This window comes from Cannabis sativa, chromosome 8 (genome assembly GCF_029168945.1).
Source record: "Cannabis sativa cultivar Pink pepper isolate KNU-18-1 chromosome 8, ASM2916894v1, whole genome shotgun sequence".
Taxonomy (NCBI): Eukaryota; Viridiplantae; Streptophyta; class Magnoliopsida; order Rosales; family Cannabaceae; genus Cannabis; species Cannabis sativa.
In genome coordinates, this window is record NC_083608.1 from 44,493,818 (window position 1) to 44,563,794 (window position 69,977).

Consider the following 69,977-nt stretch of genomic DNA (forward strand, 5'->3'; position numbering starts at 1 on the left):
TGACAAGTCTGAAACAAAAATTGCTCAACTCTGTATAAGAACATTATTTAATCCTAGACACAAATAAAGAGTAACATGAATCTTTTAACACAACATCACAAGGTATGATCAGACAGAGATCCTAACTAATTATATTCCAAAAGCATAAACATGATTTGTCAAAAACAATGATAGAAGAATTAGAGCTAGAGAAGAATCACACAACACTATTGTACACGAATGATGAACAGATAAAATTAAACAATGCAAACTCCCAAAGACTTTCTGAGGGAGTCAAAGCGACTTGCATCTAGGGCCTTTGTGAAAATATCAGCTAATTGTTTTTCAGTATCAACATATTCTAATTGCAATGATTTATTTTCAACAAGTTCCCTAATAAAGTGGTGTCTTATATCAATGTGCTTTGTTCTAGAGTGTTGAACAGGATTTTTGGAAATATTTATGGCACTAGTATTGTCACAAAAAATAGTCAAAACACCCAAATCAAACCCATAATCAATCAACATTTGTTTCAACCACAATAGTTGAGTGCAACAACCGGCCAGCTATGTACTCAGCTTCGGCAGTGGATAAGGAGATGGAATTCTGTTTCTTGCTATGCCAAGATACTAGATTATTCCCAAGGAAGAAACACCCTCCACTTGTGCTCTTTCGATCGTCAGCATTTCCTGCCCAATCTGCATCACTAAAACAAGCAAGATTTGAATTGGTATCTTTCGAGTACCAAATTCCATAATCAGGAGTGCTATTAACATATCTAATAATCCTTTTCACAGCTGATACATGAGATTCCATAGGATTACTTTGATATCTAGCACACACTCCCACACTATAACATATATCAGGACGACTAGCAGTTAAATACAAAAGACTTCCAATCATGCTACGATAGAGTGTAGTGTCTACCTTTACTCCATTCTCATCTTTTGTTAATTTCAGTGTGGTGCTCATAGGAGTACTTACCTGCTTAGCCGATACAAGGCCAAATTTCTTGACAAGGTTCTTAGCATACTTGCTTTGAGATACAAATGTACCTCCTTCCATTTGTCTCACTTGAAGACCCAAGAAGAAATTAAGCTCACCAACCATGCTCATTTCAAATTCACTTTTCATTTGATCAACAAATACCTGCACTTCATGGTTAGATGTAGAACCAAAAACTATATCATCAACATAAATTTGAGCAATGATAAAATCAGATTTTATATGTTTGATGAAAAGAGTTTTATCCACACTACCTCTGTGATAGCCATGAGAAAGTAAAAATTGAGTCAACCTTTCATACCAAGCTCGAGGAGCTTGTTTCAGACCATACAAAGCTTTTTCAAGTTTGTATACATGGTCTGGAAATTGAGGATCTTCAAATCCTTTTGGTTGCTCAACATAAACTTCCTCATTCAAAATACCATTTAGGAAGGCAGATTTCACATCCATTTGAAACAATTTAATATTCGTAATACAAGCAATACACAAAAGTAAACGAATTGATTCTAATCTTGCAACAGGAGCAAAAGTTTCATCAAAATCAATACCTTCTACCTGTGTGTACCCTTGAGCCACCAAACGAGCCTTGTTTCTCACAATTGTACCGAACTCATCACTTTTATTTTTAAACAACCACTTTGTTCCAATAACATTTATACCTTTTGGTCTTCGGACCAAAATCCATACCTTGTTGCGAACAAATTGGTTGAGTTCCTCTTGCATTGCATTGAGCCATTCCTCAAAGGTCATGGCTTCCTTCACATTTTTCGGTTCATATTGAGAAACAAAGCAAAGAAAGCTGATTAAATTAATATACCTTCTGCGAGTTACCATGCTTTCTTCAGGATTTCCAAGGATGAGATCTTTTGGATGATTCAGTTTGACTGCGGTGCTTGGTTCTTTACGAATAGAGTCGGTGATGATGTTTGGATGAGTCAAGATAGACGGTTACGTTCTCCGGTTTCGGTTGCAGCAAGAGATTCGTCATTTGCGGCATCGGCAATGGGTTCCCGCCGCATCGGGATCCGCTCGTTACAACTTCCGGAGGAGTATCCATGAGACTATCTATCTTGGCTTCGTTGAAAACTACGAAAAATCTCTAAAATCATCAACAACCACATTAGCTGATTCCAAAACAGTTTGAGTTCTCATGTTATAGACACGATAAGCTCTACTGTTTAAGGAATATCCAATAAACACACCAACATCACTTTTAGCATCAAATTTACCAGTATGCTCACGATCTCTATAGACATAACACACACATCCAAAAACATGAAAATGACTTACATTGGGACGCTTACCTTTCCGCATTTCATAAGATGTTTTTGAGGTACACGGACGAATAAACACTCTGTTTATTATGTAGCAAGCGTGTTCATAGCTTCGGCCCATAAGCGCTTTGTCAATTTCTTGCTATTTAACATCACTCTTGCCATTTCTGCAAAGTTCGATTCTTCCTCTCAACAACTCCATTTTGTTGAGGAGTTTTGGGAGCCGAAAATTCATGAGTTATACCGTAGACTTGCAAAAATCATCATACACGAATTTTCAAACTCCTTACCATGATCACTTCGAATTCGAACAATTTTCCCAATATTACAACCTTTCTCAACTCTTAATCTCGGACAAAGAGTTTTAAAGGCATCAAAAGTGTCGATTTTTCTCTTAAGAAATCTACCCAAGTAAAACGAGAGAAATCATCAACACACACAAAGATATATCGTTTACCATTCAAACTTTCGACTTGGATTGGACCCATAAGATCCATGTGAAGCAATTCCAATACCTTTGAGGTATTGATATCGAACACTGAGCTTGTGAGTTGATTTTTAATTGCTTCCCAAGTTGACACGGTGCACACTTACCTTCACTTTCCTAACCAAGCTTGGGTAGACCTCGAACAATACCGCATTTGACAATTTTTTCAGGTTTTTAAAGTTAATATGCCCAAGCTTGGCATGCCACAGATCTGTGGTGTTGTTGATAGCTGAGTGACAAGTAAACACGGGGGTTAGAGTGTAACGATTATCATTGGATCGAAATCCTTGCAAGATACATTCATTGTCATCATTCATAACATAACAATGATCACTATCAAAAGAAACAAGAAACCCTTGATCACGCATTTGACCGATGCTAAGTAAATTAGCCCTCGATCCTTCAACTAACATCACATTTTTCGCCCAGGTAACCCTTCAAAATTTAGAGTTCCCATACCAACAACTTTTCCCGATAAGCCATTACCAAAAGTGACTTCTCCACATTGCATAGGCCGTATGTTAGTCAAGAAATCCTTGTCACCCGTCATATGTCTAGAGCAACCATCGTCAAAATACCACATTTGAGATGCGGCTTTATCGAAAAACCAAAGTGACACTTCTTTTTCACCCATATTTGTTTCAAACCTTTATGTTTCTTTTGAGATTTTTTCAAATTATCAAAATAATTTGTTTTAAACGAGTTGTTCAATGTGAAACATTTAGGTACGATATGTCCTTTTCTACCACAAAAATGACAAATGGGAACAAATCTTTTTACCTGAGATCTTACCCTTTTCGAAAATCCTGGAGATTTTGCAGCATCAGAAGCTGTTCTTGCTGCCACAGGCTGTGAAACTGTTACGGCAGAGTTTGTAGCCTCATGGTGATTCGTTGGAACACTAGATTTTACAAACTTCGTGACTCCAGAACTTTCCATTCCATTAGAACCAAGGCCTGCAAAACCTCTCTGACCTGCATTCTGAGCTTTTTCAAAAATAGAAGATCCAGGATTAAGCATTTGAACATTTTTCTTAAAGTTTTCAAGTTCCTTCTTCAATAGAGAGATTTTTTCATCTTTATCACAAACACTTGTCTCATATTCTTTTATTTTCAACTCACACATTTCAATCTGATGAGACAATTTTTTATTCAATTTATTCAACTCTCTATTTTCGAAGCAACTCGAATCCATTTTTCATACATGACTTTGTATGATTCAAGAAGAGATTCTTCACGGATTTCGGACTCATCTGAATCTGATTCCTCTTGTTTGGTGGTATTGTTCAGACATACCAATCTATCTTTCACCTGTGAATCACACAACACATTAGTCATAACAGAGGTTAGGGCAACATTTTTAGTAATATCTTCATCACTTTCGGTTTCATCATCACTCCAAGTGACATTGAAACTTTTCTTATTCTTTTTCAAAGTGTTTGCACACTCAGATTGAATATGCCCAAAACCTTCACATTCCCTGCACTGAATTCCCTTTTTGTTAGAGACAGATGGTTTAATGAAAGCATTACCTTTTGAACCTTTCGAAATATTCTTTTTATTTCCCATCTTTTTCATATATTTCTGAAAATTCTTAGTTAATAAAGCAATCTCATCATCACATTCACTATCAGAATTTTCATTATTAGCAACTTTCAAAGCAATACTTTTACCTTTATCAGCAATGGATTTGGGTTTGTCCTTTTGTTTAATCTGTTGATTTAATTCAAAAGTACGTAAGGAACCCATCAATTCTTCCACTTTCATAGTGCTAAAATCTTTAGCTTCCTCCATTGCCAAAAGTTTCGTATCAAACCTCTCTGGAAGAACTCTAACAATTTTTCTCACAAGAACAGAGTCATCAAGCTTTTCTCCAAGAGCAAAATATTCATTAGCAATGTCAGATAATTTTTCATAGAATTCAGTTAAAGTTTCATTATCAGACATTCTAAGCTCATCAAATTTAGTTTGAAGCATGATAAATCTAGATCTTTTCACATCGAAGTTCCTTCAAACCGAGTTTGAAGAATCTCCCAAGCTTCCTTAGCGAAACACAAGATGATATAAGTTTAATGTAACCCTCACCTACACCATTAAAGATAGCATGCAAGGCTTTGCTATTGTAGGCAGATAGTTTATCATCTTCAATAGACCATTCCAGTTCAGATTTTATAGTAGTATTACCTGAAGAATCTGACTCAACTGGAGGAGACCAACCTGATAGAACCATTCTCCACGCCTTCTCATCTTGAGATTTGATGAAGGCCCTCATTCTAACTTTCCAATAAGGATAGTTAGAGTCATTAAGCAACGGTGGTCTAGAAATAGAACTTCCTTCTGCAAAAAATGACATTCTAACAAAAACGTTATAGGACCACACTAAGAGTTTAGTGTCCCGCTCTGATACCAATTGAAAAACTGTGTTTTTGCAAATGTCAGTTGTATATACGAAAATATAAAAACTGTAAGCGTTTGCGGCGAAAAGTAATCGCTACAAAGAAACTAACAGTGCGTAATATAAAATATTTGCGTAAAAATAAATAACTTGACACAAGAGATTTATACGTGGTATCGGTTGTTCTCCCGAACACTCCTAGTCCACGGGGCCACGCCCGAGAGAATGAAATCAATTAATAAAGTATCAAAATTACAAAGACAATTGACTTAAACAAGTTTAGACTCCCTCTAAAGTATTGCCGCAATCCTTTGTAATCCACTTTATGAATCTGACTTCTTGAAACACCTTCAAGCCCGAACTCCCTTCGTCTTTGAAGTGTGAGTGCTTACTTCCTCCTGAAGTAAGGCTTCAACAAGTCTTCTCCCGAAGACCAAGTGCTTACTTCCTCCCGAAGTAAGGCTTCAACAAGTCTTCTCCCGAAGACCAAGTGCTTACTTCCTCCCGAAGTAAGGCTTTATCAAGTCTTCTCCCGAAGACCAATCTCTTGTTCAGTCAAGTAGTTCTTCACAACCTCTAGGATAGAGTAAGAACAGAAATAGAACAACTAGAACCTAGATGAACAACTAGGCTCTCACAAAACAAAGAAAGACTCTCTTCTCTCAAAAGATAAATGTAGAAAATGAATAATGGAAGAGGTAATTCGAATGGTTGCTCTCTAGGCTCTATTTATAGATCATAGAAACCAAAGAGGCAACCACAAGTTCGAATTAGCAGCTGTACAAAAACTTTCCAAAAGAAACACGATCTGCTACATCAGATTCGGATGCTGACGCAATGGATTCGCCGTAAACGGAAACTTACTAAAATCGGGTCCGATCTTCTTTTAATGTTTGATTCCTGCCAAAAACAGATTAGATATTCTGATTGTATCAAGATACAATCGAAATCAATAAGGAAAAGGCAATAAACAAAGTTTCCCTAAAAAAGACAACTTTCCAAAAGAGAATTCCTTCTCTTTTGAGAAGTTTTCAACAAAGGAAAGTTCAGCTGAAAGTGCAACTTTCCAAACAAGGAAAAGGGCAACTACAATCCGAATTTATAAGGTAAGAAATCGAATATGAATGCACACCAATCTTACCATAAATGGGAAAATTATTTTGTCAACTAACTTGCCAAAAAAAGACTTTACACTTATGATAATGTAGTTTACTTTGGTTCCATGTTCTACTACATACTATTTATCATTTATTTCAATGTATTATCTTTGGTTTTGACTTTAGAATTCTTTTAGTATTAACTTTGGATCTTTGCATCTAAATAATTTAATGAATCTACTATGTTATAAGAGGTTATATACTTATAATAATATGATACTTAGACTTATATTGTGGTGTAACTAGATGATGAAATGTCCTTACATTAATTTACGTCTATTTTGTTAATTTACATATTTTTTTTTCTTTTTTGCAGCTAATAAATTTTAATAAATCTAGTATACTGTAATACCCAGAATTAAGAAAAGGATTAGCAAAAACCCTAATTAGATAATTATGAGTTAATTGAGGAATTATATTATTATATAGTTCAATATATATGAAATTATATGAAATTTAACATGTTAAAGACCCCGTTGGTGAGCCAGGGGCATTTTTGGTAATTATGACCTGAGAAGGGTAAATTGTTGAGATTAATTTAATTACGTGCTTAATAGAACTATATTATATATATAGTATGCCTGTGTTGTCTTTTCAGGTGTGTTCTGACAGGTTGGCGCGGTATAGTCACACCCGGGAATTTCGGGCCGAACCGGGTTCGGGCCCGAAATGTAAATTGAGTTGATTAGTTGGCATTTTATTTGATATGTGATAATCTAAAATTTATTTGGCAATATTTGAGTGTGAAATGGCATTTATGCCCTTAAAAAGGAATATGTATGTTATATAAGCCCTAGGGGCAAAATGGTCATTTGACCATTATTGAGTAAATGGAATTTATTGGATTTTAGAGAAAATGAATTGTATTTTCTGATTTTCTCTCTCTCTCTCACCGAACCCTCTTTCTCTCTTTCACCCCTTTTCATTTTCAAGTTCAATTTGTGGAAAGAACTAGTTGATTTGAAGTTGGTTGTTTGAAAGAAAGGTGTTGGGAGGCTTGAGGCTTGGTTGTGCAAGTATTTGAGGTAGTTTTCTTGATTTTTAATTCATGTTTTTTGGCTGAATATTGTGATAGAAACATGTTTAAGTTTCTTAATTTTGGTTATGCATGGGTTAGGTTGTTCTTGCTTCATGATTGGGTAATTTGGAACTATCTTGGATTGGATTTGAGTTTGAAATTGTTGTATGCTTGTTAATGAGTTGGGTTGAGATTATTGGTAATTCTAGGTTGAAATTTCAGGTGTGAAATTAATGTCTAATTGCTGGTTTTGACTTGAAGAACTTGGTTTTGAAGTTCTTGAGTTTGAGCTTAGGTTTTGTTAATCTTAAGCATGATATTGGGTGTTTTTGAGCAATTTGAATTCTGGGATTTTAATGCATGTAATATGTTAAATTGAGTATCTATTATGTGTTAATAATCCTATAGGTTAATTTGTGATTTGGTTGTGAATTTGGAGTGAAAAGATTGGGTTTTGGGCTGAAAATTCGAAGGTTTCTTCCGGTTTTACGGGTTACGCACCCGCATGCCGCGGCATGCTCTGGAGCATGCCGCGGCCCGCTCCTTTGAGTGAACCTGGGAATTTTTCCCAGGTGCCGCGGCATAGTCTGGAGCATGCCACGGCCCGCCCTCGTGTTTTTGGGCAGTTTGTGTTGAATTTTCAAAAATGCGTAACTTTGTGATCCGAACTCCGATTCGGGAGTTCTTTATATCGTTGGAAAGCTTGTTCCGAGCTCTGTATGATTATCTGAGTTATAAATGCCATGTTTAAATTTTATGAGTTGAAAATCAGGAGTTAACCCTAAGTGTGAATTATCCCGGATTTGTGTGACTAGGATTACCGGCACCTGATCAGGAGCACCCGGGGATTCGGAATCTCCTTTTATAGCTGGACAACAGGTAAGACAGTAGTTTGCACGTAGAGTATGCGCAATGGCGCTTATGTGATTATGATATATGTGCGTTATTGTAACCGGGATTAGGGTTATTACCCTAATAGGAACGGTCTGTTAGCCTAGGGTTATTACTCTAGTGGAATATGTGTATAATGCCATGCCATGTTAAATGAAATGAAATTTAAGGATTGTGCGCTCAAGGCATAATCAGGTTGGACTCGGTATTCATAACCGAGATGAACCACTTCTAAGGCCTTAATGTAATTAGACGTGTGAGAGCAACACGTGGGTCTACGTCACGTAGATTTAATTAGATGTGTGAGCGCAACACATAGGTCTACGCCACGTAGACATAAATGGGCATGTTGATATAGTGATCAGGTCTGTGCTATACAGACATATATGTGAATAAGCGTAATATATGTGTTATGATTTATACTGTCTTGCTGGGCTTGGCTCACGGGTGCTCTACTGTGCAGGAAAGGGTAAGGCAATAGCTGATCAGCCATGAGTTTCTGGAGCAGACGAAGAATGTACATGTTCACGCCACTTCAGACCAAGCGGGTTATGGGTCTAGCAGTGTTGACTTTTGTATTCTGTTTTGCCGCTTAGGTCGGCTAGTAAGAAAAAGCTTGTAATAATTTTGTAAATATTTTTGGGATCCCAACTATGTTTGAAAAGTTTAAATATATTACAAGTTTTATTTTCAGTCTGTTTAATATAAAAGTTTAAATTCTGCGCTATTTTTAATTAGTAATCCCGGTTAGGGGATTAGGGTTTCATAATCAGTTTTTGGGTAGCGTGCCTAATTATTTAGGGCGTTACATATACACTCTCACCAAATACAGCCGATGATATGCAATCCTTATATACTGCAACTTTTCACATGCAAATCACTAAAGCTATTGATAATAAGTATTTAGAGTTACCAATGTTAAGCGGACAAAATAAACAAAGAAAATATATTTAATCATGTTAAATAGAAAGTTTGGTCTCAATTAAATTCCTCGAATAATAAACTTTTTCTCTTATGGGAGTAAAGAGATACTTCTAAAAGTTTTTATTCAATTCAATCTATCCCCACCAACGTGATCTGTCTTGTTTTTAGTTACCTTTTAAAACTTGTGAGGAGTTGGAAGGGTTAATAGAAAAATATTGGTGGACTTCTTTTGTGAATAAACAAAAAGTTTATTAGTTGGCTGTGTATAAATTATATTTTCCATAGCAAAGGTAGCTTAGGCTTTTGTTCATTTGTTTTGCACAATTAAGCCATGTTAGCAGCTTAAGCTTGGGAAATTCTTACTTGTCCAAATATTTTATCAGCTCAAGAAAGATAAATATTATCACCATACTACCTTCTCAGAAGATTCAGGTTTTGTGTTTTAATCTATAATACATAATTTTTGACATGAACTAAGTTTGAGGTGAATTTATTTACTCATATTATCCTATTTGGAATAGAATTACAGTTTTTTTTAACTAACCGAATTAGGAGTTTTTTGGATCATTTATTATTTCTGTATTTGGTTTTTAAGATTTTGTTATGTTCTTTTCATGTGTTATAAGATAGGTAACATCTATCACTAAAGTTTAATTATTATATTTTGGTTGCTATGTTATCCTTTTGTTTTTTTTTTTTTTTTTTTTTTTTAATTTAAGGTTTAACTTGTTTAACAAAGTGGTTGACTAGTACTATCATTATTGGTTAATTTTGCTATTATTGTCTAGTTTTATTTTGTTCTTTACTACTCCACTACTAAAAAAATATAGATTTCTTGACAGTTTAAAACAGTCACAAAATATTTTTCTATTAGGTTTTAAAATTATCGCCTATTCGAGTGTCGTAAATACTGAGTAGAATAGGAGATAGTTGAAAAATATTGACAAAATGAAATCCTGACAGTTTAAAACCATTGGCCATATTGTAGTCGACAATTTTAAATCATGGCCTATAGTATAACCGATAGTTTAAACCGTCGGATACACCAAAAAATAAAAATAAAATATCAAAATTTGAGATTATCTTAGATCTACAACAACTTAACAACAACAATAATCCATCTCCGCTGCTCTCTTTGTGTAGAAATTCTCTCTGAGAACTAGATTATCTCACCACATTTTGTTTCAATACAACAAATATATAGATATATATTCGTTACAAATACAAATATATATTTATATATATTATAAATACATAGAAAAAATAGAAAGATGATTGGAAATCCCGTGTGCGACTAAGAAAACAATCGGAGTGTTGGTTTTTATGGTTAATTATATCAGAGTTAGAAAAGTGAAAGTAGATTTGATGAAAAATAATTTTATCCAATATGAACCATAATCCAAGAATCTCAACATAATGTATATAGTTTAAATCTAGACTAATGAATAGAGAGAGAATACCTCTTGTAGCCTATCAGGGGATCCTCACTATCTTTCAGTATTGTAATCAAACATTCAATCCAAGAACTTTACTGACAAGTTCGCACCAAAATCTTCCAAGTCAGTCTCAACATCCAGGAATAGACTAGTGGGCTATTAGTAACTATATGATGAGTATAATGTGTGTCACAATATATTCTTAAATCATGAGATACTGTATGAGATAAAGTTGATCACAAAACTCACACCAATATTTTTCTATTAACCCTTCCAACTCCTCACAAGTTTTAAAAGGTAACTAAAAACAAGACAGATCACGTTAAGAAAGCTTGGATTGAATTATTGTATAACATGTTCCCAGCCACTTATGTTATTAAGCTCCTGAAACAGAAGTTGTACGAATTGTCTTCTCTGAGAAAATTTAACGAGTGAATCAAAGAACTCAATGACAATACTACAAAAATGGTATTTCCCGAATATATATATATGTAAAAAAATACATTCATTAAGTTACATTTTAGTGTAATATCGTATTGTTGTCGCAGTAACAGTGGAGAATTTTTTCTGCCGCTGAGGTGGAGTATTGCTCTTGCCGCTGCCGGAGGTGGAGAACAATTGAATAAAATTTGGACAAATGAGAAAAATTAGTTGATTCTTAAATTCATTATTGATTTTGTTTTTTTCTTTTTTTTTTTACAGTTTTACATGGCATTTTGTGTTTATTAATCCATACTTTTAGTTTACTTAGTTAAAAAATGTCACATTTAGTGGCCTTAACTTTTTATGTCATATGTATATCTATATGTTTATATACTTGTGACGTATGTTAATTTTATTTTAATTTTTAGTTTTTTTAATATCATAATTTTAAAATTAATAATATTCAATGTAGTGATAATTATTAAAATTTGAAAGCATAATAGTGATTTAAATAAAAATAAGAATTACTATTATACTTTGTAATAGTAATTAAAAAAAAAATTATTATTCATCAAATTTATCTTCGCAATCAATGAAAATGCTCATTTGGTTAAACTATCAAAACATTCAAATTTAATTTAAAATAATATTTAAAATTTAACTAATTCTAAATATCAAAATTTGAAAATAATTTTTAATAAAAAAATAAACAATATGAACAAATTTATTATTAATTGCAACACTTTAGGTGGATTAATTATATTTAGGTTTAACTAACTATATGGATGCTGACTCTTTACGTGGCAACATTTAATAATTTGTTATTTTTTTATTTAAAAAAGAAGTCACCCAATATATAATTTCTCATAACCAATAATTCTGTTATATAGCCACATTTTATATAGAATAAATATATATATATATCTAAATTCCAATTTATTTTCCATAATATTGTAAATATTCCAGAAGATTATCACAATTAAAAGAAACAATTTAGTTATTTTCTATGTATATTAAGGATAATTACATAATATACTATTTTTTTTATATATATTTTTACATTGAAAGATTTTTTTTTTTTTTTACATTTTTACGGTGTTCTATAAAAATAATACCAAAATAATAAGAAAACTACATAAAAATAATAGGAAAATAACATCAAACAACAACAAAAAATAACATACAAATAATGATAAATCGACGATATATTAACAAAAGTATAACATAAATATCAATGCCATCTTATTATTAAAAAAAAAAAAGGAAAAAAAAAGTTCATCATGTGGCGCCCCAAGTCTATCACTTCAAGCAAAAAAAAATATATATATATATATAATAAAAAAACAAACAATTAAAAAATATATTCTGAATATTTTGTTAAAAATAATTACACAGAGCATGCTATTAACAATAAATTTTATGCTCATATTAATGAAGATTAAATATTTAATTTTAGATTAAAACTTTACAATTAGTAAACATACCTCATTTAAATTTTGAGGTTGATTCTTCAAGATCTATGAACCATTGCTGATTTAATAAACCTTTTGATCTGTACACATGGAGGAGAGTGTAATGAGCACTGCTCTTGATACCACTCTCAACACCATAGCCACACCCACTTTAATCACAAAATAAACATCACAACTCTTTTTTAAGGAATGATAGGCCAAATTGGGCCTACATGCCCAATATCAGAGAGTTATTTTGGCCCAATAAGCTGACTAAAATATTGAAATTTACAAAAATACTGAATTTTAAGTAAATATTTACAATTTACTGCCACACGGCAAAAATTACTTTTATACTGTCTTAGACTTTTTTTTTTAAATATATATATATATATACACTGTAGACACCGAATATTAATAACAACGCCTCAATCTTCCACACCCATGTACAGAACCACCACAACAACATGAAAATACCTTGAAAATAACAATTAATTCCAGCGAGATTGAACAAAAATAGTAAAATTGACGTCAAATAAATAATCATGGCAAAATAACTCTAAAACAAAATTAAAACAAATCAAACAAAATAAAAAAAAAGTATTAAAAAAACTAACCATCTTCTGCACAACCTCAACACTAGATACAATAGCGGCTATATTTGCAAGCCTAGTATTGAAAAATCAGAATAAAAAAACTACTAAAATAACAAAAAAATAAATGTAAAATAAATGAAGCAGATATAACCACTTGGAAAAATATACACATCAAAATTTTTTTGCCAGTGAACTTGTTAAATGTATTTATAAGATAATTAAAATAAAAAAACCACAAAAACAACCATAAAGAAGGAAGAAGAAATGTAAAACAACACTAAAACAAATAAAAAAGAAAATAAAAGAAAAAAGGATTTAAAAAAAATTAACCATCTTCTGCCCAACTTTAACATCAGATGCAATGGATGCTATATTTGCAAGCCTAATTCTGAAAAATTAAAATAAAAAATTATACTCTGGCTGAATGGATGCAATGGATGCAATGGAAGTTTTCCCAGGAAGCGTGCGAGTGAGGACAAAGCATGCTGGAAACACTCGTGTTGGTTTGTAGGGTCAGTCATCAGTCCATGAAGCAGCCAGAGTGGCGTACTCGTGTATAAGAGCCATTCATTCCGTGGGTGTAAGGACCCAATGGAGGCTTGAAGCGGGGACGTTACAAGAATCGTGTCAAGTTGTGTCTCTATGTCCTGATCTTTAGACCTTACACATCTTTTTTATTTTTTTTCTTTATTTCTTTTTACTGTTTACATTCTTTGGTATTCTAACATTTTAATCTACCCCCACTTCAGCTACGATAGGTAAATATTAAATAAGCAGTACTTATAAAATCTCTAACAATAAATGAAGTTCATCACATTTTTTAGTTTTCAAAGTTGAACAACCACTTTATTATAAATATAAAGAAATTAAAATGAAACTCTTAATGGCCAATTTTATGTAATCCTAAAAAAGACTTAAAAGTCAGATAGTTTAATTATTCTTACAAATTGAGCAAAACTCTAATGAAAATCTAAAACTAATCTAAGGATACATCTCTTTGCTTCTATAGTACTTCACTCAAGACTTTTTTGGAATAGAAAAGCAAAACTTTCCATATCATGTTTCTTCAATACCAACCCAACTTCAATTCCATCTCCATTTCTAGTATCAGAAAGACTTATTGCTCCTGTTTTATCAATTGAAACCACATCCGATTTTTTGGGCCTTCCCCATCCGAAATCAGTGTTGTAAGGCTCAAACTTAGGTGAACCAGCTATGCTGTAGAATTCATCATGACTACCTTTACCTTCTACAAGCGACTTTAAAATCAAAGGAACCATATTTTCTAGTCCATACAAAATAGTCTCCTTCGCCGTCTCCAAACTTCTTATAGCATCACTAATGGCTTTTACAGCGAGGAAAAGACCATCTTCCCCAGCCAAATCTTTTGCATATGCATCTGTAAACTTTCCTACAACACAGTTTCCCAAGTATGTTTCGGGCAAAGGAGGCTCAAAGCGAGACCTAGCATCCACAGCAAAGCCAAAAATTATTTTTTGGCCATCTTTGTGTAATTCTTTTGCCTTAACCAAACATACTAATATATATGAATATGTGAGGCAAAATGTAGATAAGTGAAGAAGGCTATTATTATGAACATTCAACAATTGTCTCAATTTGTTTATTTTCTCTCGTGTCAATTGGAAACTGCCCCTAACTGCACCTGTTGGAACTTCTATCTTCCATGGTATTAAGCTTCTATTGTGAGGTCCTCCGTCTAATTCTTGAAGTTGTTCGGCTATGATTGCATCAATCCCTTTCGAGTCCACAATCACAGTTCTGTCGAAAAAAGGTTTCAACTCCAAAGGACTATAACTGTAGTTGTACTCTTGTTGTTGTTGTTGGGATTGGCAAATATGTGTCCATGTTTTCAGAAACATGTGTACTGATTTTCCATCTATTGCCGCATGGTGATTGACCATTCCAATGGAAAATCCAAAGTTGGGGAACAAAGTGACTTGGAATGCCAAGATTGCGGCTCGGTCGGGAGACACTGCCAAGTTGGGGATAAGAGGATGGTATTCTGTTGCTTCTAAGAATTCATTTGTCCCTGATAGATGGTGAAAATCAGCGTCTGTCTCAGCCACAGTAAAAGAAACGACGTCCTCATCGCCATCGTTGTAATGAATGAGAGGTTTATAGGAGGATTCGGGCCAAATGAGGTTACCGGAAAGAGGAAGGAAGTGTTTGAGGGTGAGAGATAAGGAGTGTTTGAGCCTTGGAAGAATGTCTGAATGGAAAAATAGAGTTGTATCTCTATTTGGATCCTCTAAGTTTGGAAGCTCGTAGAAAAAGATACGTTGAACTGGTGGCAACCTTAGCCAGATTAGGTCCAAACAAGTAAGATGGAGAGAGTTTGGAGAGGAGGAAGAGGTAGTTGCCATACTAGCAGGCGAGGGAGCTACCTTGCACACTTCTATAATTTTCAGCTTTGCCATCTTTTGTAACAGATAGATCAAGAAAGAAAGAGAAGTACTTTTGCAAACAATTCTATAATTTGGCCTAGTTTTATTTTATATAAAGACCTTACCTTACCAATATATATTTAACGATGATGTATATAATATGAGAAATGGCAAAAGTGTGTTTTTAGTGTGATTTTGTGATTGGTATAATAAAATATCATGTCTTCAATTAATATAATATAATAGAGAGTAAGCTAACTAAACGTTAAAATACATATCTATAAAGTGTGGTAGAGACTGTCGGTACAATTAATATAAGATAAATACTAAAGGGCACTAATGGTGTCTACTATCTTCCTATGTGTTAATATCGCTATTAATCTAATTAAATGTCGGATCTCATATAATTTAATATAATAACTTTTAAAGAGTATTGCTAACTAATCGTAACGTGACATGTCGAGAAGTGCTAACCACCAGTAGTACCTAATAACAATACTCTCAATATAATAACTTGACCAATACCAGCTAATAATAATATTGTGGACAACATTTTTCAAAAAGAAATATGTGGACAACAAGATCGATGAGTTGTAGACATCTACTGTTCACTTTCTTTATGTACTTTTGTTATTTATTTATTTCCTTTTTTGGTAAAAAGACATCTACTGTTCACTCTCAATCGATGGTCTTCCTTGATAGTAGCTAGATTCATATATAATTTTTTATAGTTGATGAAGTAATAATAATTTCACTCGGCCACCATGTGTATCACCTGAAAATAATACATATCTAATGAAATTGAATTTTAGAGGCCATTTTTTTTTTTAAAGAAGATTCTTTATTGATCAACTGTCCTTCAAAATCAAGGACATTAACATAATAGGAATAGAATCCCTACTAATAATACAATCAGTTTTAGAATAAGAGTCCCTTGCAAGAAAATGAACAATTTTATTCGCAGATCGTTTAACGAAAATAACAGAAACATTATTAAGAACAAATAACAATAGCTTAGACTCATTAATAATGGAGCCATATGGAGAGATCATATGGACTTTACTTCGCAGAGCATGGACAATATTAATGCAGTCAGTTTCAACAATAACATTATGCCAGCCTTTTCTTTTGATCCAACTAAGAGCTTTTTTGACGCCAATTGCTTCAGCAAGTTCAGCACCAATAGCACCTGGTTTGCAAGATTGGAAGGCTTCAATAAGGATTCCATCGTGATCTCTGGCTATAAAGCCATAGCCGAAGTGGTTCTGTTGAGTATGACTTGGTTTGGTCCATTGCTCAAGTCCTTCACTATCATTTGGAGAGGATAGTGGGTGGAGAGACATATTTTGAGCAGATTTCCATCGTTCAAGGTTGAGTTTTGCAGAGGAGATGACTTTGTCTACAGAAGGAGAAATTTTGTTCCAAATAAGATCATTTCTGGTTTTCCATAGTGCCCAACATAACATAGAGATGTGTATTATATCATCATTGAGCCAGTGTGTAAGTCCATAGTCAAACCAGGCCGTGAAAGTTCCTTCAATGGAGCCTCTTACTGTTCCGAATGCTTTTCTCCAGCAGCTTTGTGCGAAGTTGCAACTGGTGAAGAGGTGAATTGAAGTTTCGGGAAAAGAGTTGCAAAGGGGGCAGGTAGTGTCAATGTTGACATGCTTTATTTTGAGCTGTACCTTTGTGGGAAGACAATTAGAGCAAACTCTCCACAAGAAGTCTTTGACTTTAGGGGGAGTTGTAAGTTCCACAGAGCTTTCCAAAAATCAAAATGGTGGTCAATGCCAGAGTTGCTTTTAAGCTGCTGGAGTATAAGTGATATGCAGTCTTGACAGAGTAATTCCCCATTCGATCCTTATACCAGTACCAATGATCGGTTTCAGAGTGGGAAGGGAGTGGAATTTGTAGGATAAGGTTCTTATCTCTCTCGGTGAAAAGATTATTTAGAATATCAATATCCCAGGCCATACCATCAGTTTGCATAAGGGTATTGACAGTTGTTCCAATAAGAGTAGGGTGAGAGGATTGAATAAGACCATCAGTATCATTCGGAAGCCAAGGATCATTTAGAACATTAGCAGATAGACGAGATCCAATGCACAACCGGCTACCAGAACGAAGCAGAGGTTTAGCCTCAAAGATGCTTCTCCAAATGAAGCTCGGGTTACTTCCAAGCTCAGAGTTGAAAAAAGAGGTTTTTGGATTGTAACGAGCTTTAAAAATTCTTCCCACAAGACTGTCATGATTAACCAGGAGCCTCCATCCTTGCTTGCCGAGAAGAGCAAGGTTAAAGTCTCTTAATCCCGCCTTTGAACTTGTGTTTGCTGAGATTTTTCCAGCTTTTCCAATGAATTCCTTTTGATGAGTCTTTTTTTGTTTGCCACCAGAAACGGGTCATTAAACTTTTCCATCTGATTGCAAATGTCTTTGGTAAGAAGGAAGACATTCATAGCGTATGTTGGAAGAGCTTGAACAACTGACTTGATCATGACCTTTTTGTCAGCTCGAGAAAGGAATATGTTGTCCCAACTTTGAATGCGCTTTTGCATTTTTATCCCGAAGATAACCAAGAACAGAGTTTTTATTTCGACCAAGCATGCTAGGTAACCCCATGTATTTACTATCCTCTGATGCTTCCAAGATACCCAAGTCAGAACAGATTCTTGTGCGGGTATCAGTTGGAGTATTTGGACTGAAGAAGGCAGACGACTTTCCAAAATTCACTTGTTGGCCTGAAGCTTTTTCAAAAATTGACAGAAGTTCATTTACTCTAGCAGTTTTTGTAGAAGTAGCTCGACAATAGAGGTAGCTATCGTCTGCAAAGAGCATGTGAGAAACAACAGGAGCTCCTCTTGATACACGACAACCATGTAACCAGCCTCTACCTTCAAATTTTCTAATGAGAGTTGAAAGACCTTCAGCACAGATAAGAAAATAGGTAAGGAGAGAGAGGGTCTCCTTGCCTTATACCTCTAGAGGGATAGAAATGATCAGTTTCATTATTGCCGCATATGACTTTGTACTTGACAGAAGAAAGCAGTGATGAATAAGAGCGACCCACCGAGAGTTGAATCCCATTTTAAGAAGCATTGCATTGAGATATGACCATTCAATTCTGTCAAATGCTTTGCTAAGATCCAATTTGAGAGCCATAACCCCTTCTTTCCCTTGTTGTTTTCTTTTGAGATAGTGTAGAATTTCAAAAGAAATCATGACGTTGTCAGTAATTAAACGCCCAGGGATAAACGCACTCTGATTTTCTGAGATGATGGAACTCATGAGATACTTCATTCGGTTAGTGAGAACTTTGGAAATAATTTTGTAGAGAACATTGCATAATGAAATAGGCCGCAACTCAGATATAATCTCAGGATTCTTTTTCTTGGGAATTAGAACAACATTGGTGTCATTGAGATTAAGAGGAAGAGTACCTGAAGCAAAGAAATCCTTGACAGTAGAGACAATATCGACACCAACAATGTGCCAAAATTTCTGATAAAAAGCAAGGCTCATGCCATCGGGTTCCGGGGACTTGTCGGGATGCATTTAGAAAAGAGCAGTCTTTACGTCAAGATCAGAAATGGGCTTCAATAATTCAGAGTTCTGTTGCTCAGTGATTGAAGGCTCAATAGAATCAACCATCTCAGACCAATTGGAAGCCGTAGTGGTGAACAGGTTAGTGAAATAACCTTTTATAAAATCAGCAAGGCCATTATCCCAATCAATGGACTGACCTGAGTTATTTTTTAGGCAGTGGATATGATTTTTTCGACGCCTAGTTGAAGCAGCCTTGTGAAAAAACTTTGTATTCTTGTCACCCGCACTAAGCCACATTTGTTTGGAACGCTGCTTCCAATATATATTTCTTTCTGGTTGAGAATTTGATTGAGTTTGCTCTGCTCCTCAGAATAAAGTCGTACTCCATCAGCATCTCGCCGCCTTTTAAGATTCTTCAAGGTAGCTTTACAAGCCTTTATACGCGAGCTAAAGTTCCCAGTAATTTCAGAACCCCATTGTTGAAGAAGTTGCCCACAACGATTCAACTTGGCTTGGAGATCAAGATGAGGAGAAGAGGTCCAAGTGTCACGGATGATTTGTTCACACATAGGTTCCCCTATCCAGGCATTTTCGAACCTGAAACGATGAGAATGCCGCACCTGGTTCTTGAAAGAAGGCTCGAGAAAAATAGGGGTGTGGTCTGAAGTGGATATCTCAGTGTTTGTCAACCTTGCAAGAGAGAAATTGTTTAGCCATGAATCATTAGCTAGTGCACGATCGATTCTAACTTCAATCCAATTCGAAGTCCCTCGTCCTCTTTCCCAAGTGAATTGGTAGCCGAAGAGATTCAAATCAAAATGAGCACAGTCGGAGAGGACCTTTTAAAAACCTTCAATGAGCCAATTGGGGTAAGGGTTACCCCCTTTTTTATCAGCTTGGCTAGTGACATTATTGAAGTCTCCAATAAGGCACCAAGGAGAAGAGTTCGAAGCATGGAGAGTGCGAAGGAGTTGCCAAGTATTTTTGCGAAGAGCCCTGTTGGGTTCTCCATAGATGCCCGTGAGCCTGTATTTTAGAGGCAATTTTTAAGAACATTGAGCATCAGTTTTGATAACAATCGCTACTAATATTGTTCCAAGCGGCGCTGGAGGAAATAAAAAGCTAACCTGTAAGGAAAAAAACAAGCGACGATAGTGTCAATTATTATAAAATATTTGACGACCTAAAAGCAGTAACAGACTCAAAATTTTTAAAATTAGGTAAAAATCTTTTTATCATTTATTGTAATTATTATTATTATTATTATCATTAATTATTACTTAATTAATCTTGAAGATCATTTATTACAAAAAAAATTTATTTATTAGTTAACAAAATTTACAATGAACAATATTAAAATGAACATTAAAATAAATAAATAAATTATTGCAAATAAGAATGAAAATTCTAAATAAATGGAGTCCATTACAACTTTTAGTTTTTAAAGTTGAATAACCACTTTTATTATCAATACAGAGAAATTAGAATTAAACTCTGAGACTAAAAATGACCAATTTTGTAACCCTTATGTTTAAAATAAAAGACTAATAAAGACAAAATAGCTTAACTAGTCTAGAAGCAATTACGTATTAAAAACAAATTAAACTCGTTTGGTTGGGAGGAATGAAAATATAGGAATAGGAATGGGAATGGGAATGGGAATAGGAATGGAATGGAATAAAATTTAAAATGGATAAAAAAAATTGATAAAAAAATAATTAAATTTTTTTTCTTGTTGCATTGGAATGGTCATTCCTTCCTTTTTAAAATGGAATAGCCATTCCACCAAAATGGTGGAAAGAGCATTCCATTGGAATGCCATTCCAATACTTTAAAATGCAACCAAACAAAGGAATGGAATAAAAATTATTTCCTTTCCATTCCATTCCATTTCATTACCTCCAACCAAACGCCACCTTAGATTGAACAAAACTCAAATAAAAATTTAAATCTAATCTAGCTAGGGTCGATGCCCTAGCATATCTCTTCGCTTGTAAAGTAGTTCATTCCAAACCTTGATGAAATAGAAATGGAAAAGATTCCATATGATGGTTCTTCAAAACCAACGACCCAACTTCAATTCCATCTCCATAATCGGCGTGACTCTTTTATTTTTTTTTATATATATATATATATAGAATGAACTATTTAAATACTATTTTTCATATTATATATAAATTATTTTAAATTTATCAAAAATTACACTATCGAAAAATATTGGACTAAACAATTATTGAAAAAGATAAAAGGTTCATTACTACACACCGTTATTAAGTGGTGTATTATAGAAACACTTTATATTTTTTTTTTCTTTTTAAAAATTTACAGATAAATCTTAGTAGTATTAAATTGAGTCTTTAACACCTTAAATCACGACTCATATTTTTTTTATGGGTAAATACTATTTTAAATCTTGTGTTTTATAAAAATTACTAATTGGACCATTTGTTTTGTTAAATGACAAAAAGATCTTGTATTTTTTAAAATTACTCAAATAGGACCCTAAACTGATTTTTTGTCAAAATAAAACTTAATAATAATCCGATCTAGAGATGTTATGATAAAACTAGTTACATTTTCTATATTGTTCGTGTTAGGAATTGTTTTAAAGTTTATTATATTAAAAAAAATTGTTAAAAATTGAGCTCAAAGTCTTATTTTTACCATTTAACAAAACAGAATGTTTATTTTATCATTTAACAAATTCCAATTAATAATTTATATAAAACACAAGATGTAAAATGGTATTTATTTATTTTTATTATAATTACTTGATTTTTATTATTATAAAGTAACATGTAAAATATTTATAAGAACAAATTATGATATTTTTCAATCGACACGCACCACTCAAAAAAAAAAAAAATATTAAGTCACCGAAATTTACAGTTATGTATGCAACGCCTGATAGTGGCCCCTTACAATTTAATTCTGGCTCCTCATGTCTAAAACAAATATAAGAAACTTACGGAAAACCAAATATAATTAAGGAGGAGATATATACAGTATAACCTCTATTTAAGAATACTCTATTCAAGAATAACCTCTAATTTGTTATAAAAAAATCAAGTCCCAATTTGGGCCAATTATAAATAAGAATAACCTCTAAATTGTAATTAGTTATACATTTTCTAAGTCCCTCATTAACAAAGTATACCTCTATATAGGAACTCATTAACAAAGTATACCTCTATATAGGAATAATTACATCGTAATAAAATATATACATATATTTTGTAAATTTATTTATATAAAATTAATAATTTTATTCCAAACTATAATGCATGTATAAATATTATATTTACTTTAAAATAATTCTATTATGATATAGTATTAATGATTGTTTATAGTTCTTATTGTTACATTAATATTTTTTGGTATTTTAATTTTTTTTTCTAGTGTAACTCTATTAGTTATAATCTCTCAATTAGAATATAATTTATTTGGTCATAAATATATTTTTAGATTGAGATTTCTTAGTTATAAAGAGTACATAATAATACATATGTCGAAAATGTTGTTAAAAAATTAAATAAAAATAAATAAACCAAAAACTGTTGGACAAAAGATCAATGAGTGGTTTAATTTTCTTCACCTACCCACTGTGAGACAATAAAATCTTGTGGAGCATGTCCACGTGCCTTTTGTAGTATGTAATTAAGTTGTCAAGGATTATTAACTTCCTTTACGTACTTTTTTTTAAGACATCCCTACGTCTGACACTCATTGCATGATCACAAGCTCAAGATACTGAATAATAAAGAAAAATATACTGAAACATCACTAATTAATAAGCTTTCTAATAAGAATATAATGTGATATATATTACTACTTTCTGTTAATGTATACCTTCTTTCAATCGATGAATCTTCTTGATATGATATGAAATAATAATAATTTCACTCAGCATGATATTACTAAACAAAAAGTACCACAAATATAATATATGATATAACAAAATAGATGTGGAAAGATATATATGATTTCCGAGGAAGGGACATTTTAAATGAGAAAAATCGAATGCGAGCATGCATGAATGCTTGTGTGTGCGTCCATGCATGAGCATACCTGCAAGCACGCGCGTGCATGTGTGTGCATGCAAACCCGTTAGCGTGAAAGTGTTACGAAGTGCTGAATATGCTATTTAAGTGAGAGGACAAAATGTGAAATTTGAGTACATATGGACAAGAATGACATTGGAGGAGGAATCAAATGACAAAATGTGCAACAGAGAGGCGTACAACCACACATTCTACAAACTCTGAAAGCAAAGGTACGAGTAGTGGAGACAACACACCTCCAAGGTCCGAGGACCCGACCAAAGGTACTCTGCAACCTCACTCCTGCAAATTGGGGACGACACTCCTACAACCGGAGACCAAACTCCTGCAACCGGGGACCACTTGGCACCAGAAAAAAGTACGAGGTGTAAGGCCACTTCCTGCACCTGCGACGTGCAGCTTGAAAGCGACACCTTATTCCCTTGGGACCACCGTGTACCTCGTGTCATTAGAGTCTATAAATACCCCTTTCTAATTAAGATGTGAGAGGGGGTTGGAAAATTATTCTTGTAACTTGACCTTGAGAGCAATAGAAAGTTTATCATATTCTCTCAATTTTAAGATAGCAATTTGAATTCATGTTTCATCTTTCTTTTCGTCTTAGATCTGAACTTGAAGCATAGTTTGATTTTTCGACCAACAAGTTAGTTGACGAGTTCTCGCCATCAATAGTTTGGCGCCGTCTGTTGAAACAACAAGCTTAAGCCAAGTCGTTTCTTTACACACACAATCAATACAAAATGCGTAGATGATCTCGCTGCCTTCAAGTTGTGGAGATTTGCCTTGATGATGATTAGTTGATCGCTTCGGGGCAAGACCTTCCTCCACACGTCATTAGAGAAGAAGACGCTAATTGTCATAGACCTCAAGTAAGAAGAGAAAATGTGAACGTTATCCGACCTCAAGTAGGAGAAGAGGGGGCAAGCAGGTGAGGATCTCAAGCAAGGCAAGTAGATAATCGTTGTGAAGAGATTGCAGTGGACGGGCAGTGCAACAGAGTTACCGCCTTTGACACGACCAAAGGTGAAGGTGGGGCACAATGGAAGAAGGTCTCATCATCACGAAGGCACCCTCCACGGCCACCACCAACACTATGAGATTCCAGTACCTAGCGACATCGCCCCAGCAAGGAAGAGAACCAATTTTGTGAGCCTAAAATCCCAAACTCACCACTGTGAAGATGAACTAAATGATCTTTGCTAGAAAAACCAAAGACTGGAAACTACGGTGACTAACATGCAAAAATCGACAGAGAAGATTTTTGAGATTAGTCAATAATTAGTCTCGGCGGTCAAGAGACTTCGACTATGAGAGTCGGTGGAGGAATGACTGAATCAATGCATATGTCCCAGGACTTGTTAATCTCAAAGATCAATGCTTGCAAGTCTTGGGGTATATCCATGCAACTCAGAGGTCAACCCCGTAACAACTCACGAGTATAGTTAGTAAGATAAAATTACTAAGATACAATTGTTGAAGGATTTTCATAATGATGCGTTCAAAATTAGATCTTGTCATAAATATAAAATCCATATATCTCTATCTTATCTTTCTAATGCATTTTGAATCATCCAATATTTTGATTTATATCGAGAGAGTTATAGTCAAAATACTAAGACTGTTGAATTGTGACAACTGGACGTGCGAGCCCATAAGCCGTTGTGCGAGCCCTTGAGCTATTGTGCGAGCCCATAAGTCGTTGGACAAGTTAGGGAGTATTTGGCTGAGCCGTGGAGTATGTGTGTGAGTCGTGGAGCCTTTACGCAAGTGGCTGTGAAGTATTCGTTCAAGCCGTGGTGGAGCATCTGTGCAAGCCATGGTAACATCGGTGCGAGGGGCTCGCATGTGAGGCTACAAGACGGTGAGATAGGGGCCCGCATGCGAGCCCGTGAGGGACTCGCATGCGAGTGCATAAGTGTGGTGATGCGAGGCTGCAAGACAGTGAGACGAAGAGTCTCTTGCGATCCCATGAGGGGCTTGCATGCGAAAGTGCATGTGTGCGCGAGTGCGATGATGCAAGGTTGTAAGATGGCAAAACAGGGGCTTGCATGCAACCATGAGCGGCTCTCATGCGAGCGTGTGCACGTGTGCAAGTGTAACACTGCTGCGAGAGGATGCATGCGAGACAAGGGCTCGCATGCTCGCATGCATGCGTGCTTGTGTGTGCGTTTATGAGAATACTTGTAAGCATGCGTGCATGCGTGTGCATGCAAGCCCGTTAGCGTGAAAACGTTATAAAGCGTCAAGTATGTTGCTTGTCTGAAGAGGAGAGAAGGTAAAATTTGAATGCATATCGAGAAGAATGACGTTGGAGAAGGAATCAAAGGGCAATGCATGGAACGAAGAGATATACAACCACACCTTCTACAAACTCTAAAACCAAAAAGGTACGAGTAGCGGAGATAATGCACCTGGAAGGTCTGAGGACCTGACCAAGGGTACTCTGCAACCTCACTCCTACAACTAGGGACCACACTCCTGCAACCGGGGACACACTCCTGCAACCATTGACCACCTGATTGTTGGGTTTTATGCCCTAAATAAATCTTTACAATCTGATTAGTTATCAATATAAGAAATTTGAAGTGATTGATGTTTGCATGAATTTTACATGCTAATAGTTTAAATATGTTTATTACATTTACACACAGAATCAGTTAAATCCAGATCATATATTTATTCACAATTACAGTATCGTCAACACAGTGGAATGTGATTGCGATCATATGAGTCAAAAGAATTGGTCCCTGTTTCATCAGTGTTATTGGGTTTACACTAATGTGATAATCAGCGATGATGTATACTTACACTTGGAGTAAGTGTTATGTTCTTTCCAGGACATTAGTAAAGTATACTAGTTTTGAATGTATGGAGTATACATTGGACTGGACCGATATTGCAACTAAGTTAAGATATTACAAACTTACCGTTATATATATATCTTTCCCAGTCAATATCAGTAGTTGATCTTAAGATTAAAAGAATCTAAATCCTGATATGCTTAGGCTCAACTCAGGAGTACTATTCATGTTCTTTGATTTATTAGTTAAGCCTACTTTTGGGTCAGGGTGATACGTATATTTTGGGAACATGATAGTATGATTGAGTGGGAGTGCTGAACATAAATATGAAATCTATAGCTTCTACTGGTGTATAGAAGTCAAGTGATGATTCCCTTCGAGCTTAGCAAATAGAAGTAAATGGATGAGCTCTTGTTTAACTGACTAATCATTAGATCACTAAACACCATTTACAGGTAGCTAAGTGTTTTAAGGGGCAAAATACATTGAGGGGTGAGAACGGTAAAGAAATCCCATCTCGATGTAGATCATCTATATAGAGGATCTTTAAATCACAATAAGATTATCACAATGGTTAAATGAGATAGCATATTGATATCGTGGAACATACACACTACTACAAAATTGACTTTTCCCAACGGTTAATAAGGGGGTCAATTATGAAAACCGTTGGAAAAGATAAGCAGAGATTTTTCCCAACGATTTAGAACTGAAGCAAAAAAACCGTTGGGAAAAACTAATGCCAACGGTGGAAAACTGTGGGCAATACTAAATGAAAGAAAACAATGAATGCCAACAGTTTATAACTGTTGGGAATACTAAGTATACCCAACGGTTTACAACTGTTAGGAATACTAAGTATACCCAACGGTTTACAACTATTGGGAATACTAAGTATACCCAACGGTTTATAACTGTAGTGAATACTTAGTATTCCTAACAGTGATAAACTGTTGGGAAATGTTTTTTTTAGTATGTTATTTTAAATCAAATTTTATTTTATTTTAAAAAAGTAAATAATTAAATAATTAATAAAGGGTAAATTTAAATAGGATAATAATAAAATAATTAATTGGGGGTAAAATTAAATAGTGTAAATAATAAAATAAGAGGATTTCTATTTATACTCCATAAAATATAAGTACACCCCATTATTTAAAAAAAAATAAACTTAAAATAATTTTTAAAAATTACTCTTAATATTTTTAATTCTTTCTCACATTATTTTATATTAATTTTAATACTTATTTTAATTTTATTTTTATATACATTTTTTTTAAATCATGTATAATTTTTTTTTAAGAAAATTTCATATAATTTTTTATTTTAATTTTTTTGTAATGTTTAAAATATTATTTATTTTTATTTTATAGGTATATTTTTTAAGAATATAATTTATTGGAAGAAAAAATTAAAAAAAAATTGTATAATTAAAGATGTATATTTTGTATAAAATAAAAATTATAAAAATGTTTATTAAAATGAAATATTTTTTTTACTTTTTAAGGGTGTAAATAAAATTTTCCTAAAATAATTAATTAAGGGTAAAATTAAATAATTAATAAAATAATCAGATTTAACTTAAATATTTATTTTTTCAAAAAAATACTTAATTATTTTAGTAAATAAATTTGACCTAGGGTATAAAAAGGAAAATATGAAAACCCTAATCCAAACCCTATTTCCCTTCATCTTTTTCCTTCCGCCTCTTCATCCTCTGGCTTTTTTTTTTTTTTGAGCAACTGATGTGCTTGGACGGAAGTCTGGTCACCCCAGGTCTTCTCCACCCTCCGAAACCCCTTAACCCAACCTCTTTCCCTTTTCCTCCCACTCGATCCGACCTCTCTCTCTCTCTCTCTCTCTCTCTCTCTCTCTCTCTCTCTCTCTTTATTCACTGTCTCACACGGACGGCTAGGCCACGATGGCCATCCTCCAGTCCACGGTAGTCGAAACGAACCACACCACGGTGCTCGCAACCACGGCAAAACCCAAATCCCAAAGATTTTTTATTTTTCTCTCTCGCCGGAGCCATTTCTGGGTTTTTCTCTCGCCGGAGCCAACCTCACTCCTATATCTCTCCCGCCCGCCATGGCCACTCCCTCGCTGTAAGTAAATTTTCTACTTCTCTTTTTCTCTTTTTTATTTACTCTGAATGAGTGGATCTATACATATACATATAATCAAATGTGTAGGACCTAATTCTATACATATGCATATACAAATAATTCCAAACAAACTTAGGCAGAAAATAGAGGCATTTGCTGGCATGAATTAAGAATTGAATGTCCCTTTGTTTTTTGTACAGGGCATGGGCGTCTTCTCTGGGTTCACTCGGCTATGCAAGGGTGTTACCGTCGAAAATTATACTCACTAGGCTATGCAAGGGTATAAGTTTGAGTGTAATTATTTTTGAGAGGCATGGTGCTACAGCTTTGAATCTTGAGACTCATAGATTTTGTGAATATAAGTTTGAATAAAATTGTTTGGGTATAAATTTATTTACTATTTAATGTAATTGTTTCTGATATGAAAAATTTGTAGATCTTGAAAAAATGTTGTATAAAGGATAATTGAATTTATGTTTTATAAATTTTATTTTATTAATTTTTATTTATGTTATTATTTTGCTGAAATTAATTTATATTATTATTGTAATTAAATAATAATTCATATATAATAAATTAGTTTAAATGTATTTTTTTTTAATTTATATAATATTTTTGCCAACAGTTATAAATAGTCATTTAAAAAGACTTTTTTTGACAGTTGTTAACCGTCATTTAAAATAACTTTTCCCAACAGTTATAAACAGTCTTTTAAAGTTCTGTATTTTTATGACACCCACATAGCCAACGGTTTTAGGAACCGATGGGAAATAGCATAAATGACAGTTATAAACCGTTGGGAAAAGCTACTTTTGTAGTAGTGACAATATGCTCTATATAAGTCTGAGAGTGCAATTCTAAGTTCTAAGAGTGGATTCAACGAAAAAATTAATAAGTAGGAATTTACTTGGTAAATTTGGTTCACTTATTGGAAGCTCAGCATATAGATCCATGGTCCCCATTCTAGTTGAGAACATTCTGCTTGTAAGACTCATTAATTGATTCGTGATTGATCAAGTATAATTCTAAAGTTAGACTATGTCTAATTTTATGAATTTTCACTAAGCAGGGGTGAAATTGTAAAGAAAAGAGTTTCTAGGTTTATTTATTTATTAATGGACTTTATATGTCTAATTAATAATTAAATTAAATGACAATATTATTTAATAATCTATTTTAGTTATTAAATAATTAGTTTTGGCATTTAAAAGGTTAGAATTGGAAAATTGACGTTTTTGAGAAAATAGAAATAAAATTTGATAAAACTGCAAAATCAAGTGGGGCCCACTACAACACCATGGTCGGCCACTTAATGAGGAGTTTCAAATTGATTTTTTCATTATTTTGATGCCAAATAATTCCTAACCTAAACCTAGTAGTTGCTTATAAATAGAAAGTGATGGCTCAGTCAAATCATAAGTTTTCAATAACCTTTTCTGATACCAAACAAAGATACGAGGTGCAAGGCCACCTCCTACACCTATAACATGTAGCATGAAAGCAACACCTTTTCCCCTTGGGAACACTGTGTACCTCAGGTCATTAGAGCCTATAAATACCCCTTTCTGAGATGTGAAAGGGGGTTAGAAAATCATTCTTGTAACTTAACCTTGAGAGCAATAGAAATTTTATCATATTCTCTTCAGTTTGAGATAACAAATTGAATTCATATTTCATCTTTCTTTTCGTCTTAGATCTGAGCTTGAAGCATAGTTTGATTTTTTGACCAACAAGTTAGTTGATGAGTTCTCATCATCAACACTAATATACTACAGAAATACAAACACATAATATAAAATATAAAATATTAATAAAAAGATAGCTAATATATTAACACGTTGAGTAATGTAAATATATATTTATTTAACTTTTCAGTTTAATTTTATTTATACTTATTATATATAATTTATACTTAATTTAATTATATTAATAATAAAAAATATATATATGAAAAAATATATTTTTAATAAAAATTGAAAAAAAAATTTATGTTAAAACACTTGTAAATATGAAAAAAAAAATCATAGAAAATTCTATATGGAGTCGGTTATTTTACAATAACCGACTCCTGAGGGTCTTATGGTATCGTTTATTGTATAATAACCGATGACATAGCTAGGGTTCTATGGTATCAGTTATTTTATGAAAACCGACGCCATAGGATCCCTCTTAGGCAGGGACGGACACACTAATGATAGTGTGAGGGCTATCCCCTAGTAAAAAAAAAGTTAGTGTTAAAAAAATTAAATATCTTTTATTTACTCAAATAATTATACAACAAAATAGTAAAGAGCCCCCACAAAATAATTATAATTTTAATGTAAAGTAAATAATAAATATTTTTATAACAATTAAGTCCCCAGAGATTAGAAAATTATCAAATTGACCAGAATCTACCAAACAACAAGAACTAAGCAACAAGAACCCTACTAAAAATTACTAGAACTAGCCAAAGGGATTATCCTTTGGCTAGTAGCAACTGAATTATAGCACTCTACTTCATAACCTTCTTAAAGTCACTATCTCTTACTAAGACCATATCATCTAAAATAAATTATAGTATGTAATTTAGTAAAAAGTAATGAAACATAAACCCTACCATATATGTATAATGAAACAACTACCACTTGATCCATTTCTATTATATTAATCATAGAAGTTGACTGCCTTGTTTGATGAAGATCTTTCAAAAACAATTTTGGAAAAATCTAAGCTTTCTTGATTGACATTACCAAGAGGATAAACACTATTATTTGACTATTGGAGTTAATTGCATTTTAATTAAATTATAATATACTACTTGTGACAGTCAGTAGTCCCGTGATCCGTAAGGGGAAACACCGGGTAAGCTGTGCAATCCCACACCGCCTGGGGAAGGTCAAGTGGGATGATTCTGAGACTGTGTAGGTATGGGACTACACAGTTAAAGAGAGCTTAAATTGATTGATTGGTACTACCTATATCAACAAGGTGCATCTTGTTTTTCGGTAGCCCATCTCGAAAGAACTCCACAGTTAAGCGTGCTTGGCCTGGAGCAATTTCAAGGATGGGTGACCTCCTGGGAAGTTTTCTCAGGATGCGTGTGAGTGAGGACAAAGCACGCTGAAAACACGCGTGTTGGTCTGTAGGGTCAGTCATCAGTCCATGAAGCAGCCAGAGTGGCGTACTCGTGTATAAGAGCCATTAGTCCGTGGGTGTAAGGGCCCAATGGAGGCTTGAAGCGGGGACGTTACAAATGGTATCAGAGCCTTGACCCAGCCGGAAGTGTGGTCGACGAGGACGTCGGACCCCATAAGGGGGGGTGATTGTGATGCGCCGCAGTCCCGTGATCCGTAAGGGGAAACGGCGGTAGCCGTGCAATCCCACACCGCCTGGGAAGGTCAAGTGGGATGATTCTGAGACTGTGTAGGTATGGGACTACACAGTTGAAGAGGGCTTAAATGGATTGATTGGTACTACCTATATCAACAAGGTGCATCTTGTTTTTCAGTAGCCCATCTCGAAAGAACTCCACAGTTAAGCGTGCTTGGCCTGGAGCAATTTCAAGGATGGGTGACCTCCTGGGAAGTTTTCCCAAGATGCGTGTGAGTGAGGACAAAACACGCTGGAAACACTCGTGTTGGTCTGTAGGGTCAATCATCAGTCCATGAAGCAGCCAGAGTGACATACTCGTGTATAAGAGCCATTCATTCCGTGGGTGTAAGGACCCAATGGAGGCTTGAAGCAGGGACGTTACACTACTAGTAGTATTAAGATAGATAGATGTGCTTTTCAAAAAAAAAGAAAAAAAGATAGATAGATGTGAGAGGAAAATAATAATGTATATCTTAATGTTTTTCTAATACTATATATAGCTATTCATATTAGTATCTTTCGATACAATATAAAATAATAAAACTCATATTTATTAAGCTTTATTGTCCATTTATTTTAGCATCCTCTAAGATAAAGTCAAATTAAGAATTTTCAATTCATTATTAATGTCCTCTATCTCCCATTGATGGCGAAATCCTCACATTGATAATTTATACAATAAAGTTATATTATTTTATGTATCTATTTATAGTGAAATTAAAATCATACTTATAGTCAATATAATCTAATTAAAATTAACTAATATAATCACAATCCAATTCGACTTAATTCTTTCTTATTTATATAGATAGGTTGGAATACCAACATCATAACTAATACTAAAATCTTCTAATTATTTTAGCAATTCGATTTACTAAAAAACTATTCATATTTTTTTTTTTGACAAAGTGATTAGAATCACTCATGAATTTACGACGCCCACGCCCGCCACCGGCGCTGGAACCTCCTCGAACCAGGATAGCTTATCGTTTAACCGCAGAGCATGCTTTGGCAAGCCATGGGCCGCTAAATTCTCAGAGCGAGCCACATGAGACAAAACTGCCCCCAAAAATTTAGACAATAAAGCTATAACATCTTCAAACAACGCTCCTAACTTGTTGAAATACATCTCCCCGTTGTTGATAGTCGTCCCCAAAGCTAACGAATCTGAATAAACTGAAAACAAATCAGAAAACCAAAAAATTTTATTAGAAAATTATCAATCCGATCAAAACACTCAAAACTCAAAAACTGAAAAAGTAGATTCCCATATAAAAACCCTTTGGCTAGTAGCAACTTAACTCTTGTATTTTACTTTATCATCATCTTAGGATTACTATCTCTTACTAAGACCCTAAAACCTAAAAAAATTTGATATGTAATCTAGTAATAACAAAAACCCTGCAATGCTCCCATCCATAGGATATCAAAAGTTTACTTTGAAAATTATCGCAATAATAAAGTAAGAAACGAATAATGTACTTCAATAACCTTGATTATCAATGATTAGTGTAATTCAATACAATGAAACAAAATAATCTTGATTATTAAGCATTAATGACCCATTTATTCCATAATCCTTCCCAAAATAGACAAAATCAACCATTTTAATTCATATTAATGTCCCCATTTCTAAAATATTACAAATTCCTTTATTATACTTATCCCAAAAAAGCAATTTTTATACATATTTATTTATGGTAAAACTTGATTAAAATCAATCTATATTGAATTGAAATTACTTAAAATAATCTAATTCAATTATTATGACATAATTATTACTATTTTAATTTCCAAAAGACAGGTTGTAAAACTTCCAAGAATTGTATCCTTTTAAGTTACCATAAAAATATTTATAATGATACCTTCCTATACGACATAGATTACAAACCAAATTCCATAAAATTTGACTTCCCAAATATATCTGAACACAATAAATTAGCATTTAACAATTAATGTTCCCACCTCCTTTTATTACAATATCTTCGTATTTATTTTCTTCAAATTACTTGATTAATTTTAAATAATAATATTAGAATCTGAATACTAAATTCTAGCACTTTCCCTTTTTGCTAATAATTCTTAAAAATATGAACCAACCATAGCTAAAAGATATTATCGTTTAAACTTAATTCTCTTTAAACCTTATTCCACTTGAAAATATTTTTAAAATATCACTTTAAAATTTTCTTTACATCATACCTTAACTTAAATAACCCTTATATTCCAACTAGTAAAATTTGCCTAGTGCATAACTTGTTTACTTTGCAATTTTATTGTGCCAACATTTTGTTATACTTTCAATACAAAGAAGTCGTGAAAAATTTAAACAAACTACCCTAAATAATTAGGGGCCAACCATATAATAGGCGCTATAGCCTTGGAATGCGCCAAAGCCATAAAAATGGCGCAAATATAGAACAAACCAATAACAAAAAGATTACAATATATCCCATTATAACAACTCAACATTATAGAACAAAACTAAAAACAAACAACAAGATATATTCAACTAACCACCATTTCAGCATTCAACCCAACACCAAACTGAACGAAATCACCCACAATTAAACTAAAATTAAAATTTTAACTCAAAACACATCATCACACTGTGCAAACATTCAAACAAAAGTACTAAAATCTAGACGCCTTTCACTAATTCAGAAATAAAATTAGAATAAATCCACAACATAACTCATATGGACATCTAAAAAGAAAGGAAATTTTAATTCAAAATCAAAAAACTCACCACGCAATCAAGGATTCGGTCCAAATCAATAGAGGATTTGATATATCTTTCTTCTTGACCCACATCTGAATATCACCGCCATCTTCATCAGTGGCCCTTTTTGTATGGCTGTATGTAGGCTTGACGTTGCAGTGTATTTCTCCATATCATTTGCTTGAAACTACAAAATTTTGCCTAGAATATTAGAGGTAGTGACGGTTATGCACTAAGATTTTTTCATTGAAAGAAGGCTCATAGATATTCCAACAGTGCATATTCCAACCGCCCACCAACAAATCGCCCCCAACCCTCACCACCACCTCCGACCACCCGCACCAAATCACCCAAACGCTGCACCACCACCTCCGACCCAGCCTCCCTCTCTCGGACCACCCAAACGCCGCACCAAATCACCGCACCACCACCTCCGACCCACCCCCCTCTCTCGAACCACCCAAACGCACCACCACGGCTCACCTCCACCACCTCCGACCACCTCCGACCCAGCCCCCCTCTCTCGGACCCAGCCCCCCTCTCTCGGACCCAGCCCCTCTCTCTCTTCGTCTCTCTGAAATCGAAAAGAAAAAAAAACCCCAGGTCCGATGGTCGGACCATGGGGTCCGACCAATCAGACCCATCGGACCCCATGGTCCGACCATCGTACCTGGGATTGTGGGATGCCGAGATAGAGAGAGAAAGAGAGATGCAGAGAGAGTTTGAGGGGTATTTTTGGGGTTTTGAAAAAAGTGTCATATTTTTTTTAGTTTAAAATGTATTGGTTTAAGAATAAAATATTTTAGTTTTTTAAGTATAGAAAATCAAATTTCCCTTAAAAAATGTCCACATTTATATTTTTTACACCAGAATAATATGATATATAATCCAATTCAATATAATACAATGCAATCTAATTTAATATAAGATATTATATAAAAATATGATATATAATCTCATTCAATATAATACAATACAATACGACCTAATATAACATTTCAAATAAGGCCTTAATGAATGGATGACTTGGGCTTAGCTAGATAGATTGTACTGTGCACGCGTAACTGGTAGAAAGGAGGATTTTGAGTCAGCATCGGCGGCGATGCCTTACACTATAGTAAAAAATGAATTTGGATCATATATATATATGTAGATATATATAAATTATGTATTTACATCCTATCACTGCCATATGTCCTGATCTTTACATCTTTTTTATTTATTTTATTTTATTTCTTCATTTCATTTTACTTTTTACATTCTAACATTGTAATCTACCCCCACTTCAGCTACGATAGGTAAATAAGCAGTACTTATGAAATCTCAAACAATAAATGAAGTTCATCACTTTTTTTAGTTTTCAAAGTTGAACAACCACTTTATTATAAATATATATAGAGATTAAAATTAAATTGTTAGGATTTGTTCGTAACATCGTATTGTATTGTATTATATTATATTTTATTATATTATATTAAATTAAATTATATATTATATTTTTATATAATTCTATGTTAAACCTTAATTTATATTAAAATATTATATATTTATATTCATAAAAATTAATAGCACATATTGTTTTACATAAAAATTTTACATAAAATACAATTCAATATAATACAATACAATACGACTTAATACGTTCCAAATGAACCCTTATATAAGGATTTAAAGACATAATTTAATATTCTTACAAATTGAGCAAAACTCTAATGAAAATCTAAAATTAATCTAAGGATACCCTGCACATCTCTTTGCTTCTATAGTAGTTCACTCAAGACCTTGTTGGAATAGAAAAGCAAAACTTTCCATATCATGTTTCTTCAATACCAACCCAACTTCAATTCCATCTCCATTTCTAGTATCAGAAAGACTTATTGCTCCTGTTTTATCAATTGAAACCACATCCGATTTTTTGGGCCTTCCCCATCCGAAATCAGTATTGTAAGGCTCAAACTTAGGTGAACTAGCTATGGTGTATAATTCATCATGACTACCTTTACCTTCATGCGACTTTAAAAACACAGGAACCAAATTTTCTAGTCCATACAAAATAGTCTCCTTCGCCGTCTCATAACTTCTTATGGCATCACTAATGGCTTTTACAGCGAGGAAAAGACCATCTTCCCCAGCCAAATCTTTTGCATATGCTTCTGCAAACTTTCCTACAACACAGTTTCCCAAGTATGTTCCAGGCAAAGGAGGCTCAAAGCGAGACCTAGCATCCACAGCAAAGCCAAAAAATATTTTTTGGCCATCTTTGTGCAATCCTTTTGCCTTAGCTAAACTAACTAGTATATATGAAAATGTGAGGCAAAAGCTAGATAAGTGACGAAGGCTATTATTATGAACATTCAACAATTGTCTCAATTTGTTTATGTTCTCTCTTGTCACTTGGAAAGTGCCCCTAACTGTACCTGATGGAACTTCCTTCTTCCATGGTATTAAGCTTCTATTGTGAGGTCCTCCATCTAATTCTCGAAGTTGTTCCGCTATGATTGCATCAATCCCTTTCGAGTCCACAATTACAGTTCTGTCGAAAAAAGGTTTCAACTCCAAAGGACTATAACTGTAGTTGTACTCTTCTTCTTGTTGTTGGGATTGGCAAATATGTGTCCATGTTTTTAAAAACATGTGTACTGATTTTCCATCTATTGCCGCATGGTGATTGGCCATTCCAATGGAGAATCCAAAGTTGGGGAACAAAGTGACTTGGAATGCTAAGATTGCAGCTCGTTCGCGAGACACTGCCAAGTTGGGGATAAAAGGATGGTATTCTGTTGCTTCAAAGAATTCATTTGTGCCTGATAGACGGTGAAAATCAGCGTCTGTCTCAGCCACAGTAACAGAAACGGCGTCCTCATCGTCTTCGTTGTAAAGAATGAGAGGTTTATAGGAGGATTCGGGCCAAATGAGGTTACCGGAAAGAGGAAGGAAGTGTTTGAGGGTGAGAGATAAGGAGTGTTTGAGCCTTGGAACAATGTCTGAATGGAAAAACAGAGTTGTATCTCTATTTGGATCCTCTAAGTTTGGAAACTCATAGAAGAAGATTCGTTGAATTGGTTGCATCCTTAGCCAGATTAGGTCCAAACAAGTAAGAGGGAGAGAGTTTGGAGAGGAGGAAGAGGTAGTTGCCATACTAGCAGGCGAGGGAACTACCTTGCACACTTCTATAATTTTCACCTTTGCCATCTTTTGTAACAGATAGATCAAGAAAGAAAGAGAAGTATTTTTGTAAACAGTTTTATAGTTTGGCCTAGTTTTATTTTATATAAAGACCTTACCAATATATATATATATATATATATATATATATATAACGATGATGTATATAATAAAGATTAAATAATATGAGAAATGGCAAAAGTGTGTTCTTATTGGTCATAATAATTAAATTATCATGTCTTTAATTAATACAATAAATATATATATATATCTAGAACGTGTTAGACTAGTACAATTAATATAATAATTTGACCAATACCAGCTAATAATAATATTCTGGACAACATTGTTCAAAAATTAATATGTGGACAACAAGATCGATGACTAGTTTAATTTTCTTCACCTACTGACTGTGAGACATTAAAATCTTATGGATCATGTGTAATGTGTAAGTTGTCAATTTGACGAATGTTATTATAACTTTCTTTACGTACTTTTCTTATTATTTATTATTATTATTATTATTATTTTTTAAAAGACATCAATGTTGACTTTCAATCGATGGTTTTCCTTGATAGTAGCTAAATTCATATATATAATTTTTTATAGTTGATGAAGTGATAATAATTTCACTCTGGTGTGTATCACATGAAAATAATACATATCTAATTAAACTACTATAAAATTGAACTTTAGAAGCAGTTTTTAAGGATTTTGAACATTAGTTTTGATAAAACTTGCTACTGATATTGTTCCATGCAACGCGAGAGGAAATAAAAAGTAAAGCTGTAGGGAGAAAAATAATCGACGAGGACCATATGACATTGATTATCATGAAATAACCAATACTATAGGACCCTATATCATCGGTTATTATACAATAAACAATGTCATCAGTTATTATAGATTTCGTATGATTTTTTCTTTTTTCAAATTTACAAGTGTTTTAACATAAATTTTTTTTTCCAATTTTTATTAAAAATTTATATTTTTTTTCATATATATTATTTTATTATTAATATAATTAAATTAAGTATAAATTATATATACTAAGTATAAATAAAAATTAAATTGAAAAGTTAAATAAATGTATATTTACATTATTCAACGTGTTTATATATTAGCTATCTTTTTATTAATATTTTAACTTTTATATTATGTGTTTGTATTTTTGTAGTATATTAGTGTTGACAATGAGAACTCGTCAACTAATTTATTGGTCGAAAAATTAAATTATACTTCAAGCTCAGATCTAAGACGAAAAGAAAGATGAAATATGAATTCAAATTGCTATATCAAAATTAGAGAATATGATAACCTTTCTATTGTTCTCAAGGTTAAGTTACACGAATGATTTTCTAACCCCCTCTCACACCTGAGAAAGGGGTATTTATAGGCTCTAATGGCCTGAGGTACACAGTGGCCCCAAGGGAACAAGGTGTCGCTTTCATGCTACACGTTGTAGGTGCAGGAGGTGCAGGTGGCCTTGCACCTCGTATCTTTGTCTTGTGTCAGGTAGTCCCCGGTTGCAGGAGTACTATGGTCCCCAGTTGCAGGAGTGTGTCCACGGTTGCAGGAGTGTGGTCCCCAGTTGTAGGATTGAGGTTGCAGAGTACCATTGGTCAGGTCCTCAGACCTTTAAGGTGTATTATATATCTTCGCTACTCGTACCTTCTTGGTTTTAGAGTTTGTAGAAAGTGTGGTTGTACGTCTCTCCGTTGCATGCCTTATCCTTCTCCAACGTCATTCTTCTCGATATGCATTCAAATTTCACGTTCACTCCTCTTCACACAAACAACATACTCAACACTTTGTAACGGTTTCACGCTAACGGGCTTGCATGTACACACATGCATGCATGCTTGCATTAATACAGTGGCATAAACATTCAGCAACCATTCAGCAACCACCCAGAAACTTTTGTCTGATTGAAACCTTCGTCTGATGCAACCACACAATCACTACCCTGTAACTATCATCTGATTGTGTAAGTGATAGTGTAAGTGGTATTTTAGTAATTAAAATTACATAAAATGTATAAATGTTCACACCTTATGAAGTTATTTTTGTAAAAAAAAAGTGTCAATTTATATTTTCTATGTAATAATTCCTTAACTTTGTATGTCATATATATATATTTAAATTCTAATTTATTTATTTCCATAATATTGTATATATCCCAAAAGATTATCATAATTAAAAGAAACAATTTAGTTAATTTCTATATACATTAGGGATACACTATTTTTTTTTTTTTTACGTTTTTACATTGAAAGAATTTATTTTAATATTTTTACGGTGTTCTATAAAAATAATATCAAAACAATAAAAAAAACTACATAAAAGTACTATTAGAAAAATAACATCAAAATAAAAATAAAAAATAGCATACGAATAATAAAAAATCGACGATAAATTAACAAGAGTACAATATAAAAATATATCAAAAGATTGTATTTGTTGTAAATAAAATCATAAAAATTATAAAAATAACTTGTATTTATATATATATATATATATTTTTTGTATTTATAAATAATCCCTATATATTATGAAGAAAAAATTAACTAAACTTTAAATCAAATAAATTTTATCTACTGACATTTGGGTACTCTTTTGGTTAGTTACTTTTAAAGTAATGGAAAGATACAACATAAATATCAATGCCATCTTCGAACGTATTTGGAAAGAGCGGAACAACCGGATTCATAACGCAATTGAAACTCCTCCTACTGCTATTATTTCCTAGATCAATAGGAGGCTGACGGAGATGGATGAGCTCCGCTCTCCCGATGGCATGGCCTTTTCCAAATTGCTCCCACCCCCTCCTGGATGGACTACTTGCAACACTGATGTTGCTATAAGTGATATGCTATTTGTTGGAGATGCTGTCTTCAGGAATGAAGAAGGGGAAGTTACTTACATCTCCACTAGACGGCTCACCTATTCCGACCCTTTTCCAGGTGAGATTGCGGTATTGATCTGGGGTGTGGAATCTGGCATTAACAATGTAATTTTCCAGAGTGATTCGGCTGGCGCGGTGGAGGCGGTGCTCCGGAAGCGGAATGAGATCAATGCATTGCACCACAATGTTCAGGACTTGGTGAAGACGTTTTATAACTTTGCTAATCGACTTTGCCTTTGGGAGGCCACCTGGATCCCTAGAAGGCTTAATGGTGTGGTTCACGATGTGGCCAAATGGGCAATCAGTGCAAACCAATTCGGGAGCATCGATCTGTCCAATTTTGACAGCTCCCTTCTCATCGGATGAGCAGATGGTTGTTTTAGTTTTCTTAGTCTTCTTAGCGCTTTGTTGTTTGTTCTTTTCTTGTGTTAGTTTGTTGGTTTCTTAGCTTTGGTTTGTACTCTGTTAACTTTGGGTTGTGTTGGTGTTTTTTTCTTGTCTCTATTGAGTCTAGGAGGTCCCTGGCCCTAGTGCTGCTTTTTGTTCTTTTTATTGTTTGGGGGTGCTCTCTCGGAGCCCAGTAATATAAAAAAAAAGGGTAATTCCATAAATATGGAAAAAATAAAGCTAGTTTAGATAAATATGGTAAGGAAATTTAATAGGAAAAAATATGTTATTTAAATAAAAATTTAACATATATGGGATTGAATTACCATAAAAGATATTAAAATTTCTTTCATATTTTTTTTTAATAAAAAAATAAAACAAATGAAACTACAGTGATTGCCGAAGTTGTTACTATTGCCGGAAAAGGCATCGGAGTTAGCTGTGGAAACAGAAAAGTTGCTGGAGTTGCTGTTGGCACTAGAAAAGTCGCTGGAATTGTTGACGGCGCCAAAAAAATAATCGGAATTGACATTATTGCCAAAAGAATCATCGAAAAAAATACCAAAAAACTAGTTTTTTCATCAAGAAATTGGTTTCTTGGTGATTTTTTCAATAATTTTTTCAGCGACAATGCCAATTCCGAAAAATTTTCTGGAGTTTGCTTTCAGTACCGGCAAGTCACCGGAGTAGCTAACGTTGTCGAAAAAATCGTCGGAGTTGCTACCAACGCCAAAAAATTCATCAGAACTGGCATTGTCGTTAGAGAAATACCAAGAAACTGGTTTCTTGGTAATTTTTAGGTGACTATACCAATTTTGATACTTTTCTGAAGTTTGATGTCCGTGCCGGAAAGGTCACTGAAGTAGCTGCTAGTGTCAGAAAAGTCGTCAAACTTGGCATTTTCACCGAAAAAATTACCAAGAAAGTGGTTTCTTCATCAAGAAAACTGGTTCCTTATTCAAGAAACCAGTTTCTTGGTTATTTTTCGACGACAATGCCAATTTCGACATATTCTTCGGTATCAACAACAATTTGGACGACTTTTCCTCCACCGAAAGCTACTTCAGTTATTTTTCGGCACCGACAACAATTTCCAATGACTTTTTCCGACATTAGTGACAAATAAAAATACCTAAATAAATAAAAACATTAAATATGAGACATAAAAACCTAATTTACATATATATAGCATATCAAATACCATAAAAAGACCTAAACACAAAAAAATACCATATAAATTGGTCAAACTTAGAAGTGCTGTATTTATAATAACAACTTTTAAAATCCCACAGTGAGTGTAATTTCTTAACAAAATGAAAAAAAAAAAAAAAAAGAAAAAAGTTGGCGCCCCGCTCTCTTCAAGATAAAAAAAAAGATAATTAGACTTACGTACACGCTACAAGCAATTGAAAAATATATTCTGAATATTGTTAAAAATAACTAGACACAACTTGCGATTAACAACAAATTTTATGCTCATATTAATGAAGATTAAGTATTTAATTTTAGATTAAAAACTTTACAATTACAATTAGTAAACATTTTTCATTTAAATTTTGAGATTAAATCTTCAAGAGGTATGAACCATTTTTGATAGCCTCGACCCTAAATTGAAATATAGGCCATAGGTAATTTTTTTTTTTTTTTTTTGCCTGTTACTATAAAAATAAATGGTATTTTAAAAAATTATTAAAAAAATATGTATATTTTTTAAAAGTATTTTTTTACATGAGCTCCTAATATGAGTAGGCTCTAGGCACATATCTAACCCACTTATGCATAGAGTCGGCCCTGATTATTGATTAATAAATGTTTTTGATCTACCCACATAGAAGAGAGTGTAATGAACACTGCTCTTGATACCACTCTCAACATCATAGCCACAGTACCCCTCTCAAACTTTATTCACAAAATAAACATCACAATTCTTTTTTAAGGAATGATAAGCCAAATTGGGGTTATTACATGCCCAATGTGAAAAAGAATTAATTATTTTGGTCCAATAAACTAACTAAACATATTTTAAAGTATATGTTCATGAATCCTGAACATGTTATAAGTTATCTTTATTTTATAGGACTTGATAATATATAATATCATACATTATTAATTATACAAATTATTATATATTAACACCGACACTAAGTGAACAATTCTTAACTATGTTAGCTTACATAGAATATTTTAATATTCGTACTTGAACTAAGAAATACTAATGTCAATAAAATTAAGTATACGTCAATATCGACATCAAACATAGATAATGAGACAATTGAGATTGTATATCGACTTAATGAATGGATGACTTCGGCTTAGCTAGATAGAACGCGTGACTGGTAGAAAAAAGGATTTTGAGTCAGCATCGGCTGCTTATTTAAAAGCATTACTATTAGGCATCAGTGGTGCTTAATACATTCTTGATATGTCACGTTACGATTGACTAGCAATACTCCTTAAGAAATATTATATTAAACTATGTGAAACTCGATACTTAGTTGAACCAATAGCAATACTGACACACAACTGGTGTCCTTTAGCATTTCTTATTAAATGCCCATGCCTTACACTGTAATAAATGATTTTGGATCTATAGAATCGTGTCAAATTGTGTCTCTATGTCTTGATCTTTAGACCTTACTTCTTTTTTATTTTATTTCTTTACTTCTTTTTACTGTTTACATTCTTTGATATTCTAACATTGTAATCTACCCCCACTTCTGCTACGATAGGTAAATAAGCACTACTTATGAAATCTCTAACAATAAATGAAGTGTTAGAATATTTTATATGGACTTCATAAATAAGTTGCTCATAAAATGTCAATATTAATATATGTGGATAACTATATGCATGGTATAATACCGATTATGCCATTAGGACCATAATGGGATGGTCGATTTTATTATCTGCATTTGAGGCACATGGAAGCACCCTAATGACTATAAATTGGCCCACTAATTATAGTCCACCACCACTAGCATTTTAAACCCAAAACTATGTCCACTCTACCCCTAATAAGTATATATATATATATATATATATATATATATATGTGTGCGTGTGATTTTAGTGGAACAAGGGAAAAATATGAGTGATATGGTGGTAAAAAGTTTTACAAGGGGATGCTTTCCATAAGCTCTCTTAATGCTTAGAAGATGTTGTGGTGAATCAAGAGACTCACATTTAAAGAATGCACAATATTAAAGTATGTTTATTATTATTCAATGCCCTAAATAAAATGATTGATCTTGGATGTTTACTAGTATTAATTGTGTTTATTGTTATTGATAATAAAATGCTCATTGTGTAGTAATTTAACATGAAGTTCATCGCACTTTTTAGTTTTCAAAGTTGAACAACCACTTTATTATAAATATAGAGATATTAAAGTTAAACTCTTAGAGACTGAACGGCCAATTTTATGTAATCCTAAAAAAAAACTTAAAAGACAGATAATTTAATTATTCTTACAATTAATTGAGCAAAACACTAATGAAAATCTCAAACCAATCTAGGGATACACTGCATATATCTTCGCTTCTATAGTAGTTCATTCAAGACCTTGTTGGAATAGAAAAGCAAAATTTTCCATATCATGTTTCTTCAATACCAACCCAACTTCAATTCCATCTCCATTTCTAGTATCAGAAAGACTTATTGCTCCTGTTTTATCAATTGAAACCACATCCGACTTTTTGGGCCTTCCCCATCCAAAATCAGTATTGTAAGGCTCAAACTTTGGTGAACCAGCTATGGAGTACGATCCATCATGACTACGTTTACCTTCAAGCGACTTTAAAAATATAGGAACCAAATTTTCTAGTCCATGCAAAATAGTCTCCTTCCCCGTCTCTAAACTTCTTATGGCATTACTAATGGCTTTTACAGCGACGAAAAGACCATCTTCTCCAGCCAAATCTTTTGCATATGCATCTGCAAACTTTCCTACAACACAGTTTCCCAAGTATGTTTCGGGCAAAGGAGGCTCAAAGCGAGACCTAGCATCCACAGCAAAGCCAAAAATTATTTTTTGGCCATCTTTGTGCAATACTTTTGCCTTAACCAAACAGACAAGTATATATGAAAATGTTAGGCAAAAGGTAGATAAGTGAAGAAGGTTATCATAAGCCTTCAACAATTGTCTCAATTTGTTTATGTTCTCTCTTGTCAATTGGAAAGTGCCCCTAACTATACCTGCTTGAACTTCCATCTCCCATGGTATTAAGCTTCTATTGTGAGGTCCTCCATCTAATTCTCGAAGCTGTTTGGCTATGATTGCATCAATCCCTTTCGAGTCCACAATCACAGTTCTGTCGAAAAAAGGTTTCAACTCCAAAGGACTATAACTGTAGTTGTACTCTTGTTGTTGTTGTTGGGATTGGCAAATATGTGTCCATGTTTTTAAAAACATGTGTACTGATTTTCCATCTATTGCCGCATGGTGATTGGCCATTCCAATGGAGAATCCAAAGTTGGGGAACAAAGTGAGTTGGAATGCTAAGATCGCAGCTCGTTCGCGAGACACTGCCAAGTTGGGGATAAGATGATGGTACTCTGTTGCTTCTAAGAATTCATTTGTGCCCGATAGACGATGAAAATCAGCGTCTGTCTCAGCCACAATAAAAGAAACAGCGTCCTCATTGCCTTCGTTGTAAAAAATGAGAGGTTTGTTAGAGGATTCGGGCCAAATGAGGTTACCGGAAAGAGGAAGGAAGTGTTTGAGGGTGAGAGATAAGGAGTGTTTGAGCCTTGGAACAATGTCTGAATGGAAAAACAGAGTTGTATCTCTATTTGGATCCTCTAAGTTTGGAAGCTCGTAGAAGAAAATACGTTGAATTGGTTGAAATCTTAGCCAGATTAGGTCCAAACAAGTAAGAGGGAGAGAGTTTGGAGAGGAGGAAGAGGTAGTTGCCATACTAGCAGGCGAGGGAACTACCTTGCACACTTCTATAATTTTCACCTTTGCCATCTTTTGTAACAGATAGATCAAGAATGAAAGAGAAGTATTTTTGTAAACAGTTCTATAAGTTGGCCTAGTTTTATTTTATATAAAGACCTTACCAATATATATATATTTTATATATATATATATATATTGGCAAAAGTGTGTTCTTATTGTCATAATAATTAAATTATCATGTCTTTAATTAATACAATAAGTATATAAATATTTATATATATATATATCTAGAACGTGTTAGACGTTATTATGACAATTAATATAATAATTTGACCAATACCAGCTAATAATAATATTGTGGACAACATTGTTCAAAAATTAATATGTGGACAACAAGATCGATGACTAGTTTAATTTTCTTCACCTACTGACTGTGAGACATTAAAATCTTATGGACCATGTGTAAGTTGTCAATCTGAGGAATGTTATTATAACTTTCTTTACGTACTTTTCTTATTTATTTATTTATTTATTTATTATTATTATTATTATTATTATTATTTGTAAAAGACATCTACTGTTGACTTTCAATCGATGGTTTTCCTTGATAGTAGCTAGATTCATATATAATTTTTTATTTATAGTTGATGAAGTAACTAATAATAATAATTTCACTCGGCCATGATGTGTATCACAAAAATAATACATATCTAATTACACTACTATAAAATTGAGAGACGGTTTTTAAGGGCTTTCAACATTAGTTATGAAAAAATTTACTACCAACATTATTTCAGGTGATTATGTAAAAAGTAGATAGCGACTGTATAGGGAATAAAAAACAAGCAACACATAAGAATCTTATAATGTCAGTTATTATGAAATAACCGACGACATAGGGAGGGACCTTATGGCATCGGTTATCATAAAATAACCGACACCATAAGGTCTTATGTCGTCGGTTATTATACAATAAATGATGCCATAAGACCTTCAAGAGTCGGTTATTATGAAATAATAGACTCTATAATGATTTCTTATGATTTTTTTTTCAAGTTTACAATTTTGTGTTTTAGCATAATTTTTGTTTTAATTTTTATTAAAAATATTTTTTATATATATTATTTCATTATTAATATAATTAAATTAAGTATAAATTATATATAATAAACATAAATAAAATTAAACAGAAAAGTTAAATAAATATATATTTACATTACTTAATGTGTTTATATATTAGCTATTACTTTATTAATATTTTATACTTTATATTATGTGTTTGTATTTTGTATTGAGATTATTAAATTTAAGGACTTTTGCCTCATTCAATTTTACTGTTTCAGTGATTGTTTATGTACTAACACATGCTCCCTAGACTTTGATATCTACCAAATCGATCATGTCCCTCAAACTTTGATATGTACTAAATCATGCCTCCTGAACTTTCATCCCTGTTAAATTTTTTTACTAAAATAAAGTCCTTAAATCTAACAATCTCAATAGTTCAGGAGAATTTTTAACTGCCAAAAAAGTTAAGGGGCATAATTTGGTAAATGTCAAATTTTAGGAAAAAATTACTAACTACCCTAATATATAAGTATATAAACTAAAAATATATGTATCTATGAGTAAAATGTACATAATTGTCCTTGAATTCATCACACCCTTGTTTACTCCGTACATTCACATTGTAATAATTCGTTGCAATGAAAAGGAATTTATTTATATTAAATGCGTCCATTCGTCGTTATATCGATCTCTGTTTAAATTGCTGTCCCATTGTGTCTACTATAAATTTAAAATAACATCAACAACCATTTTCGAAATTTATACTCTTTCTAACTTAATTAATTCTAAATTTCTCTAATTACCCTCGAATTAAATTGATGGAACAATCAAAGACAGTAGTGAAAATAGTTCAAGTATGCAAAGTGGCTCCTTCACCTACTGCTACTGCTACTACTACTACAGACTCACCAAACATTCTTCCACTTACATTTTTTGACATACCATGGCTAAGATTTCCACCTGTTCAACGCCTTTTTTTCTACGAGTTCCCAAATCAAAACACAACTAATACGACGCCGTTTTTCCACTCAGACATTCTTCCAAGGCTCAAAGACTCCTTATCTCTCACTCTCAAACACTTCCTTCCCCTTGTTGGAAACCTCACTTGGCCCCAAACCTCATACAAACCCATCTTTGTTTACGACGAAAGAAGCGACGCCGTTTCGCTTACTGTGGCCGAAACCGACGTCGATTTCTACCGTCTCTCGGGTACAAATGAATTTTTAGAAGCCACTGAATACCATCCTCTTATACCAAACTTGGAAGTTTCTCACGAACGAGCTGCGGCTCTGGCTTTGCAAATCACTCTGTTTCGAAACTGTGGATTTTCAATTGGAATGTCCATGCACCATGCTGCCCTCGATGGAAAATCTGTTCAGTTGTTTGTGAAAACATGGGCTGACATGTGCCGATCACGTGATTGTGATGACGATGATCGATCAAAACCATTGTATGACAGAACAGTTATTAAGGATCCAATGGGGCTCGATTCAATCTTTGCTAAACAGCTTCGAGATTTAGACAATGGACCTGACAATAGAAGCTTAATGCCTTGGAGTTTTAAACAAGTTCCCTCTGGTTCAGTTCGGGGCACCTTCCAATTGACACGTGTGAATATCGAAAAACTGAAGCAAAATCTGATGACAAATAATATTGAACAATTACATTTGTCTACGTTTTCTGTTACGTGCGCTTATATTTGGGTTTGTTTAAATAAAGCAGAAGAAATATACCTTAGCAGCCAAATAAGTGCTCTTGGGTTCACTGTGGATTCTAGGTCTCACTTAGTGGATCCTGTGCCCGAAACTTACTTTGGAAACTGTTATGTGGGCAAGGTAGTTTTTGCAGATGCAAAACGGTTGGTGGGGAAAGAGGGCTTAGCTGTGGCTGTGAAAGTCATTGGTGAATCTATAAGTAGTTTTGAGAGTATTAAAGGGTCAGTTTTGAATGGGGCTGAAAATTTGGTTTCGAGCTTTATTGAGTCTTTTTCACGAAGCGAATATTCTGAAGGTATAGCTACAACTCCTAGTAGACCGATAGTATACTACATTGCTGGTTCGCCTGGGTTTGAGGTTTATAGTAGTGATTTTGGGTGGGGGAGGCCGAGAAAGACAGATGTGGTTTCCATTGATAGAGCAAGAGCAGTGAGTCTTTCGGAGACTAGAGAAGGAGATGGAGTTGAAGTTGAGTTGGTTTTGAAAACACAGCAAATGGAAGCTTTTGCTTCCTTCTTTGCTCAAGGTCTAGAATAGATTCCATCGATTTCTTCTAAATCATCATGATGACAAAACCAATTACAACTACTTTTGAGCAAGAAGCATGTCATTTTTTTTTAAATAAAATTATCTCATACAGATTATATAATAACAACAAGTAATTCATTTTTAATAGTGTATATTTAGTTATATGTATACCCATTCGATCCCTTACGCCCATTTATTTGAGTTATTAATCAAACCCTTGTCTAATATCTTAACCTGTATGATTTGTCTAGAGCATATAAATGGCACCAAATCATCAAATTGTTTGTCGGTAACCGTATATAAGAGGCTTCTTTTCTAAATAATTACTTTTAATTTTTGGTTGCAGATAATTTGAATTTTAAGGGTAATAATAAAAAAAATTATATTTTTAGAATTTCTTAGGTATTTACTTGTTAAATATAAGTTATTATCCACGTGTTATTTTTTTAATAGTATATTTAAATTAATTTTTAGATAAAAAATAAAAATTTCATGACATGGGCTAATCAGAGATTGCCACGTGGCTATTGACTTAGAAATTTAACGGACAAGTACTTCTAGAAGTTTCGGAAATATAGCTTAAGTATTATTACCGTCAAAAATTAAACTTAGGTATTTATCTACAATCGAAAGTTAAACTTAAGTATCCATGTCGCACATTACTCTATATATTTATACTAGGACAGTTTCTCCTTAGAGAACATATAATTAATCTTTTCACCTTTCATCCCTACCAAAGAACCTTTCGTGATCCTCAAACTTCCGTGCATGGACTTGTATCTGTATCCTTCGTCCTCGAGTGCATCCAAGGATATGAGGTTTCGTCTAAGGTCCGAGATGTGTCTTACGTTTGTCAGCACCTTGATTCTGCCATTATACTGTTTGATGGCCACCTTTCCAGTTCCAATGACCCTGCACGAATGATTATTACACATTAAAACTTTACCTCCATAAATTGATTTGTAATAAAAAAAAAATGACTCTCGATTTGGACACATGTGATAAGTGCATCCGGAATCGAGAATCCACTCCCTGTTCATTGACGACTCTGAGATAGAGAACGGCTCTCCGTCCGTGGAACAATCGTCACCATCTTCAATGATTGCAATAGAGTCTTTCCCATGATGATGGTGCCGGAAGTCCTTCCTATCTCCATTATGAGATTTGTTAAAGCTTTGTTGCTCCTTGTACTTCTGCTTGTCAAATCTTTCAAGTGTCAAGACTTTCCACAGAAGTAACACTTCTTTATGTCCTTCTCTCTGGACTTCGATTTTGATTGAGAGTAGTGGTGTTTACTCTTCAAACTTGCTTTCTTGGGTGATCCTCCTCTTGCCAAATACACTTCTTCTTTCTTGGATTCCTTCTCCAACTGTAATTCGAAATCTTTCGACTTAAGTGTGGCAAGAATATCTTCCAACGTAATAACATCCCCGCCATACTTGATGGCTGCCTTAACTTCTTGATATGCGATTAGAAGTGATCTTAACAAGATGATGGCTTGGCTTTCTTCATTACCCTTGTGATTTATGTTAGCCAAACCTACAATAATCTCATTGAATCTATCATTATTCTCATCTAAAGAAAGGGAAGAAATCATTCTAAACCCGTATAACCTTTCTAGCAAAGTAATCTTGCTAGCAATTGATGGCTTCAGGTACAATTCTTCCAATTTATCCCGAACTCCTTTCGCCGACTTCTTCGAAATGAGTTTTCTTCGAACATTGTTTGATAGATACTTGACGATCGTATAGTACGCCATTTCCTCCATTTCTGCGTTTTCCTCTAGTGTCTTTTCTGCTAATAACTTCTCATAAGAACCTTAGAAACTTTCTAGTGCTCAAGGATCCCTTTCAGACTTTCTCTCCTAGAGCAAAGTTCTCAGTTCCATCAAATTTCTCCAATTCAAATCTCGCCATTGTGACATTCAAGTTTCTTCAAGATTTATAGTGGAATGAATCTTGATTCTGCGATCTTGATCGATTACCAAGCTCTGATTTGTGGAAAAATTATGACTAATGATGCAGAATCAAGATGATGGAAACTTTGAGCATTCAAACAATTAGCAATGACAAGATTAACAATCAAGAACAACAATCGAATAAGAAATAGAAGCAAACATAGTATGTAAAACTAGAAAACAATAACTGTAAAAAATAAAGAAATCAACACCAAGATTCTATAATGGCTCAAGTTCGATAGATCGATGTGATCTATGGCTCTACTCTAATTCTGGAACACCACCGTAATTCTTCTTTATTGATTGAGCAAGAATAGGTACAATACAGTCGAGACGAGATTCCTGTTGAGTTCTCACAAAGTATTTCAACTTTGACACTTTACACCCAAGAATCTTCTTCATCTACAGAAGATTCTTTCTCTCTACCTCCCAATCTTCTCTCTCTCTCAAACTCTCAATATCCTCTAATTGGAGTACTAAACCTCGTGTGTCTTAATCGCATCTCAAATATAACGAGTCAATGTGGTATTTATAGCCTTAGGATCAAGATCCTAAAGTCGGTGGCTGCAAGAAACGAGGTTGTTAAGTTAGTTAGAAATAATTAACTTAACCAAATCATGTTCGAGCAAAGTCTCCATGTTAACTTAAGTACCAGAGCCTCCGAGAACATAAATGAGCTTTCGGACTCGAGGGCCACAAACCCTTGCCAAATTAAGAATTAATGAAAGTAGTTTGTGGGTTTCTCTGATAGGATTTGTGGGTTTCTCTATAATCTTTGTCGGCTAAGGGATGTCTCTTCTTTGTTGGGACTGAGGAGTCAATCTAAGTTCATGGGTTTCTCTAATAAGATTTGGGGTGCTCTCTCTCTCTCCTCAAATAGTGAGTCTCTTTCTCTCACTGAATGAAATGATATGGAGTTGTTCTCATTCAATGGTTTTGCAATGAATAAAAGCATTTCATTTCTTAGATTTGTTGTATTTTTGTTTTTTTATGGTGTGATTTGAATACGAAAAACATGCAGGTTGTGGTGGTGGTGGTGGGAGTTGGTGGGATGGTGGTTTCGATGGTGGTGGATTTGAGGAAGATGAGGGAGTGTTTTTGGTTATGAGTTTTATGATTTTTGGTTTAATTTAGTTTAATTTAATTTTTAAAGTTTTTTTTAATTTAAAATGAATTTTTAAATAATTTTTATAATGTTTAAATAATAAAGTTAGCTGGACCAATATAAATGGGATACGTGTACAAAAATATACACACAAGCAATCCATGTTGGCACTTAGCTATGCTAAATGGATGACACTTTAAACTTACTAAGAGATGAGTAGTTTGGAGGGGTTTACAAGTAAAATTTGAGATTAGAGGGTTAAATGAAAGTAAAATGAGAGTTGGGAGGGTTTAGCTACAAAAAACTCAAAGAAAAAAAATATCATGACAAATCTTCATAACTTACAAGCTAACCTAAATTTGTTTGAAAAATTAATAATAAATCTAATATCAATTTGTATATAATATAGAACACTATAATAATAGATAACAATTACGTATACGAACCTGATTGATCCATAGTAATTACCGCAATTTGATAGTGCAATATTATGAACTAAGTCTTCCTCCCTAGGTCTCTAAATCAGAAGCAGTTTTATTTATCTGATTATCAAAAGTATGCAATTATGATGAGGCAATATGTATTTATAGAGTTAGGGAGGGACTTAGCTACATAACTCTAGTTGGACTGGATCTGCCCATCAAAGACTTCAGTCAAGTCAAAAAATCCACACTTATGCTTCACCTAGACTTTACACATATAGACGCTAAGCCTATTAATCACTAATAATATGAGCTAAGATAGCAAATAAACATGCAATCAATTCAAGTTTTAAGAAAGTGTAACAAAATTTATTTAGTAAAATTAGTTAATTCACTTACCCTTAAATTTACACATAAAGTTCCCGATGGAATGTTTGAGTCTCCACTCTCCTCGCTATTTGTTTTTATTGCACTTTTATAACTGCAGTTTAATGAAGCTAACTGGTTGCGTTATCATAATTAATGTTAAGAGTCCTTGTTAACATCTTCAGTAAATACCAAATTGAAAGATGCCATTGATCTCAATAATAAATAAACTTTCTGTTTCAGTTTTCCTTTTCATTTTAAATCTACATATCATACACTTCATTTTCAGCTATATTCATTCTCCTCATGGCTCAACCGATCCGAAACTCTATCAGAATACTTGATATCTCCAATGTTACTCCCTTTCTCTCTGACTCGCCTGACTCGGTCACCGAGTTCTCTCTCCCACTCACCTTCCTCGACACCTTCTCATTCAAATTCCCACCTATAGAGTGCCTCTTCTTTTACTCCATTAAAACCTCAGACCCATCTCTAATGGCTTCCACACTCTCCAATCTCAGGCACTCCCTTTCACTCACTCTCCAATACTTCCTCCCTCTTGCCGGGAAACTCACTTGGCCACCAACTTCTCCAAAACCCTCCATTCTTTACAAACCCGGCGACTCTGTTTCGTTCACCCTCGCTGAGTTTACTGTGGCTTTCCACCATTTCACAAGAAAACATATCCATGGAGCTGCAGAGTCACGTCCCCTCATTCCTAACTTGGTTATAAACGACGTGTCGTCTTCCATAATGGCTCTGCAAATCACTCTGTTTCCCAACATTGGGCTCTGCATCGGGGCCACCTTCCACCATGCTGTTCTCGATGGGAAATCATCGGCCATGTTCATGAAATCTTGGGCTTACATATCTAAAACCAATACACCATTGTCACCGGAACTTACCCCTTTTTACGACCGGACCACCATTAAAGACCCGGACGATCTATACACTACGTATTTAAACCGATGGTTAGCCAACACGGCCTCTGTTAAGGAACCAGAGGCCCCGTCCGATTGGGTTCGAGCAACTTTCGAACTGAAACGTGGGGAAATAAACAATCTCCGGAGATGGGTTTCGATGCAATGGGAAGAAGGAAATAAATCAGCTCGAAATCTCAATGCCTCTCCTCTTCGATTGACCTCATTTGTCCTGGCCTCTGCTTACGTTTTGACCACCATGGTCAAAGCCACAGAAGGTGAAACCAACAGGAAGGTTTACTTCATCGTCACGGCCAATTACCGACGACGTTTAGATCCACCGTTGCCAGAAAACTACTTCGGGAACTGTGTTGGGAGTCATCTCGGGTACGCGGGTGAGGCCGGGGAGATATCAAAGGAAAACGGCTCTGCCATTGTTGCGGGAAAGATTAGTGAGGTGATAAACGAGTTTGAGAAGAAAGGAGTAATGGAAGGAGCAAAGGAGAGGATTAAGAGTTGGGGTGTACTGGGAACGGAGTCGCAAATGGTTGCCATAACTTGGTCACCTCAATTCGATATTTACAACTGTGATTTTAGTTGGGGCAAGCCTCAAAAGATCGAAATATCATCTGTTCATAGAAAAACAATTTCCTTGATGGAGTCCAAAGATGGAAGTGGAGGTTTAGAGATCGGTTTGGTTTTGAAGAAGCATGAAATGGATCGTTTTGATAATCTCTTCGGGACCAATATTGAAACTCTGTAAAAGCAGCAGAAGCTACTTGTTTAACTTCTGTATTAACAAAGTATAGTTCTATATATAAATAAGGGTAAATTGCGGTATAAATACGTATTGTTTTATATTTTACACATTTAAATGTCTAATGTTTATTTTTGGAAGTAAAACTACCAAATATTACAATTCTGTTACACCGTTACTACTATTAATGTTGACTCATAAATATAGACACGTGAAGGGTTCAAATGCATTTCATTTATTTTTATTTTATTTAAAAACTTACTTTTTTTATATCAAAATTTAAATGCTACTTGTTCCAAAAAAAAAAAAAAACCAGTTCAATCATGTATCATGTTCTATATACTGTACTGGTTCACTTAGCTATGGTAATTTAGTATTGCATTTCTATTTTTTTTTAAACAAGTAGTATTTAGTTTTTGATATTAAGAATATTAAATTTTAAATAAAATAAATAAATGTAATGCATTTGAGTCCTCCACGTGTCTATATTTATGATAAGTTAACGAAAGTTGTAGTAATAGTGTAAGAGTATTGTAACATTATTTTTGCCTTCAAAAATAAAATTAGATATTTAAGTGTATAAAATCTGAAATATTACGTATTTATGACGCAATTTACCTTGAAAATAATTACATCTCAATAAAATATAAAGATATATTTTATAAATTTATTTAGGTATAATTAATAATTTTATTTTAAATTATAATACATATAAATATTATATTTACTCAAAAATAATTCTATTATAATATAGTATTAAGAATTGTGTATTGTTATAGTTGTTATATTAATATTTTTTAGTGTTTTGATATTTTTAAATTAAATTTAAATATTTAAAATTAATTTTTCTTATATATATATTTAACTGTTAGTTTTAACCGTTAAAACCAAACTAACAATATCCATACCATAATCACATCTAATATAAGAGAAATACAATATATAAATATTACTATAAATATATATTGGGGGTTTTTATTTTATTTTCTATACCTTTAGTATATTTCTTTAATTCAATAATACTATATCTTAATATCTTATTATTTCATTCACTTTTATATAATCTTCATCATTCGACTTCTTCATCCAGCTTCTCCTATTCTACTTCCCATTCGATGACAGTGGAACATTTGGTTTCAATCTTAAAATTGCTTCAATCTACTTCAAAATTATAGTGCATCTTGACTAATATCAATCCAATTCATTCTTAATACTGGCCATTTTTTTCTTCACAATGATGTCATTTTCCCGATCAAGCTCCGACGACCTTCACTCAGCATAGAAATTCTTTTGTCAATTGAAAATATAAAGCAACAATTCTCATCTTTTATATATAAGAACTCTCAACCATTATTATTTTGGAATTAGCTTCAATACCTAAATTGGACTTGGAATAAAATTATGTCACCCACAATCGAAATTTGGTTGAATCTTTGCCGCAATAAGTTTTGGGGACATAAATTTTGGTTTTTTTTGTTCTTAAAATTCTCAGTTAATTATTGAGTTATGCAAAGTCATAGGTATGCGAAGACAAAGACAATGTCTCATTCGTTTAAAGAAAAAAAAATGAAGAGAGGTTGAGGTTCCTTCCATGATGAGCTTGATTCCCTTAATGTTGATGCCATGCTCAGAAAGTTTAAAGCTAGATTGAAGAACATTCATGTTGTAGATAATGTTATAATCTAATTTCGAATCAAAAACCAATCTTTCTTAATTTCTCATTCCCTTATATTCTCCCTTTGTCATTTTCTTTATTTTTTTAGATTGTCATCTTTTTCTCTCAAACCAAACTATTCAATGATAAATCACCATAATTAGTACAAATGAAATACAGAGCTTAGCATGCAAATATTCTACTTTTTTTCTAGGTGGGTAAGTTATATAAGTGGATCATCAAGACTATTCCATAAAAAAAAAAAGAGTTGTAAGAATATTAATAAAATGCATTGCCTATCATTGCTACTTTTGTAAGAACTTTTCTATTTTATATTTTGTTATTTTCACATTAAGTGCTACACCATTTGGTTCTTTGTTGTTTTTGCATAGAGTTGTTATAAGGATTGCTCTATTTAACTTTTTTGTTACTTTTATATAGGATTGCTCTATTTTATTCTTTGTTATTTTTACGATGTAAGGGTTATTTGATTCATATTTTCAGATAGCTACGGTTTTTCCTAAGGGTCGTTGTAAGGGTTTCTCTATTTGATTCTATGTTATTTTCACATAGATCATTGTTATAAGAATTGTTCTATTTGATTCTTTAGTTTTTTTATCTTCATATAGGTTTGTTGTTAGGGTTGTTCTATTTTATTATTTGTTATTCTCACATATAGGGATGTTGTAAGGGTTGCTCCATTTAATTCTTTGTTCTTTTCACATAGGATTGCTATAATGATTGTCATAAGGGTTGTTCTATCATTACAAAAAATATTACTTTTAGTCACAACAAAATTTGTGATTACATATAAAAAAGGTGTGGTTAATTATAAATTATCATTATTGTGTTGTGACTAAAATGTCTGTGGCTAAAAGTATTAGTCACAAAAATTACAATTTATTGTGACTAAAACTAAATTACTAACAACTTGTTACTAAATACTATGTTTTAGTCACAAGTAACTTTTTGTTGTGACTAAAAGTCTCATTTAGTCACAAAAAATTTATGTTGTGACTAAAAATTGTCACTAAAGGTAGCAGTTTTTTTGTAGTGTATATATGATTCTTTGTTATTTTTCATCACATAAGGTGGCCATATTAATTGCTTTATTTGATTCATTATTATTTATAGATGGCTAATTAGTAATTTTTTTCCCTGAACTTTGACATGTACCAAATCGTGCCCCATGAACTTTTTTTGCCGTTAAAAATTCCCCCCGAACTATTGAGATTGTTAAATTTAAGAACTTTTGTCTAATTTCATTCAATTTTATCGTTTCAGTGATTGTTTATGTACTAAATCATGCTCCCAGACTTTGATATCTACCAAATCATGTCCCTCAAACTTTGATATGTACTAAATCATGTCCCTTGAACTCTCATCCATGTTAGAATTTTTTTACTAAAATTAGACAAAAGTCCTTAAATTTAACAATCTCAATAGTTCAGAGAGAATTTTTAACGGCAAAAAAAGTTCAGGAGGCATCATTTGGTACATCCAATGTGCCCACCGATTATGGTATAGACCATATCTTTCATAGTGTAAATTTCTGCCTATCTAGTTTCAAGGAGAAAAGTTGCTTTAGGGTATTGCTAAAGGGGTTTACTCCTATTGGAGAATTCGATGATGTTGCAACTTGTAGAGCAGCAGTATTTTTGGTTGGTGTTGTGCTTTGGTTTGAAGCTGTGTTTTAGGTAGATTTTTAAATAATAGGATTGACATTTTATGGGTTTTGGCTGGTAGACTCTACGGCAGGGGCTAAATTGCTTTGACACCAATTGAACTTTATAGAAAACTTTAGAAAATAGTGATATCACAGCTCAAACGAAGCAGAAAAATATTTCATTTATAAGCAAAGTTAGACCAATTCATTATAACGTCCCTGCTTCAAGTCTCTATTGGGCCCTTACACTCACGCAATTATCTCAGGTCAAGCACGCTTAATCGTATAAAGTTCTTTTGTGATGGGCTACCAAAAAACAAGATACACCTTGTTGATATAAGTAGTACCAATCAATCCATTTAAATCGTCTTTAACTGTGTAGTCTCATACCTGCACAGTCGTTCAGAAAACTTCTTAGGAGGTCACTTATTTTGAAATTACGTACTCCAAGTCAAGCACGCTTAACCATGGATTTATTTCGTGATGGGCTACCGAAAAACAAGATGCACCTTGTTGATATAAATAGCTAGTATGAATCAATCCATTTAGGCACTCTTCAACTTTGTAGTCTCATACCTACACAGTCTCAGAATCATCACACTTGGCTGTCTCCAAGCAATTACGATTGTATAGCTTATCTGTTATTTTTTTTTTATAGATCACGGGCAGGCCCGGCCCTGGGCATAGGCGGGCTAGGCCTGTGCCTAGGGCCCACCCAGCCCAGGGGCCTAAAATTTTTTTCTCCTCTTTTAAAAATATATAATTTTTTTTTATTGATTTTGAAAAATACCATATTTTTTTTAACATAAGGGTCCAAAAAAAAAAAAATTTCCCTGTGACCCACTTTGTTTCAGGGCCAGCCCTGATCACGGGACTACGAACAGTCACATTTGTAAAAGAGAGTAGCCTAACTCTAAGGACCTCACAAGTGTAAATAAAGAGCATTGCTATTAGGCACCGGTGGTGCCTAACACCTTCTCGATATGTCGCGTTACGATTGATTTGCGATACTTCCTAAAAGTTATTATATTAAATTATATAATACTCAATACTTAGTTGAACCAATAATGATATCGACACATAAGAAAGTGTTAGGCACCACTGGTACCCTTTAGCATTTCTCTTAAAAAAAAATGCACAAATTAAAATACTATCGTTTGCACAGAATACAAGATTGATCAAATACTAACAAACTTTCATGTGCTAGGAACCAAAGTGTTGAATAAAATCCACTTATAACCAGTCCTCTTTACAAATATCCACATCAGCAAAAATACAAACAGTTTAAAAAGCAAGCAAGACTCGATCCTAGGGTGGCTTCGCCTCTAGTGGATCAAGACTTAGTAGTTAGTTACAACTGATGTTGTAACTAACTCCTAAGGCTTTGATCAACCGACACAACAACAATATATAAATATACAGATCAAAGCAGAAAAACCTAGATCTACTACATTGAATACAGAGAAAAACAGAAATAGAGAGAGAGAGAAGGAGAAAACCCTAGTTTGAGTCTTCAGCTCCAAGATCCAACCATGAGAATCCAGATCTCATGGTGAGAAGCTCGAAGAAGCAGTACATGCACAGAGAAAGAAAAGAAGAGAGTTAGATCGAGAATAAAACACAGAGAAAAACAACAAAACAAAGTGTAAAGAAAGAAATCGAGCTTACCTGATCGATTTCTGTGACAGGAAGCTCCCAAAAGTTTGTAAACAAACCTTGTGATAGTGGATATCAAGCTTCTATCTCTGAGAAGAGCTTGACAGAGACGTAGCCCAGATTTGGGTGAACTCTGAAACAAATTTCTGGTGTTTTCTCTCCTTATCTTTCATTTTCTTTTCATCTAACCTAAAAGCTATGTGTGTGTGTGTTTAGATCTGAGTTTTTCTGGGCTTTCTGGGTTTCTAGGGTTTGGAATCGAGCAAGTTCTCAGAGAGAACTTGCTCTGCTAGGGTTTCGAGTTTGTGAGTGTGTGAGTGAAAAGTGTCTGAGTGTTTGGGATTCTAGACTCTTCTATTGAGTCTTTGAATCAAAGGATTCATACGACATCAAGATTGGTGTCGTGTGGGGTAATACGGGGTCGTATTGGTCTAAGTTTTACTTAGACAAGGAAAGGTCAATTCTGACCTTGAGACTGATATTATAAGCTTTGTTGGTGTAGGGTTAAAACAGTAAAATCCTACAGTGGTATCAGAGCCTGGTTTGGCTAAGGAAGATCAACAAAGAATCAAGAAAATATCAGGAAGGAATCTGCAAGAAAATCTTGAAAGAAAGATTGACAAAAAGAACAACACTCAAACAGCAAGAAGATCAAGACTCAAATTCAAACTCAAATTACAGAAATACAAAACTGAGAAATTCTAAAACTCTATCTGTTTCTTATCAATTTTATTAAAATGAGTAACATAAAAGTTGACATTGATAAATTTGATGGTACAGGGGATTACAGGATCTGGAGAAGGAAAATTAGGTCACTTCTAGCTCAACAGAAACTACTAAGGGTGCTAGATGAACCTATTGAATGGCCAGAAGGAACTTCTAAAATTCAACAAGAAGAATACCTAGAAACTGCTACTGGAATTCTAATCTTCAATCTATCAGATGCTATAATAAGATTAGTAGACAAGGAAGAGACTCCATCAAAGATTTGGAAAAAGCTAGAAGAGCAATTTCAACAGAAATCTTTGACAAACAAGATTTATCTCAAGGAAAGGATTTTTGGGTTCAAAATGAACCAATCCAAGTCCTTAGATCAAAATCTTGATGAGTTCTTGAGGATGCACATTGAGCTTGCAAACTCAGGGGAAAATGAGGCTCTTAGTGATGAAAACCAAGCCATCATCATACTTAATTCATTGCCAGAAACTTACAGAGAAGTTAAAACAGCAATTAAGTATGGAAGGACCTCAATCACTCTTGATGAGGTCATCTCTGCCTTAAAATCTAAGGATTTAGAGATGAAATCAGAAAGGAATGGTGGCTCTAATGGTGAACTAAATCTGAGTAGAGGCAGATCTACTCAGAAGAAGCCTTGGCATGGAAAAGGGAGGAGTCAAAGCCATAGCAGGGGTCCAAACAGAGGACAGAACAAGGGCAGACCTAATTCTAAAGGGCCACAAGACACAGATGGTTGTTACAACTGTGGGAAACCTGGACATTTCAAGAAAGATTGCTATTTCTTGAATAAAAACAGAAAGAACAAATTTAATGGACAAAGAACTGATTACAATTCAGAGTCCAGAAATCCTAAGGGCAAAACAGATCAACAAAATGCTAATTTCAGTGATTGTTATGAAAATGGGGAAGTTTATGTTGCAGGATCATCTTTTAAAGATGATTGGATACTTGACTCAGGTTGTACATTTCATATGACTAATAACAGATCTATTTTAACTGATTTCAGGGATTCAACTAAGGGAAAAGTGATTCTAGGGAATGACCAAAGCTGTGAAATTAAAGGAGCAGGAACAGTAGCATTTAAGATGCATGATGGGGTCACTAGATCACTAACTGGGGTAAGATTTGTACCTGACTTATCTAGAAACCTAATTTCACTAAGTGTGCTTGATGATTTAAAAATAGAGAGCAAGATCAAAGATGGACAAATAAGAATATGCAAAGGATCTATGACTATCATCAAAGGAGTTAAAAAGGAAGGCCTATACTACATGATTGGTGAACCTATAGCTAGAAGCAACAACACTGTTGGACAGAACAACATTTTACAAAGTCCTGAAGATGCTAAAGCTATACTATGGCACAACAGACTTGGACACTTAGCAGAAAAGGGTTTACAGATAGTAAATGAACAACAACTACTGGGCAAAGACAAAATCAGCAAAGTGGAATTCTGTGAGCATTGCATACTTGGAAAACATCATAGGTTGAAGTTCAAAACAGGGACACATAAATCTAAAGGTATATTGGATTATATACATTCAGATTTATGGGGCCCTGAAAAGACAGCAACACATGGAGGTAACACCTATTTTTTATCTATAGTTGATGATTTTTCTAGAAAAGTATGGATTTTCTTACTGAAAAATAAAAATGATGCTTTTCAAAGGTTTAAACATTGGAAAACACTTGTTGAAAATCTTACTAACAGAAAGGTTAAAAACCTAAGGACAGACAATGGTCTGGAATTTTGCAACAATGAATTTGACATGTTTTGCAGAGAAACAGGTATTCAAAGACACAGAACAGTTAGGCTAACACCACAACAAAATGGTGTTGCAGAAAGAATGAACAGAACCATTCTGAACAAAGCCAGATGTATGTTAATACAATCTGGTTTGTCTCATGGTTTCTGGGGAGAAGCAGTTATGACATCTGCTTATTTGATAAACAGATGTCCCTCAAGTGTTATTGAATTCAAAACACCTGAGGAAAGGTGGTCTGGTAAACCACCAGATCTTTCAAACCTGAGAGTTTTTGGTTGTAGTGCATTTGTGCACCAGAGTATTGGTAAGCTAGAACCTAGAGCTATTAAAGGAGTTTTTCTAGGCTATCCTGAAGGAGTTAAGGGTTACAGAATTTGGCTAAGAGACAAAGGTGGATTCAAAACTATAATTAGCAGAGATGTTATTTTCAAAGAAAATGAATTTCCTTGTTTGCTTAAAACTAACCCTGCAGGTACAGTAGACACTAACCATGCAGGTACTATACAGTTTGACCCTACTCTATGGAAGCTAGATGACCAAGAAGAACCTGATATAAATCAGGTGGAACCGGGAAGTGAACACGATCGGGGATCAGGTGGAACAAACAGAAAGCTCCAACAGAGAAAGAACTGAAGGAGAAGAGCAACAGGGAGAAGAAACTGAAGTAGTTCAGCCCACTGAAGCTCTAGATGACTACCAATTAACTAGAGACAGAGAGAAGAGGACACCTAAACCTAATCCTAAGTACAGTTTCAATATCTGGAATGAAGACATAGCCTATGCCTTCATGACTGCTATGAAATCTCTAAGTACAGAACCTCAAACCTATGAAGAAGCTATGACAGGACCTAATGCTAAGAAATGGTTTAAAGCTATGGATTCAGAAATGGTTTCTCTGAAGAAAAACAAGACCTGGATAATGGTTCTAAGGCCTAAAGGGAAAAGAATAATAGCCTGCAAATGGGTTTACAAGCATAAAGAAGGGATACTTGAAGGTGAACCTATAAGATTCAAGGCTAGGTTAGTAGCCAAAGGCTTTACACAGAAAGAAGGAGTTGACTACAATGAGATATTCTCACCAGTAGCCAAGTACAAGACTATAAGGATAATGCTATCTATAGCTAATCAGTTTGACATGGAAATTGATCAAATGGATGTCACTACAGCTTTTCTACATGGAGACTTAGAAGAAGAGATTTATATGGAACAGCCTAAAGGTTTTGAGATTAAAGGGAAGGAAAATATGGTCTGCAGGTTGGTTAAGTCCTTGTATGGACTTAAACAAGCTCCTAGACAGTGGAACAGAAAGTTTGATGCTTTTATGTTAAAGCATGGGTTCAACAGAAGCTACCATGACACATGCCTGTACTACAAAGGAGACTCTATAAAAGATGTCATCTACTTACTACTTTATGTAGATGACATGCTTATTATAAGTCAAGAAAGGACTAGGGTTGATATGGTTAAAGCTCTACTCAAGACAGAATTTGAAATGAAGGACCTTGGAAATGCTACCAAGATCCTTGGGATATCTATACTAAGAGATGAGATAAAGGAAAACTGGTGCTTAGACAGAAGATTACATTGAGAAAATCATAGATAAGTTCTCAATGAGAGATGCTAAGGTTGTTAAGCAACCTATTACTAGCCAAGATATACACTTTCTAAGGAACAATGCCCTAAGACAGAGAAGGAAATTGAAACTATGAAGGATGTACCCTATTCTAATGCTGTAGGGTCTGTGATGTACTTAATGGTAAGTACTAGACCTGATTTGGGATTTGCTATGAGTGTACTTAGCAAATACATGGCTAATCCAGGAAAAGTTCACTGGTTAGCCATGAAATGGGTGTTCAGGTATCTACTTGGGACAACTAAGGTTGGATTAACCTACAATAGACAGAAAGCTAACACTATAATTGAAGGTTATAAAGTGACTCAGACTATGCAGGGGACAGGGACAATAGAAGATGTACATCTGCCTATTTCTTTCTAATTGGAGGTAACCGTGTAAGTTGGAAAGTTCGGCCAACCCGTTGTGGCACTATCAACTACGTAAGCCGAGTATGTGGCCACAACCGAAGCTATAAAGGAAGCTATATGGCTAAAAGTGGCTAATGAAAGAACTTAATCTACTTAAAGGAGTACCCATCGTGTACTCGGACATACCAGTAGCCGCATATTTCTATGTAAGAACCCTATGTTCCATGACAGAACAAAACACATAGAAATTAAGTATCACTTCATCAGGGACAAAGTGACACAAGGAGAGATAGATATAGAGAAGGTGCCTACTGAGGATAACCCAGCAGACATGGGAACTAAAATTGTGACTCTTAACAAGTTCATACATTGCATGAACTTGTTAAGAATCGACAAAGGAGACTAAGTATAGGACCTATCAAGCTAGGACTCTCAGAGATAAACATACAAACATCAGAACTGGTTATAAGAGGATTTCAGGTGGAAATTGTTGAATAAAATCCACTTATAACCAAATTCTCTTTACAAATATCCACATCAAAGAAAAATACAAACAAGCTTAAAAAGCAAGCAAGACTCGATCCTAGGGTGGCTTCGCCTCTAGTGGATCAAGACTTAGTAGTTAGTTACAACTGATGTTGTAACTAACTCCTAAGGCTTTGATCAACCGACACAACAACAATATATAAATATACAGATCAAAGCAGAAAAACCTAGATCTACTACATTGAATACAGAGAAAAACAGAAATAGAGAGAGAGAGAAGGAGAAAACCCTAGTTTGAGTCTTCGGCTTAGATCCAACCATGAGAATCCAGATCTCATGGTGAGAAGCTCGAAGAAGCAGTACATGCACAGAGAAAGAAAAGAAGAGAGTTAGATCGAGAATAAAACACAGAGAAAAACAACAAAACAAAGTGTAAAGAAAGAAATCGAGCTTACCTGATCGATTTCTGTGACAGGAAGCTCCCAAAAGTTTGTAAACAAACCTTGTGATAGTGGATATCAAGCTTCTATCTCTGAGAAGAGCTTGACAGAGACGTAGCCCAGATTTGGGTGAACTCTGAAACAAATTTCTGGTGTTTTCTCTCCTTATCTTTCATTTTCTTTTCATCTAACCTAAAAGCTATGTGTGTGTGTGTTTAGATCTGAGTTTTTCTGGGCTTTCTGGGTTTCTAGGGTTTGGAATCGAGCAAGTTCTCAGAGAGAACTTGCTCTGCTAGGGTTTCGAGTTTGTGAGTGTGTGAGTGAAAAGTGTCTGAGTGTTTGGGATTCTAGACTCTTCTATTGAGTCTTTGAATCAAAGGATTCATACGACATCAAGATTGGTGTCGTGTGGGGTAATACGGGGTCGTATTGGTCTAAGTTTTACTTAGACAAGGAAAGGTCAATTCTGACCTTGAGACTGATATTATAAGCTTTGTTGGTGTAGGGTTAAAACAGTAAAATCCTACACAAAGAATATTCCGATTGTTATTACTCAGCTACTAAGATCGAGATTAAGATTAAAACTCACTTATTTTTGTTATTTGACTTTTCTTATAAATATTATAAATATACATAATCAACAATAGATGAAATTTGATTCAAAAAAGAAAAAACAAAAAAAAAAAAAACAATGGATGAAATTTATAAAACTACTGGCGAAAATTGTGAGTTGTTTCTTAATTATTATATATTTAAAAAGTTTATTGAAATTAAATTTTGCACATATTACAAAAATTACATGGACAGCCATGACACGGGTCAAAGTTTGCTCCCTGATATATTTTCTCTCGATATATATTTGGTAATATAAAAACAACAACAATAATAAGTGATATTCTTTTTGGGGTCTCTGTAATTGACTGGTCATAAATATACGCCAGATTTGAGCTCAAGGTCATCACAAATGTAGTTTTCAGGTTTTGTTTTTTTTTTTTCTTTTTGAAAGAAAGTTTTCATGTTATTTATTAGAAGTATATATTTATCTATATTAAATTATTAATAATGAGAAAAGTTTAAACTATCAATGACAGACATCTTCTAGAATACTAGAACTACAACTTGGACTTCGATTCTTCTTTCCCTTCTAATTTTGTTTCTTTCCAAATTAATAATTATATAAATATATATTTATATATGAAGAAAAAGTAACTATTACGTACAAAATACAAATTTATATTTTATTACAAAAATATCTTTATAAAGTATGAATAATATTTATAATTTTTACGTGCTTTTAATTACTAAAATACATCTTACATTATCACTTATACAATCAGACGATAGTTGCTGGGTAGTTGTTAAGTGGTTAGCCGAAGGTTGCATCAGACGAAGATTTCAATCAGACAAAAGTTACTGTGGTTTGGCCGAAAGTTGCATCAGGTTTTAATCAGATGAAGGTTGTTAGATGATTGATCAAAGGTTGCATCAGACGGAGGTTTCAATCCCAGGAAGCATGGATCGTCGGTTGTTATTGAAACTGTAATGCAACAGTTATATAAGTTGCGAGCCAACTAACGTGCAACTTAATTGAAACTAAAAAATGTAAAAATATGAATGTGTATATGTAAGAAACTATTTGTCAGTATTTTTTTTTTGTCACTAATCGATAATTGTTCCTTAATAGTAATATGTGGAGAAATAACTGTTAGCAAAATATTTATGCAACTCATGTTATGAAACATTAAAAATCATAACAATATTTCCACATACGTAACTCTATCTACATCTCTTCATGATTTAATATGAACAAATTCATCATTAAAAAATTTTAAAAACAACGAAATACACCAGGATAAATATTTTACTATAGTATTGATGTAATTTTTTTTGGATTATACTTGAGCTTGATTGTTTAGGAACTCCAGTTCAACTTTTTGAGATATGCATTTCATGAATCTGAAAATTGAAGTCAGGACATTAGTTTTATGCAAATTAAACTGGATTTCTGGTTGAATTTAGTAGTTTTTCTGTACTTTTTTTTTTCATGAATTCGAAACAGCACCTATTTTAATTGATTCTGGTCGTCTTCTCAGGGTGAAGTCGCCGGAATTAATGGTGGTTTTCTTTTTGGTTGGATTTTCATTTGGATTGCGTTGGGTTGATGCGTGGTTGTCTGATGGTTGCTGCGTGGTTGCCCGATAGTTGCCTAGGAAGCATGAATCCTTGGTTGAAGGTGTGTGTAAGTGGTATTTGTGTAATTTTTTTTTATTTAGGCTGTATATTTATTTATTTGGTCAACTAGAAGTATTTTTGTAATATTATTAATTTTTTGTTTTGGTTAAAACTGAAAAAAAAAAAAAAAAAAAAAAAAAAAAAAACTAAAGGCTAATTGTGTAATTCAATTATTGAAATCCCTAAAAGATATTGTCATTTTAATATAGGTTATAGATTAAAGATAACCTCACACTACTAAAAAAATTAGGTTATTTAAACACTCTAATCTTAGCAGTTCTACGTGTAATTGCTAAGATTGGTGACATTTAGAAATAATGTTTTTGAAACCCATGATCTCGGCGGGCCACTCGTGAACCTCCGAGATTAGTACCCTATCTCATGCGTTTCACGGGTAGTCCATCAAGATTGGGTCTATAATTGAAAAAAAAAAAAAAAACCATGTCCCATTTCCATAACCTAAACTTCTTCTTCTTCATTTCTTCCCAACCGCACGATCTTCCCAACCCAGCCTACACGAAGCTGTCCCAACCCACCTTAGAAGAAGCCGCCTGTCTGCCTATCTCTGTCCCCATGCGACCGCGCCTGAGCTCGTCCCTTTCCCATTAATTTTGTTATCAAAAATGCCAGCAAGAAGCTCGTAAATGTTTTTTTTTATTATTTTTTTTAATAATTTGTAATTTATTTATTGAGTAAAATGTAAAAATATAAGTTTATATGTGAATGTTATAGGCTTAAAATTGTTTGAGTCATGACCTGAATATGATTTGAAGTGGTTTGTTGCAATTGTTTCTTATTAATATGATTTTTCTATGTTCATTGGTGTTTGAGAAGTTCTAATTGGTTTGATGCAATGTAGGTACTCTTAGATTCCTGTTGTGCAATGTTAGCACCCTATGCTAATGCTCATTGCTCGAATAGAGAAGCCTCTCCATCCATGTCCAAAGGTTTATTTGGACAAATACAACAGGCTACCAGCAGGGCACTTCCTAGCAGGTTAGCCAGCCTCCCATGGTAGAATTTTTAGGCATAGAATACTGAACTCAATCATTTTCAGAAGTTTTCCATGGCATATTTTTTTCTTATACAGGAAGAGCTCAAAGACTTTGCAAGGACCCTATTGTGTTATATAGTTCATATCATTATAAACAATCCAATTAATAAGATAATATAATACAAATAATCTTTTAATTAAATAATAATATAATTCAATAAGAAAATAATAACCTGATTTTTTTTTCTAGTGCTCCTTATTTCAGAACTTTTTTTTTTTCTTAAAAAAAAATAAAGATTTTAGGGTTTTTTTTTTTTTTTGAGAAATTTTATTTACACCTCAAAATTTTTTAAACACCTTATTTTATATAAATTTATATTTTTAATTAATCTAAGTTTTTTAATTTTTTTCTTCTAATTTATATTTTTAAAAAACATACTTATCAAATAAAAATAAATTATATTTTAAATATTATCACAAAATAATTATAAGAATTTTTTTTTTTTTTTTCAAAAAAAAGAAAACTATATATATAAGTTTAAAAAAATTATAAAATTAAAATTATTAAAATTAACATTAATAATGTGAAGAAAAAATTTAAAGAAAAAAAATTAAAAGTAATTTTTAAAAATTATTTAAATTTATATTTTTTTTAATAATAGAGTGTACATCTTCTCCCTCTTCAGCAATACTTATAAATTTGATTTTAGAGTGATTTTTTTCCCGGACAACTTAAGTGTAAAAATAAAAAAGAGAACATTATCTTTACACGTACGATGATAGATTGGCTATATAATAATCATACATTCCAACCTTTGGTTTTACATAAGTAATGGCCTCACTCAAAATACTTGAGGTCTCCCATGTCGCTCCATTTCTGGCCTCACCCGAATCCACCGCCCACTTCACCATCCCATTAACTAGTTTCGATACCTTTTGGTTCAAATTTCCACCAGTCCAACGTCTATTTTTCTATTCTCTTCCTGAAACTAAACACACTTTCCTCAACTCTGTTCTCCCAAAACTCAAACACTCCCTCTCTCTCACACTTCAACATTTTCTTCCTCTTGCCGGAAAACTAACTTGGCCGGAAGATTCTCCCAAACCAATCGTTCTTTACACTCCAGGCGACGTCGTTTCAATCTCCGTTGCCGAAGCCGATTCTGACTTTGACATCCTTTCCGCAAACCAACCTTTCCAAGCCTCGGCGGTTCGTCCTCTGGTTTCTCCATTACATGTTTCAGAAACAGGGGCTTCGGTAATAGCTCTTCAAATTACAAATTTTCCAAATAAGGGATTTTGTATTGGAGTCACTACCCATCATGCTGTTCTAGATGGGAAATCCACGACCATGTTTATGAAATCGTGGGCTTACTTATCTAAAGAGAATTCCCCATTGTTACCGGAGCTTACACCCTTTTACGACCGGAGTTCCCTAATAGACCCATCTGGGTTTGAAATGAAGCTTTTGAATTATTGGATGGGGAATCCTGGTTCGACATCGTCAGATTGTAGAAACAACCCAAAACTGTTTGAATTCTTTCAAAGCCCTGAGGAACCTTCCTCCGACTTATACAGAGCCACTTTCGAACTAACCCGATCCGATATAGATAAACTACGTAGAAGGGTATCGTCCAATTGGCATAGTTCAAAGCCAAAGCTTCATTTATCTTCTTTTGTACTTACGTACGCTTACATGTTCGATTGCTTTCTCAAAGCAACAGATGATGATGAAAGTAAAAGTAAAGTCTTTTTAGGATTCGCCGCTGATTACCGGAGCCGTTTGAGACCTCCGGTGCCAGAAAATTACTTCGGCAATTGCGTTGCAATCAAGGCCAATTTCAAGGACATGAGGGAGCACGTGATTGGTAAGGAGGAAGATTCATTGACTGCTCTTGCGGTGAAGGTAAGTGATTTAGTGAAGGATTTGAGCAAGGAAATGGATTTACAGAGCGAAATAGAGGACATGTTGTCGAGAATGAGTTCGTTTAAATCTGACAATAGTTGCTACGTTGGAGTAGCTGGGTCGCCGAGGTTCGGCGTCTACAGCATAGATTTTGGATGGGGTCGGCCGGAGAAGGTGGCTGTGATATCTATAGAGAATGGATCCATTTCAATGGCGGAGTCTGGAGATGGAAGTG

General features: G+C 33.8%; 6 protein-coding genes and 1 long non-coding RNA gene across 7 annotated transcripts in view; 4 read left to right on the plus strand and 3 right to left on the minus strand.

Moving 5' to 3' along the window:
- Nucleotides 1-13,851: 13,851 nt before the first annotated feature.
- On the minus strand, nt 13,852-15,642 carry LOC115701034 (malonyl-CoA:anthocyanidin 5-O-glucoside-6''-O-malonyltransferase). Its single transcript, XM_030628718.2, has one exon. The coding sequence runs from the start codon at nt 15,471-15,473 to the stop codon at nt 14,049-14,051; it is 1,425 nt and encodes a 474-aa protein (XP_030484578.2). The 5' UTR covers nt 15,474-15,642; the 3' UTR covers nt 13,852-14,048.
- Nucleotides 15,643-27,510: 11,868 nt separating this feature from the next.
- Nucleotides 27,511-28,449, plus strand: LOC133030336 (uncharacterized). The gene is made up of 2 exons (XR_009684187.1): nt 27,511-27,950; nt 28,151-28,449. It is a non-coding gene; the product is annotated as an uncharacterized LOC133030336 (long non-coding RNA).
- Nucleotides 28,450-35,796: 7,347 nt separating this feature from the next.
- On the minus strand, nt 35,797-37,218 carry LOC115701033 (malonyl-CoA:anthocyanidin 5-O-glucoside-6''-O-malonyltransferase-like). Its single transcript, XM_030628717.2, has one exon. The coding sequence runs from the start codon at nt 37,216-37,218 to the stop codon at nt 35,797-35,799; it is 1,422 nt and encodes a 473-aa protein (XP_030484577.2).
- A 6,815-nt stretch (nt 37,219-44,033) lies between these two features.
- On the minus strand, nt 44,034-45,452 carry LOC115700296 (malonyl-CoA:anthocyanidin 5-O-glucoside-6''-O-malonyltransferase). The gene has a single exon (XM_030627866.2). The coding sequence runs from the start codon at nt 45,450-45,452 to the stop codon at nt 44,034-44,036; it is 1,419 nt and encodes a 472-aa protein (XP_030483726.1).
- A 1,655-nt stretch (nt 45,453-47,107) lies between these two features.
- LOC115700297 (phenolic glucoside malonyltransferase 2-like) lies at nt 47,108-49,809 on the plus strand. The gene has a single exon (XM_030627867.2). It carries the CDS (start codon nt 47,270-47,272, stop codon nt 48,701-48,703), a length of 1,434 nt encoding a protein of 477 aa, XP_030483727.2. The 5' UTR covers nt 47,108-47,269; the 3' UTR covers nt 48,704-49,809.
- Nucleotides 49,810-52,595: 2,786 nt separating this feature from the next.
- LOC115700298 (phenolic glucoside malonyltransferase 1-like) lies at nt 52,596-54,500 on the plus strand. Its single transcript, XM_030627868.2, has one exon. It carries the CDS (start codon nt 52,851-52,853, stop codon nt 54,225-54,227), a length of 1,377 nt encoding a protein of 458 aa, XP_030483728.2. The 5' UTR covers nt 52,596-52,850; the 3' UTR covers nt 54,228-54,500.
- A 14,066-nt stretch (nt 54,501-68,566) lies between these two features.
- Nucleotides 68,567-69,977, plus strand: part of LOC115701280 (phenolic glucoside malonyltransferase 1) — a 1,627-nt gene continuing 216 nt past the window's right edge. Inside the window, exon 1 of the mRNA XM_061103004.1 lies at nt 68,567-69,977. This exon is cut by the window's right edge and continues 216 nt beyond it. Within this exon, the coding sequence (XP_060958987.1) occupies nt 68,669-69,977 (1,309 nt within the window). The 5' untranslated portion in view covers nt 68,567-68,668.

What these genes read in the sequence shown, in the direction of transcription:
- LOC115701034 (XM_030628718.2), bottom strand. Translation starts at nt 15,473, where the DNA reads ATGGCAAAGCTGAAAATTATAGAAGTGTGCAAGGTAGCTCCCTCGCCT.
- LOC115701033 (XM_030628717.2), bottom strand. Translation starts at nt 37,218, where the DNA reads ATGGCAAAGGTGAAAATTATAGAAGTGTGCAAGGTAGTTCCCTCGCCT.
- LOC115700296 (XM_030627866.2), bottom strand. Translation starts at nt 45,452, where the DNA reads ATGGCAAAGGTGAAAATTATAGAAGTGTGCAAGGTAGTTCCCTCGCCT.
- LOC115700297 (XM_030627867.2), top strand. Translation starts at nt 47,270, where the DNA reads ATGGAACAATCAAAGACAGTAGTGAAAATAGTTCAAGTATGCAAAGTG.
- LOC115700298 (XM_030627868.2), top strand. Translation starts at nt 52,851, where the DNA reads ATGGCTCAACCGATCCGAAACTCTATCAGAATACTTGATATCTCCAAT.